The sequence below is a fragment of the Papio anubis genome, chromosome 9 (genome assembly GCF_008728515.1).
Source record: "Papio anubis isolate 15944 chromosome 9, Panubis1.0, whole genome shotgun sequence".
Taxonomy (NCBI): domain Eukaryota; kingdom Metazoa; phylum Chordata; class Mammalia; order Primates; family Cercopithecidae; genus Papio; species Papio anubis.
Genome location: NC_044984.1, coordinates 5,354,094 through 5,426,182, shown reverse-complemented (window position 1 = coordinate 5,426,182; position 72,089 = coordinate 5,354,094).

Below are 72,089 nucleotides of genomic sequence, written 5' to 3'. Positions count from 1 at the left end.
AGCATGGGATACAGAGAGAAGCAGGCCCAGTGTCCCCGTGAGGACTGTACCTGCACTCCAAAGAGAGATGGATGGGAGAAACACGTGCAATGTAGACTCATAGCAGTAGTCATGGGTACACAAAGGTCAGTTCTTTCTAGGGGAGATAGGATCCAGTATTTCACCCTTCTAATTGACTTGTGCTCTAGATTTGAAGTTTTTCAAAGGTAAATTCTTCTTTACATTACAGACACTCGTCTCTCCCATTGCCAGGCAGCGGACCTTGTAATTCTTGAATAATAATAGTTCTGCCAGTGCTTTAGCCAGTGAACTTGCAGACAGCAATGCCTTGAACATTCAGAACCTCCTGCCGTTGCATGATTACTATGGATTTTCAACCCACGTTAGTATCCAAGGGTCAACCTCAACCATATAACTGCTTTGATTATCTAAGAGTGTGTGTGTGTGTGTTTGTGTGTGTAACATCTGGAGAAAATTAAGAAAGTAGAAAATCCCAACTCCATCGTGCAGAAACACACCATTGTTATTAAACCCAGATGCCCCATAAAAAGTTTTCTTTGACTCAGAAAGGAAATATATGTTCCTACACCTGTTGTTGCCTGTTACCAAGTGACTTCCTATGGTCTTTGGTCAGCTGCATTTTTTTTTCTTCTTTTGACATTTTCTTCCCTAAGGTCATTCTGAATTGCTCCCATGCACTGTTCATCCACAAAGCATGGTGAGACACCAAGGGGCTGGACAGACCATTTCCAGGGATGGCCATTGCTACTGCTCCTTCTATTCCTATTGTAAAAATGCCTGCTCAGGGAGATGCACTTTAATTTAACTCACCACCCTATAAGGGGATGAAAAATAGAAGATCTGCAGAATAGCTACATTGTGTTGACAAATGAGGTGGTAAAGAGAGTAGCTTGACTGGAGTGCATTGTTTAAGTTGGATGGGAAGGCAGAAATAGTTGAAGTTTGAATCTAAGACTAAAGAGTCTAGACTTCATTTGTACTAACCAGCCACAACGACCGTGGACACATTTTATCCCTTCTCCGGACCTCAGCTTCTTCTGTAAAATAAGTCAGGTCGAACTAGAAGCCCATTTTGATAGGATATCAGGAAGAGGCACTTAGAGTACTTCAGTGGCATGTTGGAAAGGTTTTTAGGGAGGATTAATCTGGATTGTAGAATGGATGGCATTGAGAAAGCATTGGATCCAGGAATTGATCTAAGAAGTTATTTCAGTAGGTTGAGTTCCTTCTCGCTCGGTGGCTGGGTCCCTGATTGCTGATTCTGAAGCAAGAGACATTGTTCATCTGTCCCCATTACTGTTGTCTCCATCTCCACTTCTCAGAGTCCCAAGTCAATCGTAAGGCTAACTTACTGGTGTAGCCTTTCCTTGGTGTCCACAAGAATTAAGCATAACTTCTCCTTTCATAAAGCTGCAAGATGGGGTCTCAGAAGTGGTGGGCTCAGCTGTCTTCCCCTCTGGTCCTCAGACAGCCAGTCAAGCATGTTCTGCAGAAGCAAACTGCCAACATCAGCACAGAGGACAGACTGTAGTTTGCTCTTGTGCACAATTTCTCCATTGCACCTGCAGCTCCACGAGAGACAAAGAAGAGATGTGAGAAGACCAGTCTATTTATGTTGTAGCTTTCCCTTCTCTCTGGAGAGAGAGAGGCCTTTCTACTGCACAAGGGCTAGCACTGTCTCCTGCCTTTGCCACTTATATTTGCCTGACTTCTTTACAATAACTTTTGTGTTTGTGCACTAAACTAATCCTCACGAGACACCTGCGAATAGGTGGGACAGAGGTTGTTGTGCCCATTTTCTAGATGAGAAACTTGAGATTATTGTTGGGACCAACTATCCAGTTCATTGCTGGAACGCCACCTGAGTTTTCCGACTCTAAATCTGTGGGTTGATTCTGGAAAAGGGCCCAGTGAGTCCACTCAGTCTGGAGAGACTCTGCTAGTGGGGAAGACATTCTCCGTTCTCGTTTCTCCAAGGACCTCCATGGCCTGAACCCATTAGGAAGCTTGTGGCAAACAAGTCTGGGTGCTATAGAGAAGGACAGAGAAGGGCAGAGAGCAGATCTATGGGATTGAGGCTGTCCAGGACACCTGGCCCCTCACTTACCTCAATCCTTGCCCTTACGCATGCAGTAGTTTCCACTAAAAAATGGCATCCTAAAAGCGGCCCACATTTAGTGCCCACTGCTCTAGGGTAGAAGTTCCTAACCTTTTCTGACTAATTCAGGGGATCAGTGAACTCAGGTTGGTAAAAATGACATTTTTGTTTTCACTAAACTCTAAGTGAAATTTAGCATTTATGAAACAGGCAGAAGGCCAAGGTAGAATGAGCAAATTCCCTGTGACATTGTAATCAATACATTTTTATTATGCATGTTACAGATTTTGCAGATAGTTGGAAGTATATACTCTTCCCTACTTCAGAATGGTGGTGATTATTAGACCTGCCTGTAGAGCATGTGTGATGGCGAACACTGAGTGTCAACTTGACTGGATTGAAGGATATAGAATATTAATCCTGGGCATGTCTGTGTGGGTGTTGCCAAGAGAGATTAACATTTGAGTCAGTGCTGGGGAAGGCAGATCGACCCTTAATCTGGTGGGTACAATCTAATCAGCTTACAGCAAATATAAAGCAGGCAGAAAAGCGTGAAAAGGAGAGATGGGCCTAGTCCTCCAGTCTACATCTTTCTCCTGAGCTGGATGCTTCCTGCCCTTGAATATTGGACTCCAAGTTCTTCAGTTTTGGGACTCGGACTGGCCCTCCTTGCTCCTCAGCTTGCAGACAGCCTATTGTGGGTGGGACCTTGTGATTATATAAGTTAATACTTAATAAACTCTCATATATATCTCTATATATCCTATTAGTTCTGTCCCTCTAAGAGAACCCTGACTAATACAACTTGTTATTAATATTCAATGTGTTATAAAATAGCACAATTATTATTGACCACAAAGTTGTTTCTTTATTATGTTGACAACTGTATCTTTTTAGTATTCTTTTTAATCTCCTTCTTTTATTTTATGCACTTAAGAAGACTTTTTAAAGTCCATAATTTCACCAGACTCCTTAGGGGTCCATACACAAAGAAATTCTAAGAATTGCTACTCTTGGAGTCATGACGGCAGAGGTCTGGGGAAGTCCCACCAAGGCTGTGTTTCTATTGCAAAAAAACTCTTTACTATACCTTTGGTTTTAGATATATATAAAAAGATAAAACTCGAAGAGTATTCTGGAATGGAAAGATGATGACAATGAGGAACTGAACCACATAGCACAGGTGTCCAGAGAGGCAAAAATTATTATACTGTCAATCAATTTTGCTTTCACTGGCCACACCAGAGAGGAGGGGGTTTGAGTTCAGGGCCCAGGAATGAGGGCAGGGAAGAGGGGTACACCATCTGCAGGAAGTCAGAGTCTGGTCAGGGTCTCCCTGGAAGGAGCATGGTTGGTGTGCCTAAGCAGCTGCAATCATCCACACCAAGGTTTGATTTTCCTCTTCTGTATTATAATCTCTTATGCTCAGCTCAGTCAGTTCTGGCTTGGAGAATTCATGGCAAAACAGTGCAAGGGAGGGGCAACAGCCTGGAGAAGTGAGACTGAGCCGCCGTTGGATGTCCAGAGAGAGTGGGTCATATCTGTTTCCACAGCTTCAAGCGCAATGTCTTTCTCATAGAATATGCTCCAGAAATGTTTGCTGTATGAATAGCCAACTGGCTGAATGTATTAATGAAAGCATGAATTCGTGAAAAATATGGTTCACTTTTCAAGTGAGCATATCAAGGTGGGATAGAGAGCTGAGAGAGCCGTCCACCCCAGAGGGAAGGATTGTTTTATCACTGACATCTTTAGGATTTTTAGCTCATGGTGATAATAAAAAGCAGGCCAACTTTTCACTCATTTTATCATTGCTTTTAAATTCTCTGCTGCTGATGCACCCTCTTATTGCTTGCACCCAGGTTAGACCACTTGCCAACTCCTCTTTGTGCAGCTCATGTGAGTGTATGAAGTGGTGAAGCTCCACTTCTCTTTGCAGTGAATCAAACCAGAATATATGTCTGGTTGCTGACTTAAGGAGTCATGGCCTCTCTTTGTTTGAGATTTTTCTCTGCTACCGTGCAGATGCTGAGGAACATGGGGAAGATGCATTGAATGCAGAACTGAAACACTGGATGAACAAGCGTACAGCTCTTACCAGGTATTTCCGTCATGCCCCATATGCCGTCCCCTCCCCTTTTCACTGTGACTAATCAGCACCACCATTCCCGTGAGAAGTGATTCCCTGCAGGTGCCACTGAGCATTTGCTCCATGACTTTTGTGGGCACCTCTGCTTTTGGCACCGTGACTTGGGAGAAGAGAGTATCCACATGGGGCTGCTGCCCCTGTGAGCTCCGCCTTCTAGCCCTGCACCCCAGGGCCTGGCCTAGGGCTGACTGGGCCACGTTTCCCAGGGTTGGTGGGGGAGGGAGGGAGAGAGTAGCTGACTGCAGCCAGGTGGGTTGTTAGGATGACTTGTGAGGCGTGGGGCAGCCCTATATCCATGAGTCACCATGGCTAAGTTTAGTGCTGGCTTCAGTCACGGAACAGGTGGGCAGTCAGGGCAAAGGCATTCTGCTGGACTCTAGCCAAGCATGGCCCTGTCCAGTTGGTGCCCTCGGGCTGACCCACGGCAGCCAGTCCTGAGCTCACACAGACACATGGAACAGTGCTCCCAGGTGCTGGGAATGGTAGGTCAAGGGCAGGAACCCATGATTGCCCATCATTCCTTCTCCACTAATCCATTCAAAAACTTTTATGGAGTGCCAATTATGCAAGAGTAAATACCAGCCCTCCCTCAAAAGGCTTACAATCTAAATGGGAGATAGGCCATATGGAAGATAGCTACCTTGTTACCTCAACAGGATGCACATAGATGGAAAATAGACAGACAAGAAATAATAATAATTAAAATTTGAGCAGTGTTTTGCAATTAATAAAGCATTCTCTCAAATATTTTATTTGCTTTAAACGGTAGTCATAAGAAGTTGTATTATTAGCCCCAAGTGACAGATCAACTCACTGAGAAGTAGAGTAAGTTGCCCAATGTCCCAGAGGGAATAAAGAGAGTTGGCAGTTGAGCCCTTCTCCCTCTTTTCCAAATTTGGATTCTTTTTCTTACCACTCTGCCATCACGTCAATTTCATTTTTTCAGGATGGGTTATGAAGGACATGATGCCCATTTTCTTGGTAGGGAGAGAGTGTGGTTTAAGAAAGTCTTAGTTCAGAACGGCATTGGTAGTTGAATGATCTCAGTGTCTCCTGGCTCCATCACTCTTTCAGCCTCTGTCTCCAGCTTGACTTTTTTTTTTTTTTTTTTTTTTTTTTTTTGAGACGGAGTCTCGCTCTGTCGCCCGGGCTGGAGTGCAGTGGCCAAATCTCAGCTCACTGCAAGCTCCGCCTCCCGGGTTCGCACCATTCTCCTGCCTCAGCCTCCCGAGTAGCTGGGACTACAGGTGCCTGCCAACACACCCGACTAGTTTTTTTGTATTTTTTAGTAGAGATGGGGTTTCACCGTGTTAGCCAGGATGGTCTCGATCTCCTGACCTCGTGATCCCCCCTCCTCGGCCTCCCAAAGTGCTGGGATTACAGGCTTGAGCCACCGCGCCCGGCCCCAACTTGACTTTAATTGACTCCTCAAGATACTGTTGCGTCTTTTCCTTCCTAGGTGTGAGTGTGCTTTGTCTTCACCGCTTTTCCTTATTCTTCAGGAGCCATATTTCTCTCTATCCCTTGGAAATCCCTTGGAAATGAGCTGAATGTAAAATACCAGGGCCTGTGTCCCAGACTAGGAGAATGGGCAAGTTGGTGGGAAAAAGCGGATGTGATTTTTATAGAAGTGACAGGAAAGTGCTCTGATACTGTCCTTGGACCCTTCACTGACCCTTTCATTGGAGGCTGAGTTCCTTTGCAGCATCTTTCCAGAATTTTGGTCAGAATTCAGTACAGTGTCATCCATTTCACCTCATGCTCTAGAAACCCAGGTCCACCTGCAATTTCCTCCGGAAAACCCACTTTTCCCCCAGGTAGGGAAATCCCAAGATTATCACTGATGTGGGATCCAGAGGACACGTCTCTTTCGAGTCTCTGCTACCCTGCAGATGCTGAGGAGCGTGGAGAAGATGCCTTGACCGAAAGTTAATGCTTTCAGGCAATAACTGAGACCTTGTTCTAGGATCTGGCATGATCCTCCGACGGCCGTTTAGTGGGTTTTCAAACAAGCTGTCTGGTTTCCCTTAGACATAGCTCTTGCTCATTTCCAAACTCAAACGTTTAACACAAAACAGAAAAGTATCTGCAAGCAACAGACAAGTTCTGGCCACTCTTTTGACTGGGGCCAAGAATCCTGGTGGATGTCACTTCTTAACGAGTTGGTCTTGTCTGGATATCTTTGGGAGTTGGGGAGGGAGGAGGCTGAAGTGGAGGGAAATTGCGTGGGTGGAGTGGTGTCAGGGTGGGGGCGGGAATGCCATTGTGGTTTATTGATAGCCCGCAGCATGACATTCTCGTTTCATCACATGATGAGTGTTTTCAAGGCAATGAGCCAAGACTAGCCATAAACCTGTCGAGAGAAACATCTCCGTAAAATACTCCCAGGCTCACAAAGCAGATGTCGGCAGGCAGAGGCAGCACGACTCACCTGCTTCACGCCTTTGAGGCGACCATAAAACATGTGATCTAGAGAAGGTGGAGGTGGGTGGGCTTCTAACAGTCAGCTGGTGACAGAGCCAGGCCTGGAACCCAGGTCCCTAAGTTCATGTTCTTTTTGCCACCCCAGAGTATAGATGCTTAGATGACTGTCATTCTGCTGCGATCTTTGTTATGTTACTTTTCCTTGAGGGTCTTCAGCTTCCCTCTCTAGAAGATGCTGTTTTGGAAAAGTTGACCCTTCCTCCGTAGGGATAGGGATGGAATCCCCAGGGCATGCAGTGCTGGCACTCAGCAGGTACAACGTGAATACCTGTACAGGGAATGGATCAATGTTCTATGAGTGTACAAGCATGTTAGCTCTGTGACTTTCTGTCTGCTCTCCACTTGTTTATACCTGATCTTGCATGCTCTGCCTGTTTTATAGGGTGAGTCTTTAAAGGGAGGAAACTGTCTCTAGCACATCCTATTAGCATGATGCCCATTGCAACAGAAAGAGATTTGACTTGTTCTATTAACAGTGATGACAGTGGTGGTGGTGGATATATGGAAACTTTAGGTGTCAAAATCTTTTCCACTTGAATGATGGTTCTTTTTTCCTCTTTCTCTTAAGCCTTGGGTGATTGTTTTGTATCATATTAATGTGCGGTTCTTTATACGTTATAGTTTTAGGTGTATGAGAAAGTGTGTAACCATGAGTGTGTATGCGGGTGTCCTATTCTTCAGTGTTGTGGACCTCTATTGTTTTTGGTTTCTCAACATCCACTTCTCCTTCTTCTTTTAACACTTTGGAATTCTTTAGGTACCATCTCTCTCCCACTCTCACAGCTGACCCCATCTCCTTCAGGGCTGACCCCATCTCCTTCAGGGCTGTGATTCAGCTCTGGCTGATTTGAGAATTAAACCTTCCTAGCCTCAAATCCAGAACTTTTGATCCAACTGTTGAGAATGAAGACTTTACCTTTCTGCTGGACTTCGAATGGCAAAGACATAAGCCTGTACTACCAACAGGTAAACTTCTTATCTCCATCACATGAGGAAACTTTGCCTGAGAATGGGGCCTACACAGAAGACAGCAGGGCTGAGGGACACAGACAGACATTGTTTGAGCACCTGGAGCCACCGGGCCTGAAGCCAAAACCTCTCCTGAGGTTTTGCTTCATGAGCCAATACATTCATACATTTACTTAAGCCATCTTGGGTTGGGTTTACTGTCACTTGCAAGAGAAGGAGTGACAAAATTCCTTGAACTGGTGATGGTCTTGAGAGTCGGAATTGGTGTTTTCCTCTTTCATCTGCACCCCCACTCATTGCCAAGTCCAAGTTGCGGTTTGTCGCCTCTCCAGCCTGGATGTTCTGCACAGCCTTGCACAAAGCTTCAGATGCAGATGACTCTGTGGGTATGGGGGATGCCAGGTGGCATTGGGTTACACTTGTCTCCTGACACCACCAACCGCTTCTCATAGATGTCACCAGGTTTTGTTGCTGTCCATACTTAAATCTGTTGTCTCAGGTTTCAAGAAAGTTTCAAATCAACCAGATGTTTGATTCCTTTATTTCAGGGAAAAATTCCCCCTATTATATATATATTATATAACGTAATCTTTCTCTGGTCTATTTGTTGAATTCCTTACTTCAGGAAAATCAATTATATACATTAGTCATATGTTCAATTGTCTTTCTCTTCTCCACATCGATTATATTCCAACTGATTTTCAAACATTGTATTTTTCTTCTGTATTTGCTAGAATTATCTTGAGCGTTTTCTGTGTTAGTACTTTGATTTTGGGCTAAAATTGTTCTTTTCCTGGCTGTGTCTTATTTATTTATTGTTCCATGATAGTATTATTTTTTTCTGCCTCAAAATTTGCCCTTAATTTGCAAACATCTCATTTCATTGTTTTATCATCTGGTCTTTAAACTATTTTATTTATTCATTTTTTTGAGATGGAGTCTCACTCTGTCACCCATGCTGGAGTACAGTGGCATGATCTTGGCTCACTGCAACCTCCGTCTCCCAGGTTCAAGCAATTTTCCAGCCTCAGTCTCCTGAGTAGCTGGGATTACTGCCACCACCTGCCACCACACCCAGCTAATTTTTGTATTTTTCGTAGAGACGGAGTTTCAACATACTGGTCAGACTGATCTCAAACTCCTGACCTCAGGTGATCCACCGGCCTTGGCCTCCCAATGTGCTGGGATTACAGGCATGAGCCACTGTGCCCAGCCTGGTCTTTAAACTATTTTTAAAATTTCGTTCCAGTTCTTAGTAAATGTTTCAATAGCGTGAAGCACAAGTGTTTTGGTTCTGTTCTGGGATTATGTTTCTTCCATGTTGAAGGTTGCGCTGAACTTTTCGTTCTTTCAGTGGTTGTCTTCATTGTGGTTTGCACACAACCACCACTTCTGTGTGTCCTGTCACACCTGATGTGAGTGGTTTGTCTAGACCTTCTAGTCGCTCTGACACCAGTAGGGGGTTTGGGCTTGGCTTCTCTCCCTTCCTTAGGTGACTTCCTTCTTTACCAAAGTCTGAGAGGACAAGAATTGTAGTTCATCTTCTTCTCTATACGAGGGTTTGATAGGTTAGAGGAGAAGTCAGCTAGGGCATGACCCACTCCTTTCTTTTAATGTCCTCTGTCAGAATTCACCCCGCAGTGGGGTGTGTAATTCTTCTGTCCTGGGGAAATCGTCCCAAATTCAGAGTAGATCCCAGGACCTTAACTTCCCAACAGAGAAAGTCAAATTATGTTGTTTATTCCCACTTTCCCCTCTCTCTCCTTAATAGCCCTATTTACTCCCACCCAGCCAGAAGTGGAGAAATACAGAGGCACCCACTTCAGCTCCCTCTCCTAAGTTCAAGAGTTCTGGTAAGATTTTTCCTATTTTGTCGACTCACTAGTTCTGTTTCAGAGGTGAGAGGATGGCAAAAATTATCTATTTCTCTCCTTGGGTTCTGCCTTTGGCAGTTTTTAGCTCGAGGTTGTATCTCTTTCCTTGTTTGAGTGTGATAGTACATTTTTTGTTGGATTTTAATGTTTTTGCTTATTTCCCCAGGTCTAAGTGAGGGAGACTCCCTCTAGGGGCACATGGCATCCTCAGAAGAGCAAAGGCTCTACAACCTGACAGGCCAGTCATGGGACCCCTGGTTCTTCTGAGAGTCACTTTATTCTCTAGTAATGAGAACAGTCATGATTACTCTGCAGATTAGAGATGCTGTATGTAAATGTTGGCACCTGAAATGTGTGCACGATGGGGGCTGCTATTGGGTAGGGTGGATGCTTGATCACACAGAGTGGGCAGCCCTCAGGGAAGCATTGTACAAGGTGGGAGTCATCATTTCTGGGCCCTGGGTTCCCAGGTGCACCTTTCTATGTTATTCATAAAGCTCTTTGGCCAGATGTGGAGCTTTGGGGATGGAATGCCATCCTTGCTCTCACACCAGCCTGGCCCTGTGATTTGCATGTTTTCTTTTAGGGGTTGTCTTGGGACTAGATGGTTTTATTGGACCCTCTCTCTGTTGACCAAATTTTCTTCTTTTTCTACAAATCCTTTTATGGGAGTCACTGATGGGCATAGGCAGAACTGTGAGCTAAGGTAGAGGGACAGTATCTTACTGTTTTTGGCATAGCTAGGTTACCTCCTGAAGGTAAGAAACCCACTGATGTTGCTACCCAATTCCTGTCCACCATGTTTTGTGATAGGCAGCAAGACTTACCAAGCAATGAGCTCTCCCTGACACCCATGGGCAGGACGAGGACTTGGAGTTTTCCCAATTCATCTGTGGGCTCTCCCTGAACACTCCTCCCAGGGAATGCGGAATGTTCATAGGAAGGCAGGAGCAAGGAGGACCCTCTGGCACAGCAAGTGGCCTCTACACGGTGTGAAGGTCAAAGGCATCCAAGAGGAGTATGTATGACCTTATTAAATATTAGATACAAGAAATCACATCTTTCAAAATCCTGAGGCAGCCTTTGTGTCAGGCCTGCTGCAGTCACTGCAGAAAAATACAAGATAAAAGCCTTGGGACCACAGAGCGGCATGCAGGAACGCAGTGCCTCTACAGGGACACATGCTTGTTTGTGTCCTGGAGACCTGCCGTGTCTCCCTGAGCATGGATTCCTCATCTGTAAGATGGGGATGGTGATAGTACCTACATCATAGTTTTGCTGTTAGAATTACTTGTGTGTAGAGTGACTAGTATATTGCCTGGGAAAAGGCAGGGACGTGGTAAATGGAATCTGTGAACATTATTTCCTTAGAGTTATGTCTATTTATCCATTAATAAGCAGAACTTCTGTGACATATGCACAGACACATAAACACACAAGCAAAGGAGCCAAGCAGTCACCCCCTTCAAGGTGCAATCATGGTGCCTACTAAGGGGAAGCTAGGGACTGTTCTTTCTTCTTCATTTTGTCTTCAGTACCTGGGCGTCAGCAGGAACTTGATATATTTTGTTGAAGTGGCTACAGTATGGTGCCTAGAGAGAAGTGTGGAACAGCATTGGCACAGAGTTGGTATCAGTAAATATTTGCTGAATGAATGTAAATGAATGAACAAATCATCTTTTTAAAATATCTTGAAAGAAAATGAGCTTAATCTGTAGTAAGCAAAATAGAAATGCCATAAAGGACAACTTCTCAACACTGAGCAATGACAGACTATAAAAGATGATTGAGAGAAACTGGGGGCTCTTTTTAAAGGAAAATAATAGAATAAGTCTTGGGGAACAAATAAATTAACTTTCCAACCTCATATAGTCCTTAGACTCTAAAACTTTGTTGAAGAGAATCTTTGATGTTAAAAAAAACTACATAAAGATGAGTGTTTTCAAAACCTTTTTCAATCACAAATTAGAAGAAGCAAATACTTTGAGAGTAGATTAAAACAAACCAACCAACAACTTAACCCACAATGTAACGACCTAATGAAAATCTCATGCTCCAGTTTTGGGCTGTTGTCGGAGGTCAGGGTCCTGTGTAACTTGACTTGTTCATATTAGTCAGAGTGAAGGCACAACCCTCACAGGTAGAGCCATGAATATGAAACTCAGAACAGGTGGGCGTGGTGGCTCACACCTGTAATCCCAGCACTCTGGGAGGGCAGATCACCTGAGGTCAGGAGTTCAAGACCAGCCCGGCCAACATGGTGAAAACCCGTGTCTACTAAAACTACAAAAATCAGCTGGGTGTGGTGGCGGGCACCTGTAATCCCTGCTACTCAGGAGGCTGAGGCAGGAGAATTTCTTGAACTGGGGGGACGGAGGTTGCAGTGAGCTGAGATCATGCCATTGCACTCCAGCCTGGGTGACAAGAGTAAGACTCCATCTCAAAAAAAAATGCACTCCAGCCTGGGTGACAAAAGCAAGACTCCACCATCTAAAAAAAAAAAAAAAAAAGAGAGAGAGAGAGAAAGAAAGAAAAAAGAAAAGAAAACCCAGAATAGTGTGTATTCTCTTACCTGTGAAATACAACCCCAGTGTCTTTGTCCCCATTAATGTTGAATCATATTGAATACTCAATTCTGGAAATCTTAGTATGGGCACAGAGTGAACTGGATTAGACACTACAATGGCTCACTTTGTATGAAAGAGACAATGTCTTTGGGTCTGTGGGTCTGTGTGTCATGGGGGAAAAGGAAGAGGTTAGAAAGAGCCCACATTTCTGACTAGGAATCTAGCACTTGATGACAATACTACACTGTCTCTGCTGGTCAGTGCCACCCAGTGTAGTGTTGAATTATTTTCAGAGAGTTTTGCACATGTTCTTTTCTGTCAAAAGCAGGAAACACATCTTATGCTCTTTAGAGCTCCCAAGTGCCCAGCTCAGTGCAAAAAAGAAGGGCTTCCTGATTGCCATGGATTAACAGATTTTCCATGATTAGGTGCGGGCACCAGCAAGACAGACCTAACATGGGACTGAGTATCAGATGCCTGAAAGCCCAGCATAAAAATCACCCATGTGGGCTTGGCATGGTGGCTCATGCCTGTAGTCTCAGCACTTTGGGAGGCTGAGGCGGGCAGATCACTTGAGGCCAGGAGTTCGAGATCAGACTGGCCAACATGGTGAAACCCCATCTCTACTAAAAACACAAAAATTAGCAGGGTGTGATGGCACGCTCCTGTAGTCCCAGTTACTTGGGAGGCTGAGGCTGAGGCAGGAGAATCGCTTGAACCTGGGAGACAGAGGCTGCAGTGAGCCGACATTGTGTCATTGCACTCCAGCCTAGGTAAATTGTGTCTCACAAAAAAAAAAAAAAAAAAAAAAAAAAAGAAAGAAAAGTAAAAAAGATCACTCATGTGAAGGAGCTGAGTTAGCTCCTAGAAATTTCTGGCATTTACGACTTTTTATTTTTGTCCTTGGTAGGGAGAAAAATTAGGGAGCCAAACCCATGTGGGTTGTCAACAGGGAACTAGGAGGAAAGCAGCAGTTAGAAGTGTCTGTGGAATTTGGGCAGACATATTTGTAGGGTTGGCATTTTGAAGACAGGACAGTAATACTGCTTGTGTGTGTGTGTGTGTGTGTGTGTGTGTGTGTGTGTGTGTAAGAATGTGTTTAAGGGCCTATGCTGGGAGCTTCTAGAAGGATTAGAAAATATAGGAAGAAAGAAAGCCTGGGCATACCATTTTTTGTAATAGATCATATTTTGAAAGAAAATGCATAAAACATTACTCACTTTGGGTATTTTTTTCTTTTTCAGCAGTGAGAGCATCTATCTGGTACCTGCCCAACCATGTCCCCAGGGCAAACGGGGCAGGTCAACATTGACAGAGGGGACAATCCAGGTCAAAATAACCATGTGTGCATCACCAATACCAGCAGCCCCCAACTTCATGACCCATAGACCATTAAATGCTTGCCCACCTATGGCACCATGTTGGTGCCATGGAGCTGCTAGCCAGACATTGTTTTCGTTGAGATGGTTTGAAAAATGGGGCACGGCCACTAAAACATGCAAAGGCAGATATAATTCCTGAAGCACACCATAATTTAGGTGCCATCCAGTAGCCCTAAAAGAAACAAGAATCCTTGGAAAGAGTGTACATGGCACAGGCATTTGTTTTTTGTTTGTTTAATTTGATAACTCCCTTTTGAGCATCCTTTCTTCTCAGTAGCCAAGGATACTAGGAATGGCAGTGCTGGAGGTGGCCGACTGACAGATCACTAGGTACTGGGGACCCGTGTGTATGTGTGAGCAGGTGCATGTGCGTGAAGGGAGGACACACAGTTACTGAGGAGAAATAGATCTAATAGATTTTGAAGAAAATTTGTTAATGCTGATTTAGCTGCTTACTTCTTAGGGTCCTGAAACTACAGAATCAAATTCCCTTATTCTTAGATTTTTCTGATCATCCCTGTATCCCTTTCTCAATGAAAAAATAGATGCAGGCTTGGGTTCAGGTCAGATTTTATTATTTCATAATTGATCTAGACAGAAGGAAGTTTTTAAACTAGGCTTCACATAATGACGCAGAATTTATGAAATGCCCTTTGGATCTATCACCAGATACTTTTAAGAGAGAATTAATCATAGACCCCAGAGAAAAGGGCTGCTGCAGGGGAAGCCTGGGGGAGGGGGATGTGTCTGAGCTTGGTGGAGGGAAAGGGAGAGAGAAGGTGCATGGAGGATGGAGGAGAGGGCTGCATTACCTCATCGTTGTAGTCCCGAATTGCTTCATAATCTCGGTTTGCTTTCCGGAGGGACTAGAGCTAGTCTCTCCCTCTTCCAATCTATCCTGAATACCATGGCCCTATTAGTCCTCCTAAATCACTGCTCACTTCTCATCACTCTTTTTCAAGCATCAGAGGTGGCTCCCTATTGCCTGCTAAATCAAATCCAACTTCTCTGCCTCACTTGCACTGATTTCCGGAGCTCAGCCCCTCCCAGCCTGTCCGGTCCGGCTTGATCTCCCACCACTCTCAGTGGCCACCTCTGTTCCAGCAGCCCTAACTCTCACAGTTTCCATGGACCAAGCCTTTCCTATCTTTGTGCCTGGGCTTGTGCTGTTCAGCCTGATGGACATATTGCACTGTTTCTTCTACTGAGTCTCCTTCTCTGACCCTTCACGCCTACCTCGAGTCTGTCTCAACTCCTCTTTTAATGTAGCCCTCCCTGACTAGTATAGCCCTCTCTATTGTCCCTCCTCTCTCAATCTGGTGATGTACTGGTAGAAATTTGACAACGGACTCTCCAGGGAGAGAAATGTATGCACTAATATGCATACATTGCTTATTCTAAATGTTACTGAAGTAAAGGATGTGTAGTACACAACTTACAAATAAGAATAAAAATATGCAATACTCTTTATTGTAAGTGCTATGTTGCTAGATGATTTTCACTGAATGCTTACGTCAATGTTTGTCAAACTCTTGTATCTGTAGCCAATCTATGATTGCAATGGACAAACAAGTATTATTCTGGGATGAATGTTGGTTGATATTTTAATGAATAAAATGAAAATAAAACAACAAAGATATATGGGACAATTTCACTGGTTTATCAATGACAAGAGAGGCTTCTTGGTTGAATAGGATAATAGTTTTTAAATACAGGGTTTGTGTGTGTGTGTGTGTGTGTGTGTTATTCATGATGTAATGATTACAGACATTCTAAATTTAGTCTGCATTAATATTTCCTGTATCATAAAGTCTAGACGATCAACAAAACAATAAATCAAGCCCTGATTTGTAGGGTTTGCCAATTTCTGTGGTATAAATAGTCCCACCATGGCCGATTCCAACCTCCCAACATGAAGTTACTAAATGTGGAGATGGAGGAGACGTGCAGGGGCACGTGCGCACATGGCATTTCCACCACACAGGTACGACAGGCATAAATAGCTCCTCCAAGTGCATAGATGATAGAAAATGTTGTAACATCATTAGTGAGCAATGAATTTTGACGATCTCTAACTTCTGTTTTAAATAGACTTTATTTGTTAATTTGCATACTGTAATTTTTCCTATCAGCTGACAAAATTTCTGAAAATGTAAAAATCAATTCTCAGAAGCCAGTGCAGGTTGTCAGTGCAAGTGGATGCTGCCACACCACTGTCTTGACTCAGCAAACTGTGAAGGGCCAGGCATCACGTGGGGCCCTGGAGATGACTGGGTAACTTCCTCCTTGCCTTTAAGGGGCACATGACCCAGTGGGGATGACAGATACGTTACAGATAGTGATGATGTGTTCGTACTTTCATGGAGGCATGAATTAGAACATGGAGGATTCTAGAAGCCCAGGGAGAGGGGGCCATTAACTCATGATGGTAATCAGGAGAACTGCACAGATCAGAAGATTTTAACTCGAATCCAGAAAGATGACGAGGAATGGGTCACAGGGAGTAAGGATAGACATGCCAAGCAATTGGAAGTACAAAGATGTGTATTCTTGGGACATCAGGTTATTTAGTGTGGCTGCAGAGGGGATCTGTGGCAGGGATGGCCAGAGATGGGAATATGAGGGAAGGCTCAAGCAGATGGCAAAGGATTTGTAATCATTACCATGCATTTCACTGCTGAACTGCTCCCTGATTTTCGTGGGTGTATATTTTTTAAATATTTACTTTTTCATGAAGCTAAATCTTAATTTTTATGCATGTAACACTGACTCATTTATCTGCAGTGCAGGCTCTGGAGAGAGCCAGAGAAAGAAGAGCGTCTTCACCTTCGAGAACTTTTTCGATTTTTACTTTTATTTATTTATTTTAGAAACAGGGTCTCACTGTGTTGCTGGGGCTGGAGTGCATTGGCGTGATCATAGCTCACTGCAGTCTCAAGCTCCTGGCCTCAAGTGATCCTCCTGCCTCAGCCTCCCAACTAGCTAGGACTATAGGTGTGCACCACCATGCCTGGCTAATTTTTATTTTTATAAAGATGGGGTCTCATTATGTTGCCTAGGCAGTTTCAAGCTCCTGACCTCAAGTGATCTTCCTGCCTCAGCCTCCCAAAGCACTGGGATTACACACGAACCACCACACCCGGCCAACTTTTTGCATTCCTAGCACTGGGTTTGGCATCCAAGACAGCATGTGAGACCTTTGTGGGATTTATTTTTTCTTCTTCTCAAATACTTAAACTCCTTTGTTCTCTTTGATTTCAGACAATGGGATACAAGGCCTTCATGCCTCATTATTCAGGCCCCAAAGTGATGAAGGCTTGAAAGAATCTTAAAGATCAGGTCAGATATTTTGTATTTTACAGAGTCACAAATTGACCAGTGCTGGGGGCTGTGTTAAAAAAAAATCTAGTTATTCTGACTTTCTGTTCAGGTATCTGCCAGTGATTCCACCTTAACTCCTATGTCTTAGCCACAAGTCACTCACTGCCTTGGGGAGCCTGTAGTCCTCTGAGGCATGGTGAGGCGGGAAATGGTGGAAACGTACAAGGGTGTTACATGAATTGTGTTGGTTGGCCTAAAACACTGAGTGGGCTTGAGTTGGGAGCACACAACATGCCTGAAAAACAGTTAAAATCTTGTCAGAAACATTTTGGAATCCAAAACTTTTGAACCCAGCATTGTAAAAGAAAGATCTTAAGACGTTGTTTGTTTTTGTGTGTGTTCAGTATATTCAATTAATATTGAATATTGGAAAGCAGCTTGGTTTCCAAACATATGGAAGAAATTTTTCATCAAAAGGAGGACTTTTTACTGGGTTTCAGATTTCTACTTGTTGCCTGTCACTTGATACAAAATATCTGATTTTCTAGATTCTTTGAAATCAAGCGGAAAAGTAGATAAAACTGCTTTCTCCCCCTGGATGGGATGCATGTATGTTTGTGGAGGCTTACAGAGGACACAGCCCCATCGGTGACATTGTGCCAAGTCAGTATCGCCTGGGGAGATGAGGCTGGACCGATAGCAGTAAGCATGCTCACTTTCCCAGGAAGAAGGGCTGGGGCATCCCCAGGGAAGAGGATTCTGGTCTCCATGGTAAACTGTGGAGGGAATCCACAAAGAAGAAAGCTGTGGGAACACTTGAGAAAGCCCACCTGAAGCTATGTGGCTACCTGGATCAGAATTACCTGTAGTGAACAAGTTGTAAGGAATGCTTTTATTCACTCTAGGGAAATACTGCTTTAGTATCAGTTTAGCAATAGAAAACCTAGGTCAGCCAGGCCTTCCCACTTCTCTTCACAACTCTCAGGTAATCCAGTTTGGTTTCCCAACAAACCTCCCAGCATCAGCCTCCTCATGCTCAAAAGGAGAAAGACTGGAAGGGAAACTGAGTGGTCTGGAGTCCGGCCCTGACGCAGCCTTGGGAAGAGACATTGCTGTGGCCCCCATGCACGACTGGGACTTCATGATTGAGACCAGCCTAACCCTGGGTTTGCTGTCCTTGCACCCCATCACTTCCATTGTAGCTGTTATTATGTTGCTTTGCAACGTCCTGATTATTGCTGGTTTGCTCCACTGGACAATAAGTACCTTAATATTACTCACTGCTTCCAATGCCAAACTCAATTAATTGGATGAATGAATTTTCTAAAATTGTACATGGCATACATGTATAATTTTTGAAAATTATACTTTAAAAATTATACATGGGATACATGCACATGGCATACAGGTGCAGGTTTGTTACATAGGTATACACGTGCCATGGTGGTTTGGTGCACCCATCAACCTGTCATCTACATTAGGTATTTCTCCTAATGCTATCCCTCCCCTAATCCCCCAGCCCCCTACAGGCCCTGGCGTGTGATGTTCTCCTCCTTGTGTCCATGTGTTCTCATTGTTCAACTCTCACTTATGAGTGAGAACATGTGGTGTTTGGTTTTCTGTTCCCGTGTTAGTTAGCTGAGAATGATGGTTTTCAGCTTCATCCATGTTGCTGCAAAGGACAGGAATTCATCCTTTTTATGATTGTATAGTATTCCATGGTGTATATGTGCCACTTTTTTTTTTTTTTAATTTTTAAGAATACGTTAGGCAACACCAGGCGTATCATTATTCTCTCTAGGACTTATTTGTCCATATTTAAGATGTAGTAATTGGTATAAAGCCTCTTCCAACGGTCATATGCTAGGGTTCTAAAAGTGGGACGGCAGGGGATGAGGCTAGGGATAAAAAAACTACACATTAGGTACAGTGTGCACTACTCAAGTAACAGGTGCAGTAAAAGCTCAACATTCACAACTATATAATTCATTCATGTACCAAAGCTACTTGACCCCCAAAACTATTGAAATAAAGATTTAAAAATAAACTCCTTGTGCTCTCCCTATTTATTCCTTCCACCTTCCTTTCAAACCCCTGGAAACCACTGATATTCTTTCTGTCTCCATAGTTTTGCCTTTCTAGAATGTCATATAGTAGGAATCTTACAATATGTAGTTTTTCATATTGAATTCTTTCACTTTGCAATATGCATTTAAAGGTTCTTCCATGTCCTTTTATGGCTTGATAGCTCGTTTTATTGCTGGATAATATTCATTGTCTATATGCACCACGGTTAATTTATTCATTAATCTGTTAGAGGATATCTTGGTGTCTTCCAAGTTTTGGCAATTGTAATAAAACTGCTGTAAACACTCTTGCAGGTTTTTACATGAATGTAAGTTCTTAGTTCTTTTGAATAAATGCCAGGATTGTCATTGCTGGATCATATAGTAAGAATATGTTTAGTTTCGTAAGAAACTGCCAAACTGTCTTCCAAAGTGTTTGCACCATTTTGCATTCCCACCAGCAATGAATGAGAGTTTCTGTTGCTCCACATCTTTGCAAGCATTTGGTGTTATCAGTGGAAAAACATTTTTTTTTTTTTTATTAAGTAAGATGTCTCATTGACTTTTACAACTTCATACGTCTGAACTGTGCTCACTCCCTCCCTCTCCAAACTTCTTATGTTCCTTACCTTGAGGAACATTACCTTACCTTACCGTCGTCCCTCGGGGCACTTAAGAGTATTCTATGTCCTCCTTTCTCCATCACCACTCAAATAAACCAGTCACTAAGCTCCGTTGATCCTTGCACCTGTATTTCTTTGAGGTTTGTTCCTCTTCTCCATCCTTTGTGCCTCTTTCCATGAAACAATCTCCTTCACTCTTCTCCCTTCCTCTGGCTTGCCCTGCTCCACACTACAGGCAGCTATATCTTCCAAAATTCTCTGTTACTTCATTATTTAAACAACAACAATACAACAAAAATCTTTGACCTTCTCCCACTGCCTTTAGATTAAAGCTGCAACTCCCCTGGGTGGCCTGCAAGGTCTCCATGAACTTTGCTCTCCAACCACCCTTAGCCTCATTAGCTGCTTTTCTGTTCCCCACCCCAACACCCTGCATGCAACAGAAAGCTGTGAAGAAAGAGCTAACTGTGCCATTGATAGGACCTCATCACTTCAGAGCATGCATGACCTCTCAACCACCACCGGCTCACTCAACCACAAAGACTGGAAAACAACAGGAGAAACAGGTAAGAGGGTAACTGTACTGGGTAGACCCTAGCCATGTCTATTTTCTCCCTCTAACCATTTTGAATAGGTTCTGAGGGAGAAGCAGCCAAGGTCATTGCTAACCACTACTCTTGTACTGATGGGGGAGGGGAAATTGTAAAATGTGAGATGTGCAATTAGTTAGATGAGTGCAGAAAGACCATAAAAATTACTCATTGTCATAGGAAGGATTTATTCTGGCTCATGAAAATTAGCCTGCTTAGAGAACAGGTTTGCAAGGAATTGCATCAATTCTGCTGGGTTCTCCATGAGAGTTAAGCTTGGCCCTCTGTGTGAGCTCTTGCAGGTGCTGTTGCGGAGGGATGGGCCAGAAGGGAGGAACAGGTAGTAGCATTTAGGTGGGAGTAGCCATCCATGTTCTCTCCTGGCTCATCAGTAAAATTTCTCATGTTTGGCGAGTTATTTTTCCATTTCTTTTACAGATATCCCTTTTGATAATCTTGGAAATGTGCCCCGGCTCCCACTGAGGTTACCTGGGAAAAGTGCTCAGAATGTGATAGTCACTTGGCTGTGGTCACTCAGACTGTCAGAACAAGCCCCAAACTCTGGCCTCTCCCACAAGCTTGGTTGGTTATTTCTTACAAAACTCCTCCCAGCTCTTTGAACTACCCTAGGAAGGATCCTTAGCCACTTATTTTGTATGCTTCCTTGTTACATGTTTTTTCCAGCTGTTTGGAAGTAGTGGTACTGTCTTATTTTGTCAGCAAGCCTGCACATGGATGGGTTTAATTATTTTAACTGCATTGCTCTGCATCTGGCTTTGAGTTAAGCCACTTCTCAATTTTAGCCTAGGCCTACCAGCCTAGTATGCAGCTGACTTGATACTGAACTCCAAAGGCTCCAGGCTGTGAATGAAGAATGAAACAGGTAATGGCAGAACCTCTGCTTTGGTTCTGGCCTCCCATCAAATGGAATGATATAAAAGAGAGTGAAAATGGGGGCCCCCAGTGGATGCAGCACTTGCCTGACCTTCATTTCTGGCAAGTTCCTGGCTTCCCTTCCCCACCTTGACATTTCTCCTTGCAATACTCTCTGTGCAGTGAGATCTCCCACACTAGGGGATGCTCCCTGTAGGTACAGTAGGGTGGCTCAAAACAGCTGGGAAGCAATCGTCAGCCAAATCTGCCCTCCTTACAGCTGAAGAAACCCAGGGCCACAGTGATAAAGTCACACGTCTCCCAGTATGACAATGGCAGGGCTGGGACCAGGATCCAGGCCTCCTGATTTCTGGTCTGTGTTGGAAGCAGTCGGGGCACATTGACAATCAGTTCTTATATTATCTAGAGGACGTGAAATTGATCAGTGATGCTGCAAAGGCCCTGATTAGACCATACAGTAGGTCTGGGGAGAGGCAGCGATTCCGAGTCCCTGGAATCTGGATTCATTCATTTGTCCATTTACTCTTCATTTATTCATTCATTCTAGAACTCTTGAACTGCTGAGAGGTAGTCTTTTACTTTTGTTTGTATATCCTGCAGTGATGCTTAAAGTTCAGTTCTTTGCACCATCAGCAGATATAAAATCACATGTAAGTAGCATCATAGTATGGCTGAAAGTCACCAGAGTAGGAGACAGATAGCCCTGGGTTCTAGGCCTGGCTCCACACAGCATGTCTGCATCATCTTAAGCAAGTTATTTATTGTCCATGTGTCTATGCATTTAAAAATGGGGAGTGGACCCCTCACTGAAGCCCTTCCCGTGGATCTATGTTGTTGATATTGATGCTGAATTATTTCACATTCATTGGGCATCTACTGGCAGACAATGGTCAGAAAGAAATATTTCTCATTTGTGTGAAATTCACCTCGAATTTGTTAACTCATGAGTTCATTGCTACAAGCCTTGGACACCCGGATGTCAGGGATGGATGTAGGAGTTCTCATGCTACTCCAGACTGAAACAGACACAGGCTGAGCACCTCCTGGGGGAGAGGACCACATTGGCCCTGGGAACTCCCAATCACCTTGAGAAGGAACCCTGAAAAGGCAAGCCTCCCTCCAGGGTTCTAAGGGCACTTCTCTTCTTTCGTTCTTCCGTATACCAGCTATTTCGCCTTGGGCCTATGCTTAAATTCTCTGCATTTTAGGCTCCTCATCTATAAAATAGGTAAAATAAAATAAAATAAAATAATGCCTACTTCATAAGGTTGCTGTGAAGATTTTTTTTTTTTTTTTTTTTTTACAGAAATTAGTACCAGGGCAAAGTAGCCATTCCACTGAGGGAAAGGTCTGACTCTGCAAGTTCCCACACAGGTCAGGGAACCAAAAAAATGCACCGCTGCCTCTTGGAGCGTATTCCCTTCCAGGTGCTTCACTTTTTCATTGACATTGAATATGAGGCTGCACCACAAAAGAAAGATTTGAGACCTGTGAGAGGAACTGAACGCGTTTTCCCTTAGCGGTAATGGGTTGAGATGACACGGTTTTGTTGCCTCGTGACTAGATGGAGGTAATTTTCCTGGTGTAATCCACACGTTTGAACACAGAGCAGGGATTAGCCACAGGTGAGGGTCCCAGAAGGAGAGGCTTACAGCACAGTCTCCCTCATCTTTCCCACAGCAACCTCCAGCTTTGGCCTGCCCTGTCCCCAGCAGGACCTCAGATCCTCTGATCTGGGGCTACCAGAATCTTGCCACTTGTTTGGTTTTCCAGAACCTTCTGAAAATGCTAGGCCTGCTGAGAAATGGGGACCAGATGGGGAGGGGTGTGGTTGGCCACACTGGGTTGGGAGGAAAGGGATGATGGAGGTGATCGGGCCACAGTGTTAGGCTGGGATCAAAGTCTCCGGGTTACTTTCTCTGTTCTAGTGCAGACTTGGTGAATTTTATAGTGTACATCTTTATGGCCATTACATGTAGTTAAAGAAAACTTACTTGTGCAATGGAAAGAAGAATATTGACCATGATGCTTCTTCAAGATTTCAGTGAGCAACCAAAACAAAACAAGACAACAACAAAACACAAACCCATGACTTTAAACATTTTTTTATTCTGAAATGATTTTAGGTTTACAAAAGAGTTGCAAAGATAGTACAGAGTTCTAGCATATTCTTTACCTACCTTCTTCTAATACTAACATCTTATATAGCCACGGTACATTTATCAAAACTCACCTTGGGAGAATATTATTAACCAAATGACAGATTTTATTTGGATGTCTCTAGCAGTCTCTGAGATTTTTAACCCTGCCTCTTAATCTCAGTGGTCACCTTCCAACTCGAGTCCTCCCTCACTGCACTTGCCTTGTAATCCCAAGAGGACCTCAGTACTTCCATTCCTTCTCTTTCCTGACTGCACACACTGGAAATTCAACCCTAAGTCAGTGCCCTAGACTCCTCCTCTGATCTTGCTTCACCATCCTGGAGCAATCTCAAAACTGAACATGGGTACCATCCAATAGGACCTTCAGGTCCAGCCAGCCCCTCAGCCTGATGTGCTCTTCAAAGTCTCTACCTGTGCTAGATGAACTTCTTCTGCCATTCTCCTCAGCGATGCTGAAGAGCTCTCTGTCCCCCCCAAGCACCCTACTCACTCCTCACCCCTCAACTTTAAAGATACAGATTTTCATAGAGAAAAACGTAAGATCATCACGTTAGGTGAGATTGTCTTTATCCGTTTAACCTTTATCTAAAATCTCTTCACAACCATAGCCATCTTAACCTCCGTTCTTGCAGTACTTAATGATGAGGTCTCCATCTTTTCATTCACAATGCCTGTGGCTCCCCATGCCAGTAACTCTTTCCCTCCAGCCTCCTTAACAAACCTGACTGTATCAGTCCCCCTCTTTGTGTTCCATACAGGTTGAGCATCCCTAATCTGCAAGTCCAAAATCAAAAATGCTGCAGAATCGAAAACATTTTGAGTGCTGACATGTGCCACAAGTGGAAAATTCCACACATAAGAACTTAATACAAACCTTATTTCCTGAACAGAATTATTTAAACTATTGTATAAAATTACCTTCAGGTTTTGTGCATAAGGTGTATGTGTAACATAAATAAATTTCATGTTTAGACTTGGTCTAAGCTCTAACTGGTATATCTCCAAGATATCTCATTATGTATTTGCAAATATTCCAAAACCTGAGAAAAAATATGAAATCTGAAACACTTCTGGTCCCATAGAATGGGAATACTATGAATATAGAATGAGAGATACTCAGGCTGTAACTAAACTCCTTCTCTAATTATAGATTCCCCTTAGTCAAGTCTGAAACTTGCTTAATTCTTTCCAATTCCAAAAACAAAAATAAAACATGACTTCTTTTTACCTTTCGTACCCCTTTATCTACAGATCGTTCTCCTCTTCTCTCACAAGCTTCTTGAAATATCAGTGTACATTTTCCCATTTTAATTTCACATTAGCCCAAATTTAAGAGGTTTTCCCCCAGACTTTTATTTGCGGTTTTCTCTTTGTTATGTTTTAGAGATAGGAAAGAATATGGAAGAGTAAAGAAAAAGGACTTTTAATCTACCTGCTCCTGTAAAAAAAAAAAAAGTATGATACCTGATTTAAAGTATCCTTAAGTTCTAGTCAAATGTTTTGAAAATCAAAGTTTGTAAAATAGACACAATCCTTTCTTTCCTTCCTTTTTTTTTTTTTTTTTTTTTGAGATGAGTCACCGGCTCACCTTAGCCCAGGCTGGAGTGCAGTGGCGCGATCTCGGCTCACTGCAAGCTCCGCCTCCCGGGTTCACGCCATTCTCCTGCCTCGGCCTCCTGAGTAGCTGGGAGGTGCCCGCCACCACAGGTGCCTGCCACCACACCCAGCTAATTTTTTTGTATTTTTTAATAGAGACGGAGTTTCACCATAGTAGCCAGGATGGTCTCGAGCTCCCGGCCTTGTGATCTGCCCGCCTCAGCCCCCCAAAGTGCTGGGATTACAGGCGTGAGCCACCGTGCCTGGCCGACACAATTCTTTCAAACTCTACTGTCTGTATCAATATCAGAGTGTAATGTCAGAGTGTATCGGTTTCCTAGGGCTGCCCTAACAAATCACCACAAACTTGGTGGTCTAAAACAACTGAAATGTATTATTTCACAGCCCTGCTGTGCAGAAGTCCAAAATCAAGGTGTCTGCAGGGCGGCATTCATACTGGGTACTCGAAGGTCAAATCTATTCCTTGCCTTTTCCAAATTCTGCCTGCTGTGAGCATGCATCGTGGTGGCATCACTTCAATTTCTTGCTTCTACCTTCACAGGTCATTCCCTTCCATGTCTTCTCCTATTCTGCCTTTTTTTTTTTTTTTTTTTTTTTTTGAGATGGAGTCTGACTCTGTCACCCAGAGAAATCAATGCCTGGCTTCAAAGTTTCAAAGGACAAGCTGACTCTGTTGTTAGGAGCTAAGGCAGCTGGTGACTTTAAGTTGAAGCCAATCATTTGTCATTCTGAAAATTTTAAGGCCCTTAAGAACCATGTTAAATCTACCCTGCCTGTGCTCTCCAAATAGAACAGTAAAGCCTGGATGACAGCACATCTGATTACAGCAAGGTTTACTGAATATTTTAGGCTCACTATTGAGACCTACTGCTTAGAAAAAAAGATTCAAAATATTACTGCTCAGTGACAGTGCACCTAGTCACCCAAGAGCTCTGATGGAGACTTACAAGAGAGTAACATTGTTTTTATGCCTATTATCACAACATCCATTCTGAAGCCCATAGATCAAGAAGTAATTTTGATTACAAGTCTTATTATTTAAGAAATACATTTCAAAGGACTGTAGCTATGGCTGTATTGTGGCTATAGCTGCCACAGATAGTGATTTCTCTGATGGATTTGAGCAAAGTAAATAGAAAGCCTTCCAGAAATAATTCACTATTCTAGACACCATTCAGAACATCTGTGATTCACAAGAGGAGGTGAAAATATCAACATTAACAGGAGTTTGGAAGAAGTTGGTTCCAGCCCTCCTGGGTGACTTTGAGGAATTCAAAACTTCAGTGAAGGAAGTAACTGCAGATGTGGTGGAAATGGTAAGAGAACTAGAGTTAGAAGTGGAGCCTGGCTGGACACGGTGGCTCACACCTGCAATCTCAATGCTTTGGGAGGCTGAGGTGGGAGGATTTTTGAGGCCCAGAGTTTGAAACCAGTCTAGGCAACATAGCAAAACCCTGTGTCTACAAAATAATATAAAATAAAAATTAGCCAAGCATGTTGCTGTGCACCTGTAGTCCCAGTTACTTGGGAGGCTGAGGCAGAAGGATTATTTGAGTTCAGGAGTTTATGACTGCAGTGAGCTATGATCCCACCACAGTGACACTGCTCCATCCTGGGTGATGAAGCGAGACCCTGTTTCTTTAAAAAAAAAAAAAAAAAAAAAAAAGCGGGGGGATGGGGTCTGAAGATGTGACTGAATTGCTGCAATCTCATGATAAAACCTGAACAGAGGAGGAGTTGCTTCCTCTGGATGAGCAAAGAAAGTGCTTTCTTGACATGGACTCTGCTCCTGGTGAAGATGCTAGGAATGTTGCAATAACAACAAATAACTTAGAATATTACATAAAATTAGTTGATAAGGCAATGCCAGAATTTGAGAGGATTAAGTCCAATTTTGAAGGAAGTTCTGCTGTGGGAGAAATGTTATCAAACAGTATTGCATGCTGCAAAGAAACCTTTTGTGAAAGGGAGAGTCCATCAATGAGGCAGCCTTCATTGTTGTGTTATTTTAAGAAGTTGCCACAACCACCTCAGCCTTTAGCAGCCAGCTCAGCCTTTAGCAACCACCACACCGATCAATCAGCAGCTGTCAACATCAAGGCAAGACCCTCCACCAGCAAAAAGACTATGGCTCACTGAAGGCTCAGATGATCATTAGCATTTTTTAGCAATGAAGTATTTTTAAGTTAAGGTATATTCATCATTTTGTAGACACATGCTATTACACACCTAATAGACCACAATATAGTGTAAAATAACTTTTATATGCACTAGGAAATCTAAAAATCATGTGACTCACTTTATCATGATACTCCCTTTATTGTAGTGGTCAGGAACCAAACTGGACATATCTCCAAGGTATGCCTGTATAAGCATTAAATGTGAATTGTTTTTCAAACATTATTTGAATTCAAAGGATTAAGAGCTCAAATTGAGAGAAGAAGCTGTGTATTTAGAAGTACTCCGTATGCCAAGATTCTAAGCTGTGCTGTATTGATTTCCTATATTGGCAAACTTTTCCTGTTGATTATGGATATTTGCTATCGTATGGCTCCTCGGTATCCATTTCCTCTACTTTCTCCCATTTGGTAACAGCACTGGGAATTTCTTCTCTTAGTCACTAAGTTTTTGTGATCCTGCAACATATATGAAGCAGGCCTTCCTTAGCCAAAGTGATTGGTTCAGGGATGAACACATGACCCAATCTCAGCGAATGAGATTTTTGCCAGGATTTCTGAGACAGGCAGGGAAACTTCTCCTCCAGATTTGAACCTGAGAAGATCTGAGGTTGAAATCAACACAATAAGGAGTAGAACAAAGCCTGCAAACATCATTTGAGCCTTTATGATAAGTCACTTTTGAAGCACACACTTTTGTTACATAAGCCCACAAATTCCCTTTTGTTGCTTAAGCAAATTGACATTGGATTTTCTGTTACTTGCAATCAAAAGAGTCCTACTTGATACACCAGTCTTTCCAAATGCAACAAATGTATACTAAACACTTCAGGTATTTTAAGAATAATTTTGTACAATTAAGTGGTTTTTGGTATATACACAGTGTTGTGCACTAATTCTGGTACATTTTCGTCATCACAAAATGAATCCCTATACTCAATAACATTCACTCCCCACTCTGCTCTGCCCCCCAGATCCTGATGACCAGTAATCCACTTTCTGTCTCCACGGACTTGCCTATCCTAGACAATTCATATAAATAGAATCAACCAATGTGTGGCCTTTTTTGTCTGACTTCTTTCACCTAGCATAATACCTTCAAGTTTCCTCTATGTATCAAGTACCAGTACTTTATTCCCGTTATTGCTGAAAAATATTTTATTGTGTGGAGAGAGTACATTTTGTTTATCCATTCTTCAGTTGGTGGACACTGAAGTTATGTCCACTTTTCAGCTATTATGAATAATGCTGTTATGAATATTTGTGTACAAGTTTTTGTGTGGACGTATGTTTTCATTTCTGTTCGGTATATATGTAGAAGAGGAATTTCTAAATCATATGGTAATGCTATGTATAACCTTTGAAAGAACGGCCAAACACATTTTAAAACTGGCTGTACCATTTTACAATCATGCCAGAAATATATGAAGCTTCTAATTTTTCTACATCCTCACCAAATGTTGGTTATTGTATCTCTTTTTGATTAAAGTCATCCTGGAGCATGTGAACTGATGTCTCATCACGGCTGTGACTTGCATTTCCTGAATGAATAAGGATGTTGAATATCTTTACATGTTCATTTTGATCACTTTGTATATCTTTTGGAGAAATGACTATTTAAATCGTTTGCCCATTAAAAAACACGGTTATTTATCATTTTGTTTTTGATTTGCAAGAGTTATTCATACATTCTGAATACAAGTCTATTAGCAGACGTATAATTGGCAAGTATTTTCTCTCGATCTGCGAGCTGCCCTTTCACTTTTTTGGTGGTGTCCCTTGAAGTACAAAAGTTTTTAATTTTGATGAAGACCAATTTACCTATTTTTTTTTTCTTTTTCGCTTGTGCTTTTGGTGTCATATCTAAGAAACCATTCAAGGCCCAATCCCGGGTCATAAAGATGTACTCATTTGTTTTCTTCCAAGATTCCAAGAGTTTTAATGTCTTAGTTCTTACATTTATAATTATGGTCTGCTTTGAATATGGTACAAGCAAGGGGTTCAAGTTCATTATTTTGCATGTTGATATCTAGTTATTCCAGCATCATTTTTTGAAAAGACTATTATTTCCCCATTGAATTGTCTTGGCACTTTTATTGAAGATTAATTGATCATAGATATACAGGTTTATTTCTGGGCTCTCAATTCTATTCCATTGATGCTGATACTATACCGTCTTGATCATTGTTGCTTTGAGGGAAGTATTAAAACTAGGTCATGCAAGTCCACCAACTTTGTTCTTTTAAAATTATTTCAGCTATTCAAGTTTCCTTACATTTTTATAGGAATTTTAGAATCAGCTTGTCAATTTCTGCAAAAAAAAAACACCAAAAAACAAAAAACAAAAGGCAGATGGCATTTTGATTTGATAGAGTTGAATCTATAGGTCAAGTTGGGGAATACTGCTATTTTAAGAACGTTAAATTTTCTGATCCATGAATATGGGTCATGTCCTTCCATTTATTTGGGTTTTTGAAAATTTATTTCAACAGTGTTTTATATTTTTCATTGAACAAGTCTTGCTCATGTTTTGTTAAATGCATTTCTTATTATTTTATCCTTTTTGATGCTATTATAAATAGAATTGTTTTCTTAATTTTATTTGTGATTGTTCATTGCTAATGGGTAGAAATCCAATTGATTTTTGTATACTGATCTTGTATTCTGAAACCTTGCTGAACTCAGTAGTTATCAGTTTCTTATTATCATAGTTATCATATCAGTAGATATCATATCATACCATATCAGTCTTGTTATAGTTATCATATCAGTAGTTATCATAGTTTCCTTAAGCTTTTTCAATATTCAAGATCATGTGATCTGAAATAGAGATAATTTTACTTTTTCCAATATGAATGTATTATATTTATTTTTCTTGCCTAACTTCTCTGACTAGACCCTCTGCTACAATGTTGAATGTAAATGGTGATAATGGGAATCTTCTTTTGGTATCTGATCTCAGGGAAAATATTTCATGTTTTACCATTAAATATAATGGTAGCTCTGGAATTTTGTATACGCTTTTTATTTGATTAAGGAAGTTTCCTTTTAGTCTTAACTTGTTATATGTTTTATCATGAAAGTGTTGAATTTTGTATAATGATTTTTATTAGTCTTTTGATGTAATCATGTGTTTTTTGTCCTTCGACCTGTTAATAGGATTTATTATACTGATTGATTTTCATATATTAAATCAACCTTGCATTCCCGGGATAAATCCTATTTAGTTATGATGCATAATCCTTGTAATACATTATGTGTTCTTTTTTTCTTAGCATTTTATTGAGGATTCTTTTTATTTATATTTATAAAGAAAATTGATCTTTACTTTCTTTTGTGATATCTTTGTCTGGATTTGGTATCAGGACAATATTAGCTGTGCATCATGAGTTAGGAAGCATTTCCTCATTCTCTCCACTTTTATTTTTATTTTTTTGAGTGTGTGAAGGGTTGATGTTAATTTATCTTTATGTGTTCGATAGAATTCACCAGTAAAGCCGTTAAGTCTGGGTTTTTTATGGGAAGTCTCAAAATAATTAATTCTAGCTCTTTCCTTGTTATAGGTCTATTTAGGTTTTCTGTTTTCTTTTTTTTTTTTTTTTTTTTTTTTTTTTTTGAGACAGAGTCTCGCTCTGTCGCCCAGGCTGGAGTGCAGTGGCGCGATCTCGGCTCACTGCAAGCTCCGCCTCCCGGGTTCACGCCATTCTCCTGCCTCAGCCTCCCGAGTAGCTGGGACTACAGGCGCCCACAACCGCGCCCGGCTAATTTTTTGTATTTTTAGTAGAGACGGGGTTTCACCGTGGTCTCGATCTCCTGACCTTGTGATCCGCCCGCCTCGGCCTCCCAAAGTGCTGGGATTACAGGCGTGAGCCACCGCGCCCGGCTTTCTGTTTTCTTTTGAGTCAGTTTCAGTAGTTTGTGTTTTTCTAGAAATGTCCATTTTTTTCTAGGTTATCTTATTTTTTGGCATACTACTGATAGTAGTATAATACTATTTATTTCTGTTAGTTTGGAAGTGACTCTTTATCTTTATCTTTCATTACTGATTTTTGTAATTGAGTGATCTCTTTACCCTGCCCCCTCTCTTCCTTCTTTCCCTTTCTCTTTTCTTTCTTTCTTTCTTTCTTTCTTTCTTTCTTTCTTTCTTTCTTTCTTTCTTTCTTTCTTTCTTTCTTTCCTTCCTTTTTTCCTTCCTTCCTTCTTTCTTTCTTTTCTTCCTTCTTCCCTTCCTCCCTCCCTTCCTTCCTTTTTATTTATTTCTTCTTTCTTTCCTTCCTTCCTTCCTCTTTCTTTCTTTCCTTTTTCTCTTTTCTTCTTTCTCTCTCCTCCCTTCCTTCCTTCCTTCCTTCCTTCCTTCCTTCTTCCTTCCTTCCTTCCTTCCTTCCTTCCTTCCTTCCTTCCTTTCTTTCTTTCTTTCTTTTCTTTCTTTCTTTCTTTCTTTTGCTCTTTCTTTCTTTCTTTTCCTTCTTTCTTTCTTTCTTTTCTTTTCTTTCTTTCTCTTTCTTTCTTTCTTTCTTTCTTTCTTTCTTTCTTTCTTTCTTTCTTTCTTTCTCTCCTCTCTCTCTCTCCCCCTTCCTTCCCTCCCTCCCTCCCTCCTTATTTCCTTCCTTCCTTCTTTCTTTCTTTCTGGAAGTTTAGCTAGCAAAAGGTTTGTCAATTTTTTAAATATTTTCAAAGAAACGACTTTAAGTTTTGTTTATTTTCTCTATTATTATTTCTATTTTCTATTAATGGATTTGTTCTCAAATTTCTATTATTTCCTTCCTTCTGCTCATTTTATGTTTCATTTACTCTTCTTTTTCTAGGTTTTCACGGTAAAAGGTTAGGATGTTGATTTGAGATCTTTCTTCTTTATTGCTTTAGCCACATTCTGTAAATTTTGTTATGTTTTGTATCTGTTTTCAGTCAGCTTATTTCCCTTGCATTTTTTTCTCTGACCCTATATTAGTTTTCCAGGGCTACCACAACAAAATACCACATATTGGGTGGCTTGAATAGCAGAATTTTATTTTCTCACAGTTCTGGAGGCTACAAGCCCAAGGTTAAGGTGCTCTCAAGGTTGATTTCTGGTGAGAGAGTGTCTTCCTGGCTTGCAGACATGGTCTTCCCTCTGTATTCATGTGGAGAGAGAGGGAGTTCTGGCATCTCTCCCTCTTTTATAAATATGCCAGTCCTATCAGATTAAGGTCCCACCTTTATAACCTCAATTACTTTAATTGTCTCCTGAAAAATTCTTTTTCCAAATACAGTTACTTTGGGTGTTAGAGGTATAACACATACAATTTTGAGAACAGAATCGAGTCCATAAAAGACTTACTGGCTATTTAAAATGTGTTATTTTATTTCCATATATTTGTGACTTTCTTTTCTTTTTTTTTTCTTATTTTTCTCAACACTTTTAAATTTACTGAGGCTTGTTTTATGGCCTAATATATGTTTTATCCTGCAGAATGTTCTATATGCACTTGGGAAGAATGTGTATTATGCTGTTGTTAGGTGGAGTGTTTTATAGATGAACTGGTTTATACTATTGTTGAAGTGTTATATTTTCTTAACTGTCTTCTGCCTAGCTCTTCAATCTACTATTGTAAGTGCAGTATTGAACTCTACCAATTAACATTGCATTGTCAATTTCTCCCTTCATTTCTGACATATTTTACTTCATGTATTTTGGGCTTTGTTGTTAGGCATATATATACTTATAATTGCTATTTCTTCCTGCTTAGTTAACCTTTATTATTATTATTATAAGATATCTTTCATTGTCTCTAGTAGCAACTTTTGTCTTAAATTCTATTTTCGTAATATGAGTATAGCTACTCCAGTTTTCTTTTGGTCACTGATTGCCTGGTATATCATTTCTACGTGTTTACTCTCAACCTATTTGTGTCTTTGAATTTGAAGTGTGTACCGGTAGGCAGCATATAGTTAGATAATTTTTTAAACATGCATTTTGTCAGCTTCTTTCTTTTTATTGAAGTATTTAGTTTATTTACATTAAATCTAACTACTATTAAGGTAGGATTTGTATCTGTCAGTTTGCTATTTGTATTTTGCGTTTCTTGTGTCCTTTTGTTTCTTCATTCCTCCATCATTCCCTTTTTTGTGTTAAATAGATATTTTCTAATGTGCAATTTTAATTCCTTTGTTGTTTCTTTTAGTATTTATTTTTGAGTTATTTTCTTGGATGCTCTGTGGGTTAGAATTAACATCTTTGGTTATAAAAATCTAGAACATCATCTTAATTTTAATAGCATACAAAAATGAGTCTCCTGTATAGTTACAACCTCCCCCTTATGCTGTTGTTGTCATAATGACATCTTTGTGTACTTTTTTTTTTTTTTTGAGACAGAGTCTCGCTCTGTCGCCCAGGCAGGAGTGCAGTGGTGTGATCTTGGCTCACTGCCAGCTCTACCTCCTGGGTTCATGCCATTCTCCTGCCTCAGCCTCCAGAGTAGCTGGGACTACAGGCGCCCACCATCACGCCCAGCTAATTTTTTGCATTTTTGGTAGAGACGGGGTTTCGCCGTGTTAGACAGGATGATTTCAATCTCCTGACCTCGTGATCTGCCCGCCTTGGCCTCCCAAAGTGCTGGGATTACAGGTGTAAGCCACTGCGCCCAGCCTATTTTATGTAGTGTTTTAAAGTGAGATACTAGAAAAAGGAGTTACAAACAAAAACTACATTTATACACTGTTTTATATTTACCTTATGAAGTTAGAGCACCTTATAAGTGCTCTTTATTTCTTTTCCTTGACTTTGGTCACTATCTAATGTTCTTTTAGTCTGAAGGCCTCTAGTATTTCTGCTAGTAATGAATTCACTGTTTTTGTATATCTGGGATTGTTTTAATTTTTCCTTTACTTTTGAAAGATTGTTTTTCTCAATATTGAAATCTTGGTTCACAGTCCCTTTCTTTCAACATTTTAATGTATCATCTCACTGCCTTCGGGCTCCTGTGGCTTCCGACAAAAAGTCAGTTGTTTATCTTATTGAAGGTCCATTGTACATAGTAAGTCACTTTTTTCTTGCTGTTTCAAGATTCTTTGTTTCTGACTTTCAACAGTTTGACTATGATAGGTCTAGTTTTAGATCTCTTTAATTTTATCTTCCTTGAATTTTGTTGAGAATTCCAGGTATATAGATTAATTTTTCATTGAATTGAGAAAACTTTGACCATTACACTCCTTTCTTCCTCTCATCTCCTTCTGCCACTCTTACTATGTGTATGTTGATGGTGTCCCTCAGGTCTTTGAGGCTCTGTCAATTTCAAGTTCACTGATTCTTCCTTCTGCCAGATCAAACTTGCTGTTTAGTTTCTTTATTAATTTTTAAATTTCACTGGCTTTTCAACTCCAAAACCTCTATTTAGTTGTCTGTGTGTGCCTGTGTATGTGTGTGTGTATTTAAAAATATTTTCTATCTCTTTATTGGTATTCTCTATTTGGCAAGACACTGTTCTCATACTTTGCTTTAGTTTTTTAGAATGGTTTCCTTTAGTTCTTTAAACACTCTTACAGTAGCTGATTTAAAGTATATTTCTAGTGGTCACCAATCGCAGCTCCCTCAGACACAAGTTCTATTGAATGCCTTTTCCCTGTATGTGGGTGATACTTTCCAATTTCTTTGCATGTCTATAATTTTTGTTGAAAACTGGAAATTTCAAATAATAGAGTGTGATAACTTTGGAAATCAGGTTCCCCTCCTGTCTAAATTATGTTATTCTTTCTGTTTTTTTTTTTCTTTGCTTAGTGTTTCTCTTGCACTGTTTCTGTAAATTCTGTATCTTTGTTTTATGTGGCTGTTGAAGTTTCTATTGGTTAGTTTAGTGGTCAGTTGGTAATTAGACAAAGTAATCCCTAAATGCCTTTCATCAGCTTTCATTGTGTGTTGGGGGATGGATTTTGTACTTTGGTAGTTCATTACTCTGCTTTAGCCTTCACCTCCTGCTTGTAGAGAGCCACAGTGTCAGCCAGAAATGAGAAATTAGGGCCTTTTCAAGTCTTTTGTTGGCATATGCACAATTCTGCACATGAGTGTGGCATTCAATTCTAGAACTAATCAGACCTTTTCAATGTCTTCTATGGTATCTAATTCCCCAGTATTTCCTTTGAGGCTTTTTTTGTAAACCTCTTTGCCTCATCTTATAACAGCTCTAATGTTAGAAAATTGTCTTTGATTTTTTTTTTTTTCCCCAAAAAACACTCTGGGGATAGGGTGTTAGTCCTGAGGGTGTTAGTCTCTGGGGATAGTCCTGAGTCAGGTAAAGTAAAAATAAGACCTGTTAATGGGGCTTTTCCAGGAAACTGCGAGACAGATCAAATAGTGACAATTGTCTACGTATGGGGCTTTGGGGGTAGCTCCAAGCCCATTATACCCCCCCCTTTTTTTTTTTTTCCAGCAGCAGCTGCTAGGCTGCTGGTCTTCATAGACACTATGGCTGGGAAGCTGTTGGTTTTCAAGACTGCCACAATGCTAGGGAGAGGGGATGAAAACAGGGCAGACTTAAACACCATCAGTTTCACTGTTGATATCAAGATTTAGCCATTTTCCTGAATAAATACTCCTTGGGTTGTTGCAAGCCTTTGGTTAACTTCCAGAGTTTAAAAAATTGATTTTCATCCTTTTGAAAGTGTTCTCTTTCCTTTTATGGAGGAGCATATTTTCAGAGGTCCTTACTCCACCATTCCAGAAATGTTTTCTAAACTCACCTATTCTTCCTTGCAAAGGATCATGATGGGTGTTGCTATTTTCCAATTTACTTATGTACAGAAGCTGGTAAATGTAACCCTTTTCAGATCAATTCCTGCCCCCTTTCCATCTGACTCTGACATAATGGCAAACCATCTTCTTTGTTTTCTTCTCCCCGCCATGTTGGGACACTCTATTTTTCGCTTAAACGTTCCTGAGAACTGAAGGTCCATCTTGACTTAACTGAATTATTCCTCCTTAAACCAATAGTCCATGGATGGAAACATGCAATTCCCAGCTAGCATTCTGCACAGTCATTGCTACCATTCTAATACCCAGGTAATGCGACAAGAGTGTCGTCTTTGTTTCAAAACTTTGTGCATTAATATGGGTAATAAGAATAAAAAAGAAAACTAAATTTCCATAGCAACTTAATTCTAGGTGGTGGCATCCTGTCGCTTACCAGTCTCTAGCCTCTTGATCAAGTTACACTCTTAACTTTAGATTGTTTATAGCATATTATAATAATTATAAAAATAAACTCTCATTTGGAGTGAAGAGCAAATAACAAAGAATGTGTGAAAGATTTATAATTAAGTGCTGCAAAAACTTTTATAATTCAGCGTGAAACTGATTAACCACTTTATTTTATGTGCTTGGAAGTGTTAGAGCTCAGGATTATTCAATAATTTGTCCAACACCTAGTAGGAATGAGTGACAAACCAGGAATATTAGAAAGCAACTTATGTGCTTTTTACAGTGAAAGCGTATTCCTCCTTAAATTATGCTCCCCAATTACCTAATTTGCCTTATCCCAGTCTCATCCCTGTTGATCATTTTATCCTCCCCCATCTCTTCCCCAAATACTGACATTTTTGTTTGTTTTTTACAAGTGTGGGTGGTGGAGGCCAGATACAGATAATCTAGGCAATTTAGTGGCTCTAGATTGCAATATGCCCCAACAGACTCAGGGCAGAGATTACTAGCCCTCTTATCAGTCCCTCGTACACTGTCTCCCTGGCACTGGCTGCTGTGGTCAGAGGAGGATGTGGAGTGCTCGGGGGAGAAGTTCTGCTGGGGAGGGATTCGCTTGCTAGAGCAGGATCCCTGTGTCAAAGGAGCTTCTTCCGGGAATTTAGCCCCATGGAACCACAGGTATGTGCAAACAGGGAAAAAAGAAATCAGTGAATGTCTGATCTGTGTCTGGGCTTGTGGAAAAGGATTGCATTTCCTTTCTTTTGGTCTATTCATAGATTCACAGACCACTAATTCCTTTAATCAATAGCAAAGATTTGTACCAGGTGTTTCAGAAATGCCAACATTTGCTTGTCAGGTTAATGCCATTTAATCCTCTCTCTAGCCAAGACTGCTCAGGGACTCTAAGCAGAACTCACTTGGGGGCTGGCTGCTCTAGAGCAGTCAGAATTGTGCGATGAGGTATTGAGGAAGGCAGCGGCAACTTCTGTTTCACTAGTTCTTACTTATTTGTACAGCACTTCCCAGTTTACAAAGCACTATCACATTTATATTCTAGCAGGTAGGCAGGCAGGGCAGAGGTTGCCACATTTTAGACTCTAAGAGAAATTCTGCAAATTAAGATATGCATGGCACTGATTGCAAGACACATCCTGACTTCGGTGACATGAAAATGTGATGATATAAATGTATGTGTGTGTGTGTGTGTGTGTGTGTGTGTGTGTGTACCTTGGAACCAGTGAAATTTAGTTCCATGCATATTTAGTGGGCAGAAAAAAACAAAAACAAAAACAAACTCCTCAAGGTCCAGATAAGTGCCAAAACCAAGTTCTTACTTCACTGGTTCCGAGTCTTCTGGTTCCTAGCTCAGTGCAATTCTTAATACAAAATTTGTAGCACAGTACTTAAGAAAACTTAGACAAATCATATACCTACTCTGGTCTTTGCTTCTTTTATTTGTAAAATTAGGATATGAATATTTGGCTTTACTGCCTCAGTGGATTATTCTGATGTTCAAATGAGAATATGCATGGATCTCTTATTTTTTTATTAGTGAAGAATTTACGGAGTGTCTCTTAGGTGACAAGCACTGTGTCAAGCTTGAACAGTTGAATGGAGTAGCATATGACCCCTGCCTTTATGAGGTTGCAAATATAGCACTTGGTGATGTTCAGAGGACGATACGATTATGAGGCATTGTTGTTAATATTGTTATTGTGAGAGATGCTGACAGCAAAACCGTTGAATGGAAGAGCTTAATGGGGCTGACGATGAGGGAGTAGAGGGTGGTGTCCCACCTTTGCCCAAGTTGAACCTCTAAGTAGGGTGGCTGGAACTTTCCCAGGCCTAATAGAAACACCTAAGCTTTTAAAATCGGAATTTGATCCCCAATCTACCTCCCTAGTCCTTTCACGCTGTGTGACTGCCTATTCCTCTTCCAGCCCCTTGAACTTGCCATGAGCGTTCTCATCTGTGTGTTTTATTCCCATCTTTTCATCTTCTTGACTCTATTTGGCAAAATCCTGCAGATCCTTAAGCCCCAGGTTTTCTGAATATTCTTCTAATCATCTCAGACCACAGTGATTTTCTTCCCCTCAATTCCTGCAACATGCTCTTGCAGCCCTAGTCATTTAGCATTTATTATTTTCCACTTTCACTGAACATAATGAGGTACATGCCTTGTCTTCCTATCTGGGGAAAGGGCCCTATTCTACTCATCTCTCCTTCAGGTTCTAATATTCATATATTGATTAATTTATTGTTATTGAGCCTTCCCTCATTTTAAGCTGCCTCACCATCCTCACTCATGAACTATGTCTTGCATAAGTGAATGTAGCATTTTACAAAATAAAAAGCAAAATTCTATGTGGTAAAACTAAAGGTAGAAGCTGGTGTAGCAACCTCATCTGAAAATGCCCTCCACGCTGAGAGCTGAGGCCAAGTGACAAATGGACTTCCTGAATGTGTGTGATGGGCCCTGCGCCACTCTCCTTTCTGTTGTACTTTTCTAGCACATGCCCTGTGCTCTTTATCTCCCAACCTGCTTACTTTTCTTCATAGCACTCACCACCACCTAGGGCCACCATAGTCTATGTGAAGGTACCGCCTGGGCATGTGCAGTGTGTGGCCTGTGTAGCCACGTGAGGTAATCCATCTTTAGTTGACATATTATGTATATATTGCTTGATGTCTTCATTGTCTGTCTCTCACCACTAGAATCTAGGCTTTGTTATAAAGATTCTTGTGTTATTGTTACTGTTGCTGCTCACTATATTCCCAGTGCTTAGAACGAAGCTTGGCACATAGTAGGTATTCATTAATATTTCTTAAGTGGATGGGTGAGTAGATGGACAGGACCTAAGACTATGTTTCCAGCTCCTCCTCCTCTTGTCTATAACGTGGCATTGTTCTTTTCTTTACATATGTTGTCAAAGAATAGAGAGCAGTGTTCTAACAACTGCTTTCATGGATTCATACCATGTCAGAGCTTGTAGGACATTAGTGACCATCTTATGCAAACTTATTTACATGGGCAGAAACTAACACCATGAGGGGTGCTGTAGTTTTTCCTAGATCACCTCACAAGTTCATAAACTAGTGGGAAAGCTAATCAGAATCCAGATTGTCTGATGTTCATCCTAGTGCTCTTTCAATCTGCATTATTGACCCTGCCCACTTGAGTGATGGAAGATTTATTCCCTCTAAGGTACAAAGCAGACCCAAACTTTCGATCAGAGCTTTTTTTTTTTTTTTTTTTTTTTAAGTCATACAGTTGGCAATTATTTTTTATGGTCCAGAATGGCTTTTAATCAACTCTATTGAACCAAAGCCATACTCAGGCTGTGTTCCTAACATAGACCTACTAGTAATAAACATTGATCCAGATACAAGGAAATTCTATGGTATCAGGATCCTCTTATCAAGCAATCAGAAGACTGATAAATGATCCTTTCTTGGTGGAGGTATCCAAAAATATTATGAACACCCCAGGCGTTATATAGGTCGATACATACAAACGAGCCACCAGTCAGCCAGGTAACTGTTCTGACAACCTATCCTAGGGTTAGTAAGTCCTGATGACTCATCATAGAAGAGTAAAGGCCCAGGTGAATTCAAATCCATCTAGTCTTTGTTGAGGGCTACTATGTGCCTAACACTAGCTTTCAATTTATTTGTAAAGATGAGATTAAAAGCTATTATTAAGTGCAAAAACCAAACCTTTGAGGCTCAACTGTGTATATGGAAAAGAACATTCAGGAAGGGCTGGATGAGTCAGAGAAGGTTGAAGGTTTCAGAGAAGAGGTAGTAATTCCACATAACCTTGAAGGATAGATAGGGTTCCTAGACATGAGGCACATTCAAAATTTGGGCACAAATGAACAAAGTCATGGCAGTGGGAATGATCTAGGACCTGGATTCTAGGTCTATTTACTGGACAGATCAGATTCTACTAAAAAGAAAAAAAGTGTTTGCAGGAGTGAAATATTTTAAATAGCAGAGGCGTGTTTTGGGGAGTTAGAAGTGAGAAAGAAGAATTCAGACATGATGCTCTAAGGGACAGATGCTCTTGTAAGAAGAGCAAAAAGGTAGCGTGGTGGAAGGAAGGTGCTAAGAAGTTGATATGGGTTGGTTTGAAGGGAAAGCGAAGAGATCATTGCAGGCAGAAAAAGCCATGGAGAAGGCTGAGCTAGGGAGGAAAGTGCTCAATTAAAGATGAAAGCCACGTCTCTGCACTTGAGGCACTCAGCCTCCAGCCTACTCAAACGTATTCTACATGGCCGAGTGCAGTGGCTCATGCCTGTAATCCCAGCACTTTGGGAGGCTGAGGAGGGAGGATTGCTTGAGCCCAGCGGTTTGAGACCAACCTGGGCAACATAGAGAGACCCTGATCTCTACAAAAACTTAAAAAATATGAAATAATTAGTTGGGCATGGTGGTATGCCCCTGTAGTCCCAGCTACTCAAAAATGCTGAGGCAGGAGGGTTACTTGAGCCCAGGACATTGAGGTTGCAGTGAGCTATTATTGCAACACTGCATCCAGTGTGGGTGACAGAGTGAGAAGCTGACTCTAAAAAGTTTTTAAAAATATGTATATATTCCACCTTTGTTAAGCAGATTTAATTATTTAAAATATTAGGGAAATTAGATATACAGCTTTTCTCAAGGTCCTGCCTTTTTCATTCACGATCCCAAAGGTTGGAGAGTTCTTCCTTTGATTTAACTTTAATTCTTCTCATGGCCATTTACATGTTTCCTTTCTCTGTACCCAGCTGTGAGAGGAAAGTAGATTTCATAAAGTAATCAGAATGGTACTACTGGAAGCGAACTTTGAAACCATTAAATTTCACCTTCATATTTTAAAGATTAGGAAATAGGGAAGAAAGTCAAACAGCTAGTCTGGGACTGGGAGCTCCTACACCATCCACTGTGTTCCTCCAATCCCTTATTCAGTAAGAACCTGCCCCAACCTGCTGCTACTCACACTCCCATGACCTCCAAAGAGAAAAGCTTTACCAGTCCTCTCTGGGAGCAGTTCAAATGCAAAATTCCCTGAATGGTTTATCCTGGGGCAAAAGAGCCTTTATCTTTAAAGGGATGTATTGATTAGATTTACTGTTACTGATATACCATTGATGATTTATGACCTTCTATTTGTTTCCAAATCTTTTATTCTCAGTGCACTTTTATTCTCAGTGCACAAGGGCACACGCACCTGAGTATCTGACCTCATATTCCTTTTGGCCTTTGACATGATCCATGAACTGAGTAGATGCCATCCCAGCTCCCTACAGGAGCAGATGCAGGCACAGCCTTTCGTGGCCTTAATGGATGCACGTCTTTACTCGTGGCTCTAGGCAATCTTTCTTCCGCCTCTTCAGCTCCAAAGCTGTCCTTCTTCGGCCTGACTGCCTGGAATGCATGTGTCTGAGCCTTGGATTCTATCCACTTCTCTAATATGTTAACTGCAGGCAAAACCACAAGGAAGTATTTCCTACAGTAAACCCACTTCAAACACACATGCCTAGCTAATGTTCACCAGGATTGGGGTTGGGAGGAATGTACAGACCTGATCAGAACTCACATGCCATGGATTATTTTTCTCTACTTGTACATAGGATACTGGTAGGGGAGATGACTCTTTTTATCTCAAGACAGTTTGCTGTGATCAAGTTATTTTTTGGTTCACCCAACTTTTTTCCTTTTTTCCATTTTGGCACCCAGTGCTCCATGTTGGTCAGTATGTAATAGGAAGCAGAATGTGCTTACACATTGGACACTTTAAAACATGCAACCCATTTAGTGTGGAAATTTGCCTTGGAGCAGAAACCAGGCTTTCCCAGGGGCCTGGTGTAGGACATGCCCTTTCAAAGCTCCCTAGTCCAGAACTTGACCTGCAGGGTTTATGAGCCGTCCAGGTTACCTGAGGATAAGCCGTGCCGGGAAGATAGCTTTCTCCGGCTTTCTTCAAGAGTTCTAAAGATGGAGCTTTCAGGCTGTTCTGCTGTGCTGCTTTAAGAGCTTGGAGAGGTAAAATATTCTTACCCCTACGGAGAGAACCTTGGCACTGGATGTTATCATATTGATAAGGAAGCTGAGACTCACCCTGAAGAATAAATGATGTGGCTCCCTCAGCAAGGTAAGGGCCCAGGACAAAGGACTGACTCCTTTACAAGGCTCCATCCTGCATGCAGGAATGTGGAACTTAAGGAGCTAACCTATAACCCTGAGTTCATGTCAGAGGGCCCTAGTGGGCCTAGAGGATCCTGAACTACATCACTCAAGAGCTCTTTGTTCTTGGTTTCCTTTCCTTTGGACTTACTCTGCTTCCTCTCCATAAATATCCATTTTTGTCTTAAGCAAATAAATCTCTCATGATGTCTTTGGCTGAAAAGTCACTTAGGAAGTCACCCTACAGTTCATTCCCCCATCTCTCACCAAGGTCAGAGTTCATCCAGTGATCATCCTCTTCATGATTCAAACATGTTTGGATCAGAGAATAGTGTTGTTACAGGGAATCCATTCCCTAAAAGAGTTACCTCATCTGACTTTGATTTCAGAAGCACGGGGAGAATAAAGAGACAAGTCACCAGATTAAAACATTGGCACAGGATTTGATTAGACATTTCTCTAAAGAAGTTCTACAAATGGCCAATAGCACAGGAAAAGACACTGAACAGCAGTAGCCATTAGAAAAATGTAAATCAAAAGCCCAAAGAGATACCACTTCATACCCACAAAGATGGCTGTAACAACAAAAAATACAGAAAATAACAAGTGTTGTCAAGGATGTAGAGATATTGGAACCCCTATACATTGCTGAAGGTATTGTAAAATAATGTAGCCAGTTAGGAAAACAGTTTGGCAGTTTCTCAAAAGATTAAACATAGAGTTGCCATACACCCTGGCCATCCCACTCCCAGGTATATACAGATAAATGAAAATATATGTTCATACAAAAGCTTGTACATAAAGGTTCAGAGCAGTATTATTTATTATAGCCAAAAAGTGGGAACTGATATGTCCATCAACTGATGCATAAACAAAATGTAATATAGCCATAAATAGAATATTATTTGATCCTAGAAAAGAATGAAGCACTAACACATATTACAACATAAATGAAGCTGAAAACATTATTCTAAGTCAAAGAAGTTTGTTACAAAAGGACATACATTGTATGGCTCCACTTATAAAAAATGTCTAGAATAGGCAAATTCATAGAGAGTAGACTGGTGGTTGCCCAGGGCTGGGCGGAATGGGTGATGAAGGAGAGAGACTGCTGATGGGTGCAGAGTTTCTTTTTGAGGTGATGAAAATATTCTAGAATTAGATAGTGGTGATGGCTGTATGACTCTGTGAATATACTAAAGTCCACTGAATTGTACGCTTTAAGAAAGTGAATTTTATGGTATATGAATTATATCTCAATAAAGCTATTATTTTTAAATAGTAATCATAGGCAAACACACACAAGAGAAGAAAAGTGGGCAATTTAAGGGAACCAGACAATGAATCCATCATAAAACACTTTCCTTTTTTAGTGCGAATGAATATATTTCTCACCAAATTGATGCATTCTGCAATATTGTGATTTTAAAATATGTGGTTTTCTGAAACTGAGGCCCACCCAAGAGCTGTTGCTAATATGAGCTTCTGCAGGCCCTCTGACAGGGGCGGCACAACTAGCACTTTTGTATTTTTATTTTTATTATACTTTAAGCTCTGGGATACATGTGCAGAACCTGTAGGTTTATTACATAGATATGCACGTGCCATGGTGGTTTGCTGAACCCATCAACCCGTCATCTACATTAGCTATTTCTCCTAATGTTATCCTTCCCCTAACCCCCCATCCCCGAACAGGCCCTGGTGTGTGATGTTCCCCTTCCTGTGTCCATGTGTTCTCATTGCTCAGCTCCCATTTGTGAATGAGAATATGCGGTGTTTGGTTTTCTTTTCCTATGTTAGTTTGCTGCTGATAATGGTTTCCAGCTTCATCCATATCCCTGCAAAGGACATGAACTCATCCATTTTCATGACTGCATAGTATTCCATGGTGTATATGTGCCACATTTTCTTTATCCAGTCTATCACTGATGGACATTTGGGTTGGTTCTAAGTCTTCACTATTGTGAATAGTGCTGCAATAAACATACGTGTGCATGTGTCTTTATAATAGAATGATTTGTAATTATTTGGGTATGTACCCAGTAAAGGGATTGATGGGTCAAATGGCATTTCTGGTTGTAGAACCTTGAGGAATTGCCACACTGTCTTCCACAATGGTTGAACTAATTTACCCTCCCACCAACAGTGTAAAAGTATTCCTATTTCTCCACATCCTCTTCAGCATCTGTTTCCTAACTTTTTAATGATCACCATTAAAATGAATCTGAAAACATTATTCTAAGTGAAAGAAGTTTGTCACAAAAGAACATATATTGTATGGTTCCACTTATTAAAAATGTCTAGAATAGGTAAGTTCATAGAGATACAGAGTAGACTGGTGGTTGCCAAGGGCTGGGAGGAATGAGTGATGAAGGAGAGGGACGGCTAATGGCGTGAGATGGTATCTCATTGTTCTCATTGTGGTTTTGATTTGCATTTCTCTAAAGACTAGTGATGATGAGCTTTTTTTCATCTGTCTGTTGGCCACATAAATGTCTTCTTTTAAGAAGTGTCTGTTCATATCCTTAGCCCACTTTTTTATTTTTTATTTTTTGTACATTTGTTTAAGTTCCTTGTAGATTCTGGATATTAGACCTTTGTCAGATGGATAGATTGCAAAAATTTTCTCCCGTTCTGTAGATTGCCTGTTCATTCTGATGATAGTTTCTCTTGCTGTGCAGAAGCTCTTTAGTTTAATTAGATCTTATTTGTTAATTTTGGTTTTTGTTGCCATTGCTTTTGATGTTTTAGTCATGAAGTCTTTGCCCATGCCTATGTCCTGAATGGTATTGCCTAGGTTTTCTTCTAGGGTTTTTATGATTTTAAGTCTTATGTTTAAGTCTTTAATCCATCTTGAGTTAATTTTTGTATAAGGTGTAAGGAAGGGGTGTTTTCTGCATATGGCTAGCCAGTTTTCCCAACACCGTTTATTAAATAAGGAATCCTTTCCCCATTGCTTGTTTTTGTCACGTTTGTCAAAGATGAGATAGTTGTAGATGTGTGGCATTATTTCTGAGGCCTCTGTTCTGTTCCACTGATCTATATATCTGTTTCGGTACCAGTACCATGCTGTTTTGGTTACTGTAGCCTTGTAGTATAGTTTGAAGTCAGATAATGTGATGCCTCCATCTTTGTTCTTTTTGCTTAAGATTGTCTTGGCAATGCAGGCTCTTTTTTGGTTCCATATGAAATTTAAAGTAGTTTTTTCTAATTCTGTGAAGAAAGTCAATGGTAGCTTGATGGGGATAACATTGAATCTATAAATTACTTTGAACAGTATAGTCATGTTCACAATATTGATTCTTCCTATCCATGAGCATGACACTTTTTTAAGGTCTTTGTCACATCTTTCTCTTTTCACCTCTGCCTCTCTGTTAATCTGACAGGAAACTCACACTGAATCCCTCCTGCACAATCTGGTGCAGTGAGCCAGTGACATGAGTTAATGTTGGAGATTCTCTCAGCTGCAGGTTGTGGGTGAGATTGATTTTCTTTTATTGTGTCCTTCAAAGATAGGATGGGGTGTGAGAAGTGTTGGCTATGGAATGGGAATCTAGGTCTCTGACACCCAATGAAAGTCACTGATTCTCCTCTGTGAATATGTTAGGCAATGAGAGACTATTCTGGAATTGAGTGAGGAGGCACTATTCATAGGGAAGATTAACAATAGCAGCCACAAGGTGGGGTGTACAGAACACCTCACTTGGCATCATGAGCCACTCTTCAGTTCATCATCTTGACCATCTGCATGCCTTGGAACAGTCACCTAATTATTCTGGGCTTTGATTTCCTTAGCTATAAAATGGGAATAATGATTCCCTTCCTGCTTGAATTTCATAACCACAAGAGTTGTTAGAAATCATCTAGCACAGTCTGTTTCAAATCCTTCTCCCTCTTGGATCCCACCCCTGACTTCCACGCACCCACTTAGAGTTTTAACAAATGATTGGCCATTCTCTACATGAGTTGGCCAGTCCTAAAAAGTGTGCTTACATTAAGATGAACTTGTTAGGTTGCCAAGTCTTCACTGGGATCCTTGGGTGCTCTGACTATAGCTTCCACACGATAAAAGTCTGAAGACCAAGACCCAGCACCATTGACAGCTTCCCTTCTCCAGGCTAGATCCTTCCTGCTCTGCTATTAAAACCTTCCGTAACCTGGTTTCAAGTTCTTGGACATCCTGGTTACTCTCTGAATACATTCCAGTCTGCCTGCTTCTCTACATACTAAAAGCAGTACTGAAAAGTCATCAGAATAGAGTGGGGTTTTACCTTCGTTGCTCTCGACAGTAAATTCCTATGAATTAGTATACATTTGCCTTCATCTTCTTGGCAACCACATTCACAGGAGATTCACATTCTTATTACAATCTAGGAAACCCACATGCTCTTTTCTCCATGAGATCCTTTAGCAAAATTTCCTTCAATCTTTTCTCTTGTGCCTTTCTTTTTTTTCTTTTTTTTTGGACTAAGATGTCAGATTTTATATTTTTCTCATTGGGTCCAATTATTCCAGTCCATTTCCTGTATTGCAGATGAATATTTGGTCAGGAACATTTGATAATGCAGTGATGAAAAGGAATGGCACGGAGTAGAATGGAGATGCCAGTTCTGCTTTCAGGGGTCTCTGTGAGGAAATCAGTATCTCCAAGTCTAACCCCAGAGCCACTAGAAGTGTGCACACAGAAGCACTCTACCCATCCAAGCCCAGGCTCTGCCCACTCTAGGACAATTGTTTTCTGTTTATCTCATCTTCAGGTCTTGAGTCAGAAATCATACAGTGGTCATTTGGGCCAAAGTAGAGGTGTTCAGCAAGAGAAGTGGGCAGAAGAGAATAAAGGAGAAGAGGAATAAAGAGGGGCGGAGACAGAGTGAGGTATAGTGGATGACTCGTTGAAATGTCTTCTTGGTTTAGGTTACGTTCTTGTCCTTAAGTTCTATGGGACACCTCTGTATTCTTTTTTTCTTTTTCACAGACAGGGCCTCACTCTGTCACCCAGACTGGAGTGCAGTGGCACAATTATAGCTCACTGCAGCCTTGAGTTCCTAGGCTCTACTGCCTCCCACCTTGGCCTCCCTAGTAGTTAGGACCACAGGTGCACCACCATGCGTAATTATTATTACTATTATTATTGTAGAGATAGGGTTTCAGTATATTGCTCAGGCTGGTTTTGAACTCCTGGCCTCCAGCCAGCCTCCTACCTTGCCCTCCCAAAGCATTGGAATTACAGATTTGAGGTACCTCACCAGGCCTCCCCTCACATTCTTATAATTTCTTCTGCTTTATGTATTTCTTTGTTTTATTTATTTATTTATTTTTTGCATATTCTAAATCAATGTGGTTTCTCTTGCATGAAGTAGTCTTCCCATGCTATAGAATCTAAGGACAGAGTCATAATTATGCTCAGGATCTTAACCAATGTGGAATCTGAGGCCAAGACATATACAATCAATTGTGTGAAACTATTCAACACTCACTGAAGCAATGCAGAAGTTTTTGTTTGTTTTTGTTTTTGTTTTTTTGAGAAGGAGTTTTTTTCACTCTGTCACCCAGGCTGGAGTGTAATGACACCATCTTGGCTCACTGCAATCTCCGCCTCCTACGTTCAAGTGATTCTCCTGCCTCAGCCTCCCGAGTAGCTGGGATTACAAGTGCCCACCACCACACCCTGCTAAGTTTTGTATTTTTAGTGGAGATGATGTTTCACCATGTTGGCCAGGCTGGTCTCAAACTCTTGACCTCAGGTGATCCCTCCCACCTCAGCCTCCCAAAGTGCTAGAATTACAGGCATGAGCCACCATGTTCGACCACAATGCAGAAGTTTGAAGGTGTCCCAATGACTTAAATAATGGGCAAGGGGATCCAAAGACATTAAGCATAGAGATGAGAGGAAAAGTAGTATTTCCAAGAACAGGAAGTTTAATGAAAAGTAAAAGACAGTTGCTTTAATAAAACAGGATAAATTTTGGAAGAGCACAAAGGCATTCCCTAGGTCATTAAATATCTGAACTTTTGCTTCTGCAGAACTTCAAATGAGGCTAGTCAACTAATGACCCTGAATGGTGAGGCATTCCAACAACATTCTCTGAGCCTCTATTACACATCCGGCAATGTGCTGGGTACACAAGAAATGCTATACACAACCCTGCCCATAAGAAGCTTAAAGTATCATTAGGGACATAGAACAAAATCATTAGCAAACAATAGAAGGCAGCATATTAATTTTTCCAAGGCGTGGTACTTATTGTAAGAAAGAAGTGAGTGGAAAATTTAGCTTACTCTGGAATTGTTGGGAAAGGCTTGAAGAACAAGTTTGGACTTGAGCTAAAGTAAGACAGGATGGAAAAGATTTCAGTAACTCAAATGATAAAAGGATAGTAAGAGAAAGAGGAAGGGAGGAAGATGAGAAGAAAGGAGGGATCATTTAGGAGAGGTGCGGTGTACACCAAAAGACAAAGGAAATAGCATAGCTGGCACAAGGAAATGAGCTTGGCTAAAGACTGCTTTCGCCTATGGTCTTCTCTTTGTTCCTCTTCTCTACCCCAGCAATCCCCTTTATCTCTGGTCCTACTTTGGCCCTGCTGTTTCATGAAATCTCTCCTACCTTAGAACTCGTGGAAATCTTAACACATTTTCCTTACTCTTGCATGTGCCTTGTAGAATTTTAGTTACTTGGTACTACCAATGTTTATATCACATTATTAATTTTTAAAAATCTTTCCAATAGGGTGATAAGCTCCTCAAAGACAAGGACTGTGCCCAGTATGTTGTAGCATTCACCCGGAGCCAGTGAGATATGTTGAATGTCAAGTTCTACATGGGCATTTATTAAATGAACCAGGTGGAATCTGAACACCATTTTTTGTTCTCACCTTTCTGAGAGCCACTGCCTTTTAAATTTTTAGCTTTTCATTCCAAGACTTTGCTGAGGGGTTGAAGTCAGTTGGTGGGCATGTGAAAGAGTGAAAACAAAGCCCAGTTCCCTCCAGAGACTGCTTCTCTTGTTATGGTTGTAGGAACCATCTCATCTCTGTTCCTGCTAGGTGAGCACTCAAACCTTGAGTAGAAATTAGGCACAGTTCATAAGAAGTCAGGAAGCAGGTAAAGATTTACATTAAAATAGGAAGGAAGGACCCCTGTTTCTCCTATCGTCTGCTGGTGCACCTGCATGAAGATGCCAAGTGTGTGATAGAGAGTACATCTGGTGCCCAGAATAATTGCACCCAAAAGGACCTCAGAGCTCTTCTGAGTCCTTCAGGCAGGATTTAGATTGCTCCATCACATCTGTGTTGATGGTCTTCCTATGCCTTTTGCAAATGAAATTTTTAGGTAAGAAGGGAGCCAGATGTTTCAAATGCATTTACCTCCAGATATGGAAACATCTGGAGTATTATGGTAAAGCCTGGAAAAATCATCTGCTGGTCTTCATTTATCTTCTGGATTTCAGACTAATTTGATTCTACTGTGTATCTGGCTACAGATCACAATGGCCACATGGACCCAGCCTCTGGGAGCACAGGTGATGCCCCAGCTCAGCTGAGATGCAGAAGTGGAACTAGCTTCCAGGGCATGGAGTATGGAGGGAAACCAGCTTTTTTTGGATTCATGGTATATTCTGTCCTCACTGTGTGACTTATGAGCTGTGTGCCCTTGGGCAAATTATTTAGCTTGAGTCTCCGTTTCCTCCTCTGTAAACTGAAAATAATAATAATGTGAAACTGAATGGGTGGTTGCAGGGATTAAATGTGATCACATATATTTGTATAAAGCCTGAGCATAGCAGCTGGGCAGAGTAAGCACGTGACAAATGATAGCTACTGCAATTATTATCACTCACTGCATCTGGAGCATCCTACCCTACTCAGCCCTGCCCAAGAAGTTATGTCTTGAATAGGGTTCGGGGAGAGGAGAGAGGAGTTGATAGGTCTGCGAGTGTGGCTGGCGTCCTGTGTTGATTAACAGGGGGTATGTACATCCTGAGAAAATTGCAGTTTCATGGGTGTGTCTCAGCCTCGAAACATGTTGGAGAATCTCTGACAAAGACGAGTCACGAGTCAGAGCTCCCTGGGTTGTTCATGGCCTGGGCAAACCCTGCTTTCCACTCTGCGCAGTGTGCTGCTCTCACAGGAAAGGATTCGCCAGTCACACACTTTTCTTTTGTATCTGTAGCATTATTTATTTTTAAATAGCAATAGTATGACAGAACTTTTCATGTAATGAATATGATCGTCACTCTTACAGGCAAAAATAAGGCTAGCAGAAAAGAATTCTTTAAAAAATTGTAAAATCACTGCACTCTGGTCTGAATGATAGCTTGAGACTGTCTCTTTTTTAAAAATTGTAAAATACACTTTAATTTTTTACATTTAAATTTTTAAGAAAATTTTAGATTCAGGGGTCACGTGTGCAAGTTTGTTACTTGTTACACTGTGTGATGTTGAGGTTGGGCTTCTATTGAACCTGTCACCCAAATGGTGAACATAGCACCCAATGGATCATTTTTCAACCCTTGCCCTCCCCCCTCTCTCTTCTCAAAAGAAAACATACAAGCGGCCCAAAAACATGTGAAAAAATGCTTAACATCACTCTCAGAGAAATGCCAATCAAAACCATGATGAGATAGCATCAGTCAGAATGGCTCTTATTAAAAAGTCAAAAAGTAATGAATGTTGGCAAGGCTGCAGTAAAAATAGAATGCTTATGCACTTTTGGTGGGAGTACAAATTAGTTCAGCCCCTGTGGAAAGCAGTTTGGAGATTTCTCAAAGAACTAAAATTAGGACTACCATTTAACCCAGCAATCGCATTACTGGGAATATACCCAAAGGAAAGCAAATCATTCTACCAAAAAGACCCATGTACTTGTATGTGATAAAGCACTATTCACAATAGCAAAGACATGGAATCCACCTAGGTGCCCATCAACAGTGGATTGGGTAAAGAAAATGTGGTACATATACACCATGAAATGCTATGCAGTCACACAAAAGGATGAAATTGTGTCTTTTGTAGCACTGCAGATGCAGCTGGAGGCCATAATCCTAAGTGAATTAATGCAGGAACAGAAAACCAAACACTGCATGTTCTCACTTGTAAGTGGGAGCTAAGCACTGGTTACACACTGACATAAAGATAGGAACACTAGACATTGGGAACATCAGTCACACATTTTAATTTCCTCTCTCTTTCTCTCTGTCTCTTCTTGGTCTTTGGACTGAATAGAAGAGCTGGGGCCATTTTAGGGGTCTCACTTCATCCCATTAAAGCAGCCAGCATAGCCTATGCATGATGCATCTATCTGTATCTACTGGTGAGTGACAGATGCTGTTCCACATCAGGGGCTGTCCAGGCACATCTGAGTTGGACTGACATGAGTGGATTAGATGTTCATTCACAGGGGATGACTTCAGAGAGCACCAAAAACCTTGCCCAGATCATCTTGCCATTTATCTACTGTGAAAGCAGAAGTTATCCCATACCAGAGTCGTCCTTCAGTGTCAAAGCTTTGTAAAACTACAAATACTGGCAAAGAGTGACGCTTAAGTCAAAAGCAGTCATTAACTCCTTCATGTGAAATAGTTCACAGGAATTTAATTCATCAGAGAAATTAGGAAAGAAAGAATTACGGGGCTATAAGAAACAACACAGAAGCATTGGGTGGAAGAGCAGAGGTCCTCTGGCACAGCTGGAGTCTGGAGATGGGAGCCCTGGGCCCTGCTTTGAGGATACCGGCCTCAGGTTGCCTGGAGAAGTCTACTGCAAGGGAGAAGGGAGAGCAAGGACAAAGCTTTGACCCCCTTCCTGATTCTGCCTAGATGCTGGGGAATCATTCCTTTTGCCCTGTCTGGAACTGGAACTGAAAAGGCAAGCTTGGAGACAGAAGGCAGGGCCTTATCAAAGAGAACACATGGAGCAGGATTAGGCCCCATGGACGCGAATAACTCAACCAGGCCAGCACTGATGTCTTCCCGATGTGCTCTGAAGGGAGTGATCCCGCAGGCTGAGACATAACCTCACCACCAAAGCCAAAGTATGTCATGGAGCTTTTAATAACTCTGCCTGTCCCTGCCTCCCCCACAAAGGGGAACAGCTGGCCTCACCCTCCCTTCTGCTCATTGTCACTTTCTCCTCTGTGATTCCAGGGTATTGTCTTCCAATGGGTGTCCCCATGTTAAGATGCATACTTTGGGGATGCGAGCAGTCATCATTTAATAATTTCTTTAATGCTATTGTTGCAGGGATTGCCTTTCTACGTGATGGTTTCAAAAGGCAGATGGGAGATTCATTCTAATTAGGGGCCCACTAAACTTCTCCCTTGTCTGTAGTTTCAGTCCCACCCATGTTTACCTGGGCCACCCAGGCCCCAGTACACCTGCCCTCCACACTGGAGAATTTTAACACAGTCTGTGAGAACCTCAGACCAGCACTGAGGGCCAGGCCTGTATGTGGGGACTTCCTACCACCCCCTTTCAGTGTCTCTCTGCCCACTCGTGGAGCCCTCTGTAGTGTGCAGGAGCCAGCATTTCCACAGCAGCATACATGAGCCAATTGCTCATTTCTAGGAATTCTGTAGGCCAGTTGACATCAAATTGGCAGCTTGAAATTTCCACGGTGGGAGTATTTATACCATTAAAATCAGCAAATGCTTTAAAACACCACACCGCTGCCTCTCTAAAACAGCACACCACAGCACATCACCCAGGAATTCTGCTCCTCCATGCAGCCTACCAAGGCTTTTTCTTTCTTTTCTATCCCACATGACACTTTGCTAGGTCTGTGGCCTTTCTCTTTTGCTCTCCACTAGCTCTGATTGAACAAGATCTAATAAAGTACTTCCTCCTATTATTTTAAGACACAGTCATAACTGCCACCCCTCTGGTAACCCTTGCATTTTAACTTTAGACAAAACCCTGAACCAAAAGAATAAGCCCGTGATTCTCTTTATGGCATTCAGAGTACCTAAGTTGGGGTGGAGACCTGCCCAGAACCCCTGCTCCCCTGGAAATTCTCCCAGTGCACTGGGCGGCAGGTGGTGTCATCTCCTTGCCTGGAATGTCAGGGTGGCCTGGCATGGAGGTGATCAGTTAGCCAGGTAAGCCTCCTCAGTGTCCTTCCTACCTAAGGGCTCAATCTTACGTTATGTTTTTAAATATGTGTGGACCTCTGCATACTAAAGACATCTACCTTTTCAAGATTTAGTATTTCCCTCCAATTGAATTAAGGTCCCCTAGAAAGAGAACCACACTTTAGAAGTGTGCGTGTATTGTTGTTTTAACCCCTGAAATCTCCTATCATCACAGACCAGGGCACTCCAGTCAGTCACTATCTTCTAATAAGAGGCACGTACTTGGAAGGGGCACGTCAGTGGGCTCAACTTCTTGAGCTGTCTTAAGCTTCTTTCCCCTCTTTTCCCAACTATTTCAACTTCTCCATGGACCTTCCTGACCTCACTGCAAATTCTCCTTGGATGATCATGGAACCCAGAGTTTGACATAGATCTTCCTAAGATAGAAGGCGAATGTTGGATCACCAAGTTTCCATTTTAAATAGGGACATGAGCCCTCCCACACTGAGGCACAAAATGTTGCTCCTTGCATATGATTCTGTAATGAGGGAAGGCCCCGTATGATATATTATGGAAGATAAAGGTTAAAACTTTGATTTCTACTTCTGTGTCCCAGAGGCAGATTGGCTTTGGAAACTATAGCATGGTGTCTATTACTACTGCTTTCCTTGTTCTCAGCCATGACACTCAACACAACTGTAATTATAGATTTGGAGGCTGATGTGTTTAAATTATGTCTCCTTTCCTCAACTGTAAGCTCTATCCAAGCAGCGGTCATGCCTGTCTTATCTGTCAACATATCTCCACTGCCTAGTGAATGATGGTTGCTCAGTAAATACTTGTTAAATGACCTTAAGATGTTTCTCAGTAAACCAGAATTTGCTCTTCTTCCCCTATTTTGAGTTTGGATTTGTTTTTCCTTCTAGAGTAGTAACTTGGACTTAATGCTATTGAAATCAGGAGGCAGAGTGGTTAGAAAGCACAAATTCTCTAAAGGTTTGTGCTTCCTGGCTGTATAGTAATTCTGTTGGTGAGTTTAGTTGCTAACCCTGACTCAAGGATCTAAGAGCCCTGTGGCCCTTCTCAACTTGTTGACACTTTTTGTGACCCAATTAGTTCAGCAACTTATGCTACAATATTAATGAGGTCATGGTCAGAGTGAAGTTAAAAAGGGAAATAGACTGCATCTTGAATCTCATCGATTTACCGCTTATACAAGGCCTCTGGAAAGGGACTCTACATGGCTGTACGTATACTCATCTGCCTTGCTGGCAAAACAACTCTGCGCTAGGGTCTTTGCTGGGTCAACAAAGGTAAGTGATTCCCAATCCAACTCCCAAGCAGGACAATTATCCTTGTGCTCTGTGTTGCAGGCTTGTTTTAAGAATTTGAGATCATGGCTGTGGAAGCCCTTTAACAGGTCTTCTGTAAGGCCAGAGATAGGTTATAAACATTATCAACCACTCCTACGAGCTGCTGGATTTTCTTAAATTCCAGTGGCATCTTTCAAGGTGCAGATTGTGTGACTCCTGAGTGCTCCTCTTCCCAAGTCCCTCACCCTCACAGCATTGAGCATGTGTGAGTCTGGGCTCAGTCCCTGAAGTCATCTTTTGCTAAACAGGTTCTGTAGTCAGGCCTGTAGATAATTACAGGTTGAGTATCCCTCATTTGAAATGCTGGAGACCAGAAGTGTTTCAGATTTGGGATGTTTTCAGATTTTGGACTGTTTGCATATATATATATGTGTGTGTGTGTGTGTGTGTGTGTGTGTGTATAGTGAGATATCTTGGGAATGGAACCCATCTAAACATTAAATTCATTGTGCTTCATATACACTTTATACACATAGCCTTAAGGTGATTTTATATGATATTTTAAATAATTTTGAGCATGAAGCAAAGTTTTTATCTTATTACCCTTTGTGAGAATTTGGTTGTGGGTGAAAAAGACTGCAGCTGAAGGGGGCTGGGAGGGCCTTATTTCCCTTAGGGAAACCGAATCGATGGTTTGCTGTGTGCCTGCATTTTGACTGCCATTGGTCACATGAGGTCAGGTGTGGAATTTTCCACAGGTGGCATCATGCTCACACTCAGAAAGTTTCCGATTTTGGAGTATTTCTGATTTCACATATTTGGAATACTCAATCTGTTTTTCCTAAGCATGATCATTAACCTGCTGGGCGTTCATCTGAATGTTTTGTGGTCTAGACCAGAGGTTCTTAAAGTATGGGCACCTGAACCAGCAGCACCGGTATCACCTAAGAACCTGTCAGAAATGCAAATTCTCAGGCCCCACCACCAACCAATAAATCAGAAACTGGTGGTGGGACCCCAAATCTGGCTCTTAATAAGATTTCCAGATGTTTCTGATTCATGTTCTAGTTTGAGAACCACTGGCCAAGTCTATAGTTTAGTCTCAGAATTCTTCCTACAAGATGTTGGAATGGAATTGTCCAACAAGAAATCTTTTTTAAAGATTATTTTGTCCCTTCTCGTTTTTTAGGTGAATAAATCGAGGCTGGAAAAATTTGTGGTACAATCCCAGCTGAGCCCGGGGCTCATAGATTCACGTTAAGAGCTCTAGAGTGCTGATCAACCACTCTCGTCAACTTTGGCCTTGAAAATGTATGTGTTCACTTGCTTGTGTCAGGGCAAAAGCCAACCTTTCTTAGACTTTGACCCTTCTTAGCTGAGATACGTATCTCTCCTTCCCCCTTCTAATCTTTCCTCCTAATCTCTAACTGCATCCAAAAGCAAAACTGTCTTGGAGAAAAAGAAATGGCCAAGGGCTTGGTGCAGAAGTTTGGTCTCTCTTCCGGAGCCCCAACAGGTGATTCCCAAATGTAATTGTTACCCAGATTCCCTGCATGCCTAAGAACAGATGGGCAGTCTGTAGAGGACTCCCTCCTGGAATTTTGGGAAAACCTATTCACAGAGGTGGGGGAAGGGCAGCAAAATGTTTCTGAGCAGGTCGGCTGCAAATGGACAAGGCCTGGCAACCTTCACTGCCCTTAAAAAGGAAAGAACTTGCTGTGTTTGGGGACGTTCCATTATCACTTAGCGGCGGGGGGGAGAAAAGCAACCAAAACCCTAAACCTCCTTCCAGCCTTTGTTGCTTACGTCTTTCCAGCTCAGGACAATTGCCAGCTTTAAATTTCATCTATCATTTGAGACCATATGTGGAAATTCTGATCACTGACATTTTTATTTTTATCTCTCAGACTGAAAAGGCTTGTCTCTCTTCCAAACTGTCTTATTAAAAAGGCTAGAGTTGACTCCAACTGCCGCAGGCAGAATGGTGACAAGTGAGAGGGAGGAAGAGTTTGGTGCTTTGGGAAGGACAGAGCTGGTGCAAGTCCCAGCAGGTCTCAGGCCCTCCTGGAGGTTGCCTGCATCATTCACAAAGACTCCACTGACTCTCTCTTCCAAAGACCTTCAAAAGCCTTTGACTTACACAGTCTGCCCATCTTCTCTCCCCCAAACACAGTTCTGTGTATTACTCTCTATCAACAGAGATTTAAACAGCAAGTTGGAAGAACATTGGTTCCTTCTGCTTCCAAAATATATATATATATATATATTTTTTTTTTTCTGACTTTGGCATTATATTTTTGGCATTGGATGCCCTAGCTATTTGCCTTCAGGAGATCTGTAAGTTAATATTTATAGAGAGATGATCATTAAAAATCTTTATGGGTTCACTGAGAACTGGCCATGTGGAACTAACCCCATTTCCCCATTTTAAAATGTTTCCCAGGCAGTAAATCGGAAGAATGCCATAGCTATATAAAGTATCTTCATTTCAGAAAGGCATTTAATAGCCTGTCATGATAGCTATATTTAAACAAACAAAAAACCTGAAGAAATAGGGTTGTACTTGGGTACTGCGTGTGGCTTCACAGTTAGAGTCAACTTGGAAAATGTCATTTGTGTATTTCTCTGATGCCCTGCTTATTCGTCAGTGATTTCTTTTCTTTTCTGTCTTTTTTTTTCTTTTTTCTTTTTTTCTTTTGATGGAGTCCTGCTCTGTCGCCAGGCTGGAGTGCAGTGGCGCAATCTTGGCTCACTGCAACCTCCGACTCCCTGGTTCAAGTGATTCTTCTGCTTCAACCTCCTGAGTAGCTGGGATTACAGGCACGTGCTACCACATTCAGCGACTTTTTGTATTTTTTAGTAGAGACGGGGTTTCACCATGTTGGCCAGGATGGTCTTGAGCTCCTGGCCTCGTGATCCACCCGCCTCGGCCTGTTTTTTCTTTAAGAGATGGAGTCTCGCTCTGTCACAGAGCCTGGAGTACAGTGGCACAGTCATATACCTCACTGCAGCCTTGAACTCCTGAGCTCAAGCCATCATACCACCTTAGCCTCTTGAGTAGCTGTCACTACAGACACCTGCCACCATGCACAGTTAACTTTTTTTTTTTTTCCGTAGTGATGGGATCTTACTATGTTGCTCAGTCTGGTCTCCAGTTCCTGACCTCAAGTGATTCTCCTGCCTTGGCCTCCCAAACTGCTGGGACTACATGTGTGAGCCACTGCTCCCAGCCTTCTTCAGTGATTTCTATAACATCATACAAGGGTTATTTAACAAATTTGTGTGAGGTATGTTACAGAGAAAGACAATAGCGTAAGGATTCAAATATTCTCAAAAAACAGGAATGTTTAACTAAAAGCTAAAAGGTAGAATTTTTAACATATAAATTCCTGCAATCAATTACATGAACAGAAGAGGAAAGAGACCTGGCTTTATAGTTGTCAGTTAGAAAAAAAAAAAGAGAGTGAGACTTGGCATTCCGTTTGCTCAGGAACGCAGCTGCCAAGAAAGTTAAACATGTAGAGGCTCTGTTGTAGAAGTATAGAGAGCAGATCAAGGGAGATGATGGCCCCACTGCACCCTGCACTGGGGGGACTATAGTTGGACTATCACTTTGTCTTCTTCTGCAAACCACATTCTAAAAGGGAGACGAATAGGAGAGTATTCAGGTGGCAGAAGGTGAAATGGTGAGAAGCCTGGATTCTGATTCATTTATGCTGCAAAAAATGTGAAATTTCAAGAAGTAAAAATTGTAAGGCAGATTTCAGGGAAATGAAAGTAAGAGTTTCTTTTTTCTTTTCTTTTTTTTTTTTTTTTGAGACAGAGTCTCGCTCTGTCGCCCAGGCTGGAGTGCAGTGGTACGATCTCGGCTCACCGAAAGCTCCGCCTCCCGGATTCCAGCCATTCTCCTGCCTCAGCCTCCCGAGTAGCTGGGACCACAGGCGCCCACCACCACCCCCGGCTAATGTTTTGCATTTTTAGTAGAGATGGGGTTTCACCGTGTTAGACAGGACGGTCTCGATCTCCTGACCTTGTAATCCACCCGCCTCGGCCTCCCAAAGTGCTGGGATTACAGACGTGAGCCACCGCAGCCAGCCAAAAGTAAGAATTTCTAGTAATTAAAGCTGCCCAATAATAGTGTATATCTATTCACAAGTTATTGAACCAACTGCCTTTTAAAGAAAATGCTTAAACTCAAACTTTCAGAAACATCAGCTATTCTAGCAAGAGGATTTCTGTGTGATATGGTAGTCTAAATTAAAATGAATTTGACTTCTAGTTCCTTTCTAAGACTACTTCCCACTCAAAGGTTTTGTATTTGGGCTAATTGTCTCTCCAAATCAATACCCTGCTCTGGGAATCAGGAGACCTGGATTTCAAATCCGATTTTGTAAGAACTAGCTGTGCAAGTCACTTCTCTCTGGCTTCAGATTTTTTTTTTTTCCTTCCATTCAGAAAGTGAGAGGGGTGAATTATATGACATCTAGGCTTACTCCTAAAGGAATATTCCATTTCTTATATAATTTTTGAAATTTTAAAAATAATTGAATTAGATAAATTATCATTAATTAGGTGAAACTAGACTCTTTGGGATCTTACCTTACAAAGCATAAATTTCTAGGCCTACTTGAAGAAGTTATTTATTTATTCCCCTGTCTCAGACCCTGACAGGGCTATCTAAGAAGGCAGGCAGCCCACTAATTGTTTCTGCAAGTGGGCATTTTTCAGCAATAATGGCTACAGGGTTCTTTTTTAAAAATGAAACTAGAGCAAGCTACACTGAAGAGTCATTTGACTATGTCTATTCAAATTTAAAATGGTCTTACCTTCTGATTAGCTATTTCATTTCTCAGTATCTTCCCTACAGAAATACACACACATGTGTGGAAAGACTCAAACAAGCATGGCGATATGACTTGGCTCTGTGTCCTCACCCAAATGTCATCTCAAATTGTAATCCCCATGTGTCAAGGGAGGGACCTAGTGGGAGGTGATTGAATCATGGGGGTGGTTTCCTCCATCCCGTTCTCATGATAGTGAGTGAGTTCTCATGAGATATGATGGTTTAAAAGTGTTTGGTAGTCTCCCTCCTCACTCTATCTCTCTCCTGTCACCACGTAAGACGTGCCTTGCTTCCACGTGATTGTAAGTTTCCTGAGGCCTCCAGACCATGTGGAATTGTGAGTCAATTACACTTCTTTTCTTTATAAACTACCTAGTCTCAGGTAATTCTTCAATTCCCAGGTCTACCTGAAGAAGTGATTTATTCATTTCCCTGTCTCAGACCCTGACAGGGCTATCTAAGAAGGCAGGCAGCCCACTAATTTCTTATAGCAGTGTGAAAATGAACTAACACCTAAATGCCCATCAGCATGGTTGAATAAGCCATGATATGTCTATCCAAAAAACACTAAGTAGCAGTTAATGAGAGAGTAGCATTGTAAAAATCTACATATCATAGGAGTGAGGGAAATAAACAAGTTGTAGAATAATATATTCAACACAATATTTCTAACCATAGATAAATGTCATTTGACCTACACAGAATGAGCCCTGTACTTTGCTTTTAATTTTTCTGAATTGGTGGCTAACATTTTAAATGGATAAATTTTACATTAAAGTATAGATTTATTCTTTAAAAGAAGATTGACTTTTAAATCAAAACTGATAATTTATTGTGTATATAACAAAATACATGACAATAATAGCACAACTGGATGGAGGATATGGAGAATGGAAATATACTGTCCAGAGGTTCTTAGACTATACTTTTAATGATATATTTCAGGGTAGGCTTAATAATTTAGAGATTACTGTGAACTCTAGAGCACCCCTTAAAAATTACAACAAAGAGGTAAAGCTAATAAGCCAATAATATAGATGAAATGGAATCATAAAAGTACTCAATTAACCAAGAAAAGAAAAGACCAAAAAATGAGAAAAAAGGAAACAAAAAATAGATGGAACAAAGATAAAAGAAACAGCAAGCTGATCAATTTAAACTCAAACCTTAAACACATTAAATATAAATGGTGTAAACACCACAATTAAAAAGCAGAGATTATCAGATTGGAAAAGAAAGCAAGACTCAGCTAAATACATTCTATAAGAAATTCAATTTAAATATCAAGACACAGATAAGGTAAAATAAAAGATAAGGTAAAATAAAATGATGAAAAATATATACCATGCAAACATTCATCATGAGATAGCTAGAATGGCCATATTAATATCAAAAAGTAAACTTTAGAAAGAAGAGCATAACCAAGGGCAAAGAAGTATATTTAATAATGATATACTTGAGTAACTTCCTCAATAATTTGTAACAGTCCTAAATGTGTGTGCATCTAGTAATAACATTTCAAAATATACAAAGCAAAAACTGATAGAATTTAAGGGAGAAATAAAAAATCAGTAATTATAGCTAGATATTTCAACACTCTTCTCTCAGTAATTGACAGAACAAGCAGACAAAATGTCGATTGAAGACTTAAACAACACTATCAGCCAACTTGTTCTAATTAACATTTTTAGCACACTGTATCCAACAACAGTAGAATACACATTCCGTGCACATCCACCAGAATAAATTATGTTTTGGGCCATAAAATCAGTCTCAATACATGTAAGAGAGTTCAAATCACACAAAGCATGATTTCAACCACAATGACATTAAATTTTAAAATGGCTTTTAAGAATTTTTAAAAAGCTAATTATAGATGTATTGGAGGGGTTGAGAGTCTCCAGAAATAAATTTGCTTGAAGTCATTAAGTGTTGAACTGAACTGTCTTCCTGACTTTTAAGGTGGAACAAAGCAAGACTGATTGTCTCACTCTTTTTACTCCTTCAAGGCCACAGACCCTTTCAAGACTTATCATCTGGGATCCAGAATTCCCTTGTCACAGAAACAAAGTAGGCAGTTGCTCATGAGGTGTGTTTTGAAATGTCCATTGAAAATCTTCCATCTCCCAATATCTTCCCTATTGCCTGTCATGGTGACTGCTGTTAAACTTGTGGGGGCATTTTGTTGAGGAATGTAATTATGCAATACTTAAACCCCAAAAGAGATGTGAACATCAGTCATAAACATTTTAGAGTAAACCACTTTGTCAGATGTAAACAAGTCAGGCCATTAGTATACCAATGTGTTTTTTATGGAGATCATGAGAAAAAAATCCAAGTATATACTTTATGGTTCTATCGAAGTAGAACAAGCCTGGATGGGATACTTCTGCACATGCCCTGAAGAAGCTCACAGTAGTGAGCATTAAAGAGGAAGATGGCAAAAATCCAGATACAGTGCAGGAAAGAAGGTAAAATAAAATGATGAAAAATATATACCATGCAAATCTTGCAGACCCAGGGCAATTTATGACTTTCTTATGGTCACTTGTGTAATGGAAGGGCAAGACTACTAGTGCCAGAAAACTGGTTCTTGCCTCCACTGTAGGTGTTGTTGCAGATCTGATCAGAGTAAAGATTTCCTTTCTCACTTTTCTCTGCCTGTTTAGGGGGGAGCTGAATGACTGAGACGTATCCTGGTAGGCACCCTATGAGAGACAAGGCCTTTCCCATGAAATCTTCCATGACGTGGACCCAATGGCTCCAGAGGGAATATTTTCCTAAGGAGTACTGGCTGGAAGATTTATTTTCCAGGATATGACTAGTTGCCCTTGCTCTACACCACCCCTACTCTTAACCATAGGTTATCTATTGAATTTGTGGTGGCAATGCGAGCCTCTTACTCCCTGTCCCATGGGAAACCTAGCGATAACCTAACAAGTAAGACAATCAGTCACCTTGTGGTGTGATTTGAGGAGCTCTTCCTTCAAGTCACTTTCTTCTCCAAATCTCTCTTTTTACAGTTACAGTCTCATTTATTTGACTGAGGCTTGTAAATTATATCCTTTGCAGGTTAAGAAGTCTTAATCATCTCTGAACTCCATTAAAGAAAGGTGAAACAATTCTTCATTTAGGGCTTCTTATATGCAGGTGGGATTTACCACTATTTGTTGGATTACGTTGCATTTTGCTCTGTTAGAATGCAATCTCTTGAAGGAGTATAGCATTAAACCTAATCAGTAAGATGTGTGTTACAGTAAATATGGAGAATTCTCTCCCAAGGGAATTATGATGGGAAGGAAAGAATAGAGATAGTAGATAACATTTTGAAGCAGTCACACAAGGTGCAATAGAGCATTAGAACTTATTCCTCCTATCGATGCTTTTATACTGTTGGTGGGAGTGTAAATTTGTTCAACCATTGTGGAAGACAGTGTGGCAACTCCTCAAAGACCTAGAGGCAGAAATACCATTTGACCCAGAAATGCCGTTACTGGGCATACACCCAAAAGAGTATAAATCATTCTATTATAAAGATACATGCACACATATGTTCATTGCAGCACCATTCACAATAGCAAAGACATGGAATCAACCTAAATGCCTATTAATGATAGAATGGATAAAGAAAATGTGGTACATATACACTATGGGATACTATGCAGTCATAAAAAGGGATGAAATCATGTCCTTTGCATGAACATGGATGGAGTTGGAAGCCATTATCCTTGGCAAACTAATGCAGGGACAGAAAACCAAACACCACATATTCTTACCTATAAGTGGAGCTGAATGCTGAGAACACATGGCCACATAGGTGGGGGGAGAAAACAGACACAGGGGCCTGTCGGAGTGGGACGTGTAGGGAGGGAGAGCATCAGGAAGAATAGCTAATGGATGCTGGGCTTAAAACCTGCGTGATGGGATGATTTGTGCAGCAAACCACCATGGCACACATTTACCTACGTAACAAACCTGCACATCCTACACATGAACCCCTGAACTTAAATGTTGAAGAAGAAGAAAAAAAGAGAACTTACTTATCCCTCCTATGTAGCTGTAATTTTCTATTCATTATCTAGCCTCTCCTTATCCCCCACTTTCCTCCCCTTTTACCAGCTTCTATTACCAATATTCTAATCTCTACTTCTATAACATCAGCCTATTTAGCTTCCAAATATGTGTAAGAACATGTAGTATCTGTCTTTCTGTGCCTGGCTTATTTCATTTAATATAATGTACTCCTGGTTCATTCATGTTGCTGCAAATGACAAGATTGCATTCTTTTTTATGGCTAAATAGTGTTTCATTGTGTATATATACCACATTTTTAATCTAATCGTATGTTGAGGGACACAGGCTGATTCTGTATCTTGGCTATTATGAACAGTGCTACAGTAAACAGAGTAGTGCAGATATCCCTTTGGCACACTGATTTCATTTCCTTTAGCTATCCACCCAGCAGTGGGATTTTTGGATCATATGCTAGTTCCATTTTTAGTTTTTTTGAGAAACTTCCATACTGTTTTCCAAATTGGCTGTACTAATTTACATTTCCATCAACAGTATATCTGTTTCCTTTTCTCCACATCCTTGCCAGCGTTTGCTATTTTTTTGTCTTTTTGGTAATAGCCACTCTAATTGGGGTGATGACATCTTACTGTGGCTTTTATTTGCATTTCCCTGATGATTAGTAATGTTGAACATTTTCTCATATACTTGTTGGCCACTTGTATGCCTTCTTTAAAAAATTGTCGTTTAGATCATTTTTCCATTTTTAAATCAATTTTTTTGCTGTTGAGTTGTTTGAATTTCTTATGTATTCTGCATATTTATTCCTTGTTGGATAAATAGTTTTCGAATGTTTTCTCTCATTCTGTAGGTTGTTTCTATTAGTTGTTTCCTTTGCTTTTTTAAGAATTGTTTTCATCAGATATAATCTCATTTATCTATTTTTTTCTTTTGTTGCCTATGCTTTTGAGGTTTTTATAAAACCTTTGCCCAAACCAATGTCCTGAAGCATTTTTCCTATGTTTTCTTCTAGTACTTTCATAGTTTCAGGACCATAATTCATTTGGAATTGGTTTTTTATATGGTGAGAGATAGGTATCTAGTTTCGTTCTTCTGCAGATGGATATTCAGTTTTTCCAGCACCAATTACTGAAAAGACTATCCTTTCCTCCAATGTATGTTCTTGGTGCCTTTGTTGAAAATCAGTTGGCTGTAAACACATGAATTTATTTCTGGGTTCTTTATTCTTTTCCATTGGTCTCTATGTCTGTTTTTATGCCAGCACCATGCTGTTTTGGTTACTATAGCTTTGCAGTATATTTTGAGGTCAGGTAGTATGATGCCTCCAGGTTTTTTATTCCCCTCAGGGTTGTTTCGGCTATTGGGCATCTTTTATGATTCCACACAAATTTTAGGATTTTTTTTCAATTTCTGTAAAGAATGTCGTTGATATTTTATTAGGGAGTGCATTGATTCTGTAGATCACGTTGAGTAGTATGGTCATTTTAACAATATTTATTCGTCCAATCCAGGAACATAGAATGGCTTTTCATTTTGTGTGTTTATGTCCTGTTTAATTTCTTTCATCAAAGTTTTATAATTTTCATTGTTGGTACCTTTCATCTCATTAGTTAAGTTTATTCATAGGCTGTGGCTATCTTAAATGATATTGATTTCTTGATTTCTTTTGCAGTTACCTTTTTATTGACATACAGAAATGCCACTGATTTTTGTATGTTGATTTTTGTATCCTTCCACTTTACTAAATTTATCAGTTCTAAGAGTTTTTGTTGGAATCTTTAGGTTTTTCTACATATAAGATGATGTCCTCTGCAAACAGGTGCAATTCTACTTCATTCTTTGCAGTTGGATGTTCTTTATTTATTTTGCCTAATTGCTTTTGTTAGGACTTCCAGTACTATTTTGAATATGAGTGGTGAAAGTGGGCATCCTTATCTTGTTCCAGTTCTTAGAGGAAAGGCTTTCAGCTTTTCCACATTCAGTATAATATTACTTCTGGGTTTGTCATATATGACTATTGTTATGTTGAGGTGTTTCTTCTACATCTAATTTGTTGAGAGTTTTTATCATGAGGGGATGTTGAATTTTATCAAATGATTTTTCTGCATCTATTGAGATGATCACAGTTTTTGCCCCTCATTCTGTTGATGTGATGTATCGCATTTATTCATTTGTGAATGGTGAACTATACTTGCATCCCTGGGATAAATTCCACTTGATTATGTTGTATAATCTTTTTGATGTGTTGTTGACTTTGATTTGATTTGCTAGTATATTGTTGAGGACGTTTGCATCTATGTTCATCAGGGGTATTGGCCTGTAGTTTTCTTGGTCTGTAGTGTTCTTGCCTCATTTTAGTATTTGGATAATGCTGGCCTCACTGAGTTTGGAAGAATTTCCTCTCTTTCAATTTTTTGGAATAGTTTGAAGACAATTCGTGTTACTTCTTTTTTTTTTTTTTTTTTGAGACGGAGTCTCGCGCTGTTGCCCAGGCTGGAGTGCAGTGGCGCGATCTCGGCTCACTGCAAGCTCCGCCTCCCGGGTTCACGCCATTCTCCTGCCTCAGCCTCCTGAGTAGCTGGGACTACAGGCGCCCACCACCGCGCCCGGCTAATTTTTTGTATTTTTAGTAGAGACGGGGTTTCACTGTGGTCTCGATCTCCTGACCTTGTGATCCGCCCGCCTCGGCCTCCCAAAGTGCTGGGATTACAGGCGTGAGCCACCGCGCCCGGCTCGTGTTACTTCTTTAAATATTTGATAGAATTCAGGCATGAAGTCATCCTGTCGTGGGCTTTTCTTTGGTTGGGATACTTTTTATTATAGCTTCAGTGATGTTACTTGTTATTGGTCTGTTCAGGTTTTCTATTTATTCCTATTTCAATCTTGGTGGGTTGTATGTGTCCAGGATTTGCTTATTTCCTCTAGGTTTTCCCATTTGTTTGTGTACAGTTGTTCATAATAGTCTCCAACCACCCTTTGTATCTGTGATATCAGTTGTAATGCCTCCTTTATTGTTTCTAACTCTTTTGAGTCTTTTCTCTTTTTTTTTGGTTAATCTAGCTAATGGCCTGTCAATTTTGCTTATCTTTTCCAAAAAAAAAAAATCCAACTTTTTGTTTTGTTGATCTTTTGTATATTTTTTAGTCTCTATTTTGGTAATTTGTGCTCTGATCTTTATTTTTTCTCCTACTAATTTTGGGCTTAGTTTGTTCTTCCTTTTATTTTATTTTATTTTATTTTTTGCAAGAGGTGCATCATTAAGTTTTGTTTGTTTCTTTGTTTGTTTTTTTTGTTTTTTGTTTTTTTTTTTGACAGAGTCTTGCTCTGTTGCTCAGGCTGGAAGACAGTGGGGCAGTCCTGGCTCACTGCAATCTCTGCCTCCTGGGTTCAGGCAATTCTTGTGCCTCAGCCTCCTGAGTAGTTGGAACTATAGGTGTGCCCCACCACACCAAGCTCTTTTTGTATTTTTGGATGGAGACAGGATTTTGCCATGTTGGCCAGGCTAGTCTCAAACTCCTGACCTCAAGTGATCCACCCACCTTGGCCTCTCAAAGAGTTGGGATTATAGGCGTGAGCCACCATGCCCAGCCTCATTAGGTTGTTGATTTGAAATCTTTCTCTCTCTCTCTTTTTCTCTTTTTTTTTTTTTTTTTTTTTTTTGGCATTTACTGCTAAAACTTCCCTGTTGTTAGGGGGATATAAAAGACACAAAAGAAACTTCAACTGCCTCACAATGTGACTAATAATTGATCATAGGTAACTCTTAAAGATACCCACTCTGTCCACAAAAATGGCTTATCAGCAACTGTGTTCCTGCTATGTGACTCTAACTTCACAGTCACAAGTGGTTGGAACAGGAGTGAATATCTGATTGAAGTTGAATCAGAGCTATTATCTCTCTCAAGCATTGACCTGAGACAGGGATTGGGAGCTGGGAGTGAGTCAGCCTCAACAGTGCTATTCTGGAGGGTGTGGCCACATGCTGCAGCTGCCGCATGCACTTGTAGAGCTGGATTGTTCAACTTCTAGATTTCATGAGCTCCACTATCCTTCCAAAAATGCTCACTTTTGCTTAAACATACTTGAACTGATTTCTGTTGTTTTTAACAATAGAAATGTAATTAACAGAAAAACAAATTTTGTTGGAAAAAAAAAGTCCTTCTTTTCTTCTTCATTGTGTTTCCCATTTCTGAGAGCAAGAGTCTTGGCTGCTCATTGAGAGGCCTGAAGGAAAGTGCTCAGGCTTAAAAGTCACACTAAAATCAGGTCAAATCCCAGTTCTATCACTTTCTATGAGCTCTGTGACCTTGAGAATCTTATCCAAGTTCTCCAAGACTCAGTTTCTTCATCTGAAAATAGGAGTTAGTAATCTTTCTGTTATTGGTCCATTGTGGGGAATAAAAGAGCCAATATGGGCAAAAGGCCTGGCATGTAGTAATTGCCAAGTGAAAGCTAGTTCTGAATTTTTCCTCCTGTGTTGTTTCAATTTTTCATTCATTCATCAGTCAGTGTTTCCACAAGCATGTAGATACTCTGGAGGCTCTAAGGAGGTTTTTCTTTAAGGCTCTTGAACAACTTAGCTTTTGCTCATTTTTCAAGTGTGCTAGTATATGCACAATAGAGACAACATGGTGTTGAGGTGTGAGTACAGAATAGGGAAAAAGAGAGCGAGTTCCAGTACTGACTTGGACCATGGACACAGTTGTGAGACTTACACATACCGTTTCCTCTATCTGAGCCTGTTTCTTCATCTGTACAATAAAAAACTGGTGTATATTAGAATTCCTAGTGTGAATTAGTATGTACCCAACAGGAATGCTACTGGCATTTTGGGTGGGATAATTTTTCATTATGTAGAAGAACTGGTCCTCATACTAGATGATGTTTAGTATCCCTGGTCCCCACCTTCTAAATGCCAATAGAGCCTCCAGACATTGTGACCAAAATGTCCCCACAGACTCTCAGACACAGTGAGGCAGACACTATGGCCCAGGTTGAGTATCACTTTGTCAGGCAAAAATAAAATGGATTCAGTGATCATAGTTTTATGAGACATCAGATTAAGCAAAGTTGAATACGCTTCTTTAGAGCGGGATTTCTTAAAACCTTTTATGTGAATGTACACAATGGATGGGTCTATTTTTCCCTTAACCCAATTCTTACTTGGGATAGAGCTTGGGTACATCAATAAAGAGCAGATTTATGTCCCAGGGAAACTGATTTTGTACACTCAGTGTGAACCACAAGCTTATGCATTCCATGTTACCACAACTTCATGCCAGTGCAGAGCAACCCATTGTCTAAAAGACAACATATAATAATAATTTTTGTTATTGTTAGAGAGTCCAATATAAGAAAACTCTGGCTGTTATATACTTTTTCAATCTGTCTACAAGCAATTCCCCTGCAGGGAAGAAGAGTAAGAGTAAGAAGGTTTAGGTGGGGAAGCCAAATGTCATGCTGCAGCTAGAAAAATGCAAGAATGAAATGGAGCAATGGAGTATGTCTGGTCTCCACACTTCATTTGGATTTAACAGGCCAAGCTTGCTGAAGCAGCCACAGCAGAAGAGTAAAAGTCTCTCCCCTGTGTCCACACTAATTTAATATTTCATTACCAGTGAAGATTGAATTTTACTTTTTCAGGTCTTACCTCTCCATCTAAACATGGGCCCTATTCCAAGATACATAGCTCAGCCATGGAATTCACAGCTTCATTTGCAGAGACAGTCTTGAAGGTCTAGAACAGATTCTCTTGGTTGCCATTACATTTTCATTAAAATTCTGCCACACATGTTGGTTCTGTTCCAGTTTCCAACTTCTCCTGTGACTGGTGTTGACTGATCTGATTTAAAAAGTTGACTAGAACTAGGGCCACTATGAAAGGTGTTCTCAACAAAATATTTTCAGGGGCTTCAAGGAAACCTCAAGGAGTCACCGGAAAGACGGTCCAGACAGTTCTGGCGAGAGGCCAGACCTGTGATCTGGGAGTGGCCGGCTGGGAACTGGGGCCAGGAGCCCGTCATCTCAATTTTGGCATATTTAAGCTAAGTTACTAAATAATTCACTCATTTATTGAACACATATTTATAGAGAACCTACTCTGTGCTAGGCACTGCTCTCGATACTGGGAAAACAGCAGAAAGGTTCAAGTCAAGGTCCTTGCACTTTTTTAGCTTGCATTAAAGTAAGGGAGACAGACAATAAACAACTAAGTAAGTAAATAAATAAAATGTTGGGAACAGACAAGCCCCATGAAAGAAAAATCAGGGAAAAGGATTAGCGGGTGATGAGATGGGGTTAGAAGTAGACTCTTTTATAGAGAGTGGTCAAAGACAGCCTCTCTAAGAGGGTGATAGCCAAGCAGAGGTATAAATGAAGGGATGAGCTGTATGACAATCTGAGGAAAGAGCATTGTAGGCAGAATGAAACACAGCTGGGATGCTTTAAGTAGAAATAAAGTTGTCATGCTCAAGAAAAGCCTGAAGGCCAGTGTAGCTAATGCAAAGTGACTTAGGTAGGAAGTGGTAGACAAGGAGATCAGGGAAATATTCAGGGCCCAGATTGTGTAGAGGCCTGCAGACCATGGGAAGTAACTTGACTTTGGAAGGTTTGGAGCAAATCTGTTTCATATTTTGCAAAACCATCTGAACTGATAGTTGGAAAACAAAAAGCTGGAGGTAGCAAGAATGGAAAAAGGAATAGATCACATTGGGTCATGATTAGGACCAAGAAGTTCGATTAGGATACATGCAGTATTTCAGGCAAAGGTGGTGGAATGGGCTAGCATGATAGTGGGGGAAACATTAAGAACTGCTTGGATTGAGAGTGTTCCAAATATTTCATTTACTCCCTTAATTTTCCAAATCTTTCTATATTAGCTTAGGGCCAGCTGACTATTTCTGGCCAATGAGTAGAACTGATACATGTCACTTCCCAGAATATGGGAGTTAATAGATGTTGTGTCTCCTCGTTTCTTTCCTCCCCTTACACAGCAGTCTTGGGCATGATGCCAATACATGCATGCCAAAAGATGGATGAGGGTCTCCTGACCCATATTGGGCAACTTTTTCTTACGCTAACCTCAGAGATAGAGTGTTTATTTTGGCATCTAACATTGTTTACCCTGGGAAACACAGTACATATTTTGGAGTTGAATTCAATAGGACTTGCTAAGGGGATGAAAGAAAGAGAAGACTCCAAGATGACTCCACACTTTTTTTTTTTTGCTAGATCATGAGGATGAATTAGATGTCACTATGCAGATAGAGAACACTAAGAAGGAGTATCAGGCTTGAAACCAAAAGTTTGAATTTGGACATGTTAAGTTTTCATTGCTCATTAAGCATCCAAAAGAACCTTCTAAGCAGATGATTGAACACATAGTTTGGAGTTCAGAGGAGGGCCATGATTGTCAATACAGATTTGGTAGTCATCATCATTCAGATTGGGATTCAAGACCATGGGACTAAATAAGGTTATCCAGGAAATTAATGCAGGCAGAGAAGGGTATTATTAAATATAATGAGGGAATAGTACTCAACTCAGTGTGGTCTCTGGTTTATTGGAGGGGCAATACAGTAAATCAAACATATAATGATTACCCCCCCACACACACCTTTTCTCCCCTGTCCCACACCTGGTCTAATTTTGGTCTGGCTTCTAGAGGATGATTATATAGTGATGATGGTGGTTTCCAAGAAGAGATGAAGGTGGCACCTAAAGAGTAACAGGAGGATGGAGTTGCTTCGCACAGGATAGCCAATCTTGGATCTTCATCAAGTTAGAAGATTCTTTCACCCCAGCCTAAATAATCTCTATTTGTGGTCTTCTAACCCAATACCCTCTTTACTATAGCAAACTCAGCCTCCCATAATGGACCTCCAATATAGGCTATGGGAGGCTGATTTAAACTGAGGTGAGAAGAACTTCAAAACTGAAGAATGTTGCAAACTTCACTGTCCTGGGCATTTAACAGGTAGGGCTTCATTTGCCTTATTTTAAAAAAGGGAAAGAGGAAGGATGTCAGCAAAAATAACAGAGTAAGAACTTGTAAACATTTTCCAAAATAACTAAAAATTAGCAAAATGGTCCAAATCAATCAGAGTTTTTCAGAACTCTGGAAATAAACCAGCTGAAACTCAGTAAGAACAGCAAGACCTGTGGCATTTAATTTTATTTAGTACCGTCTTCCACTCTGCAGTTCCACTGTAGCTTAAAAAAAATGGTAGCCCACATGTTCAGTGCAGTGTGGCAGCCACTGGTAGGAGCAGAAGAGACCTAGAACTTTTTCAATTCACTCCCGAAGAATTGTTATTATTTTACCTGTCTGGTGGTTCCTTAGAACATTCCACTTAAGAGACTGACTCAGAGCTCATTCAGAATGTGCAAAGCCTTTTCCTTGCCAGGATAGAGAGAAAGCACTGGTTGGAACAATTATAGGCAAGTGTTTTAAATTTGTAGCTGCATGAGGTGATGGCTAACAGTTAGGACAACGTATAGACTAACC